The sequence below is a fragment of the Python bivittatus genome, unplaced genomic scaffold (assembly GCF_059951505.1).
Source record: "Python bivittatus isolate LINGU-HERP-01145 unplaced genomic scaffold, Pbiv_v1 ctg000810_np1212, whole genome shotgun sequence".
Classification (NCBI taxonomy): domain Eukaryota; kingdom Metazoa; phylum Chordata; class Lepidosauria; order Squamata; family Pythonidae; genus Python; species Python bivittatus.
In genome coordinates, this window is record NW_028277111.1 from 5,211,057 (window position 1) to 5,281,133 (window position 70,077).

The window sequence follows — 70,077 nt, forward strand, 5'->3', positions numbered from 1 at the left end:
GGTGTGTGAGGGGTTAGTGCGTTGGGAATGGGGAAGATAAAGGTGGACGTTTGTTTATGGTCAGTTCTGTCTGAGGGGCTGATCTCAAGGTGAGAAGGCAGTTGATCTATATGCACAGTTGCAAAAAGCAGCTATAAGCTATCTGAACAGCCCACCGGAAACGCTACCAAGAATTGGGCCATGAAAAAGTGAAGGAGTGCATGTTCCTCTGTTTCCCATTTTTTTCTTCCTGTCTGTCAGGCCTAGCCCTAGGAACTCCAGGAGACCACGCAGATTCAGTTCAGCAATGTTTATTAGCTACAACCTCTAGCAAGAATCTTCCCAGACTGAAAGTCAGTTCCCATAGTCAGCCAGTCTAAACAGAGTGAATTCCTCAGGGAGGTGCCAACCTCATCCTCTTATCTCTTCCTCGCCCCTCAGGAGACGAAAGAGGATGCTTCTCTTCTTGAGTCTGGCCTTCATAATTCCATTGCATCACATTGACGCAAGAAAACATCTGGGCAGAGGTGAGGGTAGGGCTAAAAGTCTGAAAGCTCTGTAAGGTTCGCTAGCCTGGATTCTATGATTCCCAATGAGACTCCAGACAGAGGTTTTTCCAAAGCAAATACAGCTTTTATTTCTGGCCAGAAGAAAAGCAGGGTGGACTGGTCTCTCTCCGGCTGGCAGAAAGTAGACAGGGAACAGCCACACCCAGAACAGTTTACAGCTTTTATACCTTTTTGTCATCCGGAAGCATCTAGGGGGAGGGCCACACACATGAGTGTGCCCGCCTTCTAAGGTTGGCATAACATTAGCTTAAGCAGCATAAACCAATAGTCAAGTCTCTAGCCCTCACTTGTTCCAGAGGTTCCTCATATAAGGCATTGCTATCTAGCTTGCCCAAATAGTGCGGAGGATGTGGCTGCATAGTGTGGTTAGAAGCAAGAGCAGGTGCAAAAGTTCCTGCATGCTCAGAAAATGTGTCTAGGAGCTCTGATATGAACAAGCAAGACATTTGGCCTTTAGCTGAACCACATCTTTCCATTTCCTTTTGCAACTCTGCAAACTGTTAAAATGTCCCTTTACAATCAGTATAACTTTTATATGCTTAGCACCTTATAACTTTTATAAAATCCCTACTTGCAAAAACATTCCCAATTTCTTTAACTGACCTTCAGCCAAACAGTTCCTATGTCAGCAGAAGCTTGAGGTACAGAAGCAAAATAGGCAGTTAGTCTAACCATACCTTACAGCTCAAATACTATTCCAATGGCAAACATCTTTGGAACATGCTCCATTATTTTGTAGTTTATACATGCCATTACAAAATAACTCCAGCTCCATGGGATACAGTATGTTTTATTTGAGGAACATCAGGGGGGAAACCCCAGCCCAGTGTTTTTCAGGAGAACATTATGAAAAGTCTCCTACCCTTCCTATGGCTTTGGAGCATTAGTTCCCTGAAGACAGAAGCCCCGAAGCAATCTTTTCTTTCCAGTCTATCAGGCTTGAAGTTGGGGGTGGGTGGGAGGGAGCTTGCTTCCCCCTCTAATGTAAAAAAGGTAATTGCAGTAAATGGGCAATTTAAGTGTTTCTTTTTTAGAATAAAGATCTGCCTTTCAAATGTTTTCTTTTGCAAATGTATTTTCTTCCAACTGGTACCCTTAGGAAAAAGTGGTCACTTCTCTCAAGAAGACCTAGAAAACCTCAGAGGAGCAATAGCTCAAAGAAGGGGGAGGGAGGTACATTTTTGCCCTATTGCTTAATTGCTGGGCTGCCCCCAAGAGTGCTTTGCATTTCCACCTTTATCAGCAATCTTCACATCTGAAGATGCTTCACATATCCAAATAGAAGAAGACTGCCCTACAAGAGTGCCTAAGGATTGTCCTTTTGTTCAGTAGACTTCAATGGGAACTCAGGAGGAGGATTCTGGTCACCCCAGGAGGAGTCTTCTAAGCTCTTGGGTTGGGGCATGAATCTGTTTCAAGCAAAGGTCCCTGCGCTTGCTGAAAACGCTTGCCTCTTCCTCCCGCTGACCGCTGCATACACGGACAGTTCAACTGCCAGACTGCCATTGCTGAACAGCAGTAGAAATATTGGGTCTCCACGTCTGTGCCTCATGACTGGCAAGGAAGGTTCCCTGCCTACACAAAGCCACTGATGACTCTAAAATTTGTGACTATTTTGACTTTGTGAGAGCGGATGCGAACTCAGCACTCTCTAATAATCAACCGAAACTCTAAATATGCTTTTATTGTTGATTATGCCATGTGTATACAGTACATACGATGGGCAGGTAAAGCCCCTCAAGTGAAACTCAGGGCATCCTGCGGAGGGCTGGGCACGCTGATTGCGAGAGCTCGCAGGGGTGGACTGACCAATAGAAGAGAATATGTGTGGCTCACGGTTGAACTGTGGAGTCCTTGGGGTCCTCTGAACTTGGTTGTCTTCTTGCAAAAGTTTCGTTACCTGGCTAGGCAACCTCTTCAGTGCTAGCAAGAAACGTTTGCAAGAAAACAACCAACCTCAGAGAGCCCCAAGGACTCCACAGGGGTGGACTGCACAGTATTCAACCGCCTGAGCCATTTTCCTTCTCCCTCCTGGAGACATTTGCTCTTTTAATTTGGTTGATAATTCCAAATTGATAGAAGGAAGCATAGAGGATTTCAAAACTTTGGTTCACAACATTGGCTACAGTCAGGGCTTCTCTGATTTCTCACGGCTTACCTCCTGGTTACCATACTTTGCCTGGGTGAAGACAACATTTCTGGGGACGATGGGCTTGGTGGTAATAGGAATATTTGTTTGCTGTTTTGCTCAGGGTTTACCCTCCTGCTTGGGGTGTTGTAGGGGATGCTCTCCTGCTCTCAAAGCAAGATCAACACCCTTTCCCCAAGGCAGGGATCCCTAATCTTGATGCAGAATGGCCAAAAATACGAATCTGAGTCACAGGATGATGTATAGCCAAAAGATTCCCTGATTCTACATAAAATATTCTGGTTTTGCACAAAAAGAAAAAGGAGGGATTGTGGGAAGGAAATCCAATTCTCCCCCACCCCCATGATGTCAGCAGGAAGTCAAAGCTTTCCATTTGTCTCACCCTTCCTTTCTTTATCTGAACAGCAATCAAGGCATATCATCAAATTATAGTAAGAATGGGCTCACCTAAAAAGATTAAAAACATAGCAGGAAGAATTGGGAGTCCTCCACCCCAGCCCAAAAGTAAATAACAAAGACCTGGCAGGAAGGCCCAACATTCCTTGAAGCCTTAATGAAATCATATGAAGATTTCTTCTCTGAAGGGATCTAGATGCCAATTAGACCATACCAGGTAAGGGAACCACAGGAAACCCCAGAGCAGGAGGGTGCCTGGCCTCACAAAGCTCCCTTCTAAAGATCCAACCAATTTCACTGGAGAGCCTCTCCCTGGGACTCCCAGCTAATCACTTTTTCCAAGAATTCCTCGAGGACCGGCATTCCTTCGCACCTTTCCAGGAACAATAGGATCTGCCCTATAAAAGGAACTCCTGGGGAAACGGAGCATGGCTGCCCCACAGCTGATCCTGTGGGGATCTGGCTCTCAGAAAATCAACGCTTCTCTCTCTGCCTGCATGTTTATTCCTGGATAGGAGATGAACCTTGTAAGGTATCCTTCTGGCACTGGGATAAACATAAACTTAATAAAAAATAAATTTCTCTTACTGGTGTGCGATAGCACTGGCCACCTAAAATAACAGTACGTTTAAAAATCCAGTCCAAAATTAAAACGGCCCTTTTATTTTTATTGGTACATTAATTTCCCTTGGGCTGCAGGTTGTGAGGGTCAGACTCAAAGAAATCTTCCTTTCCCAGTTCAATGTACACAAATACAAAATGCATAGATTTAAACAACTAAGTCTAGAATTTGCATGGATTCTCATCCAAACAGATCAGCGTATGGGAAATTAGATCATTCCTCCTCCTGAAGCTTTTTCCACGCTCCACACATTTATATGGTTTCTCCCGTGTGGATCCTTTTATGGGAAGTAAGATGACTGTTTTGAGTAAAATTCTTTCCACACTCCATGCACTTATATGGTTTCTCCCCTGTGTGGATCCTGTTATGGGAATTCAGATTTTCCTTCTGAGCAAAGCTCTTTCCGCACTCCATGCATTTATATGGCTTCTCCCCTGTGTGGATCCTGTTATGTGTCATAAGGGATGTATTATTACAGAAGCTCTTTCCACACTCCAAGCATTTATATGGCTTCTCCCCTGTGTGGATCCTTTTATGGGAAGTAAGTTGACTGCTTCTTCTGAAGCTCTTTCCACACTCCATGCACTTATATGGCTTCTCCCCTGTGTGGATCCTTTTATGGGAAGTAGGATCAGTGTTTTGAGTAAAAGTCTTTCCACACTCCATGCACATATATGGCTTCTCCCCTGTGTGGATCCTGTTATGGGAAGTAAGGGAAGTACTGTGACTAAAGGTCTTTCCACACTCCATGCATTTATATGGCTTCTCCCTTGTGTGGATCCTATTATGGGAAATAAGATGGCTGCTTCTTCTGAAGCTCTTTCTACACTTCATGCATTTATATGGCTTCTCCCCTGTGTGGATCCTTTTACGTCTCACAAGGGATGTATTTTGAGAGAAGCTCTTTCCACACTCCATGCACTTATATGGCTTCTCCCCTGTGTGGATCCTGTTATGGGAAGTAAGGGAAGTACTATAACTAAAGCTCTTTCCACACTCCATGCATTTATATGGCTTCTCCCTTGTGTGGATCCTATTATGGGAAATAAGATGGCTGCTTCTTCTGAAGCTCTTTCTACACTCCTTGCACTTATATGGTTTTTCCATTGTGTGGATCCTGTTATGGGAATTCAGATTTTCCTTTTGAGCAAAGCTCTTTCCACACTCCATGCATTTATACGGCTTCTCCCCTGTGTGGATCCTTTTATGGGAGGCAAGTTGACTGCTTCTTCTGAAGCTCTTTCCACACTCCATGCACTTATATGGCTTCTCCCCTGTGTGGATCCTTTTATGGGAAGTAAGATCAGTGTTTTGAGTAAAAGTCTTTCCACACTCCATGCACTTATATGGCTTTCCCCCTGTGTGAATCCTTTTATGGGAAGTAAGATTACCATTTTGGTTAAAAGTCTTTCCACACTCCATGCAGTTATATGGCTTTTCCCCTGTGTGGATCCTGTTATGGGAAGTAAGTTCACTCCTAGCACGAAAGCTCTTTCCACACTCGATGCAGTTATATGGCTTCTCCCCTGTGTGGATTCTTTTATGGAAAGTAAGGGAATTACTATGACTGAAGCTCTTTCCACACTCCATGGATTTATATGGCTTCTCCTCTGTGTGGATCCTGTTATGGGAAGTAAGGGAAGTACCATGACTGAAGCTCTTTCCACACTCCATGCATTTATATGGCTTCTCCCCTCTGTGGATCCTTTTATGGAAAGTAAGGGAAGTACTATGACTGAAGCTCTTTCCACACTCCATGCATTTATATGGCTTCTCCCTTGTGTGGATCCTGTTATGGGAAATAAGATGGCTGCTTCTTCTGAAGCTCTTTCTACACTCCATGCATTTATATGGCTTCTCCCCTCTTGGATCCTTTTATGTCTCACAAGGGGTGTATTTTGACAGAAGCTCTTTCCACACTCCATGCATTTATATGGCTTCTCCCTTGTGTGAATTCTTTTATGGGCAATAAGTTGACTGCTCGTCCTGAAGTTCTTGCCATACTCCATGCATTCATGTGGTTCCGCCGCCATCTGTATACTTTCATGTGAGGTAACCTGATGGCTTGTTCTGAAAATATTTCTAGATTCCAAACATTTATATGGCTTTCCCCTTATGTGGATCATTTTACGAGATGTAAGGGACCCATTTTCACAAGAAAGAGTGAAAGTCCAATTGTGATTTTTTCCATTGTCTCTGCATATATAATCTTCTCCTTTGGTTTGGGTTGGAGAGTGTTCATTTACCACTAATTTGTCTTTTAATAGTCTTACACTTTTTCCCATATACTTTTCCTTTATGTTTCCTTGTTCGTCAAGAAAGCCTTGCGTCTCAGCATCCATGGAAGATGAGCTTTCCTGATTCCAACTATTTGACTGGCTTCTCTCATGACTTTCCAGTTGCATCTCTAGTTCCTTGTCCTTTCCGCCTCCATCCCTGATCATTTGGAATTTTTCAGTGGAATCTGTATTCTCATAGCCACGATCACCTTCAAAGGAAAAGTGAAATGAAAATGATAGCAAGGTTAGGGAAAAAGATCAAACTGTAGGAGGTCATACAATTTTCCATCTAAATTTTGGCCAAATTCCAAAATATTGCACATTTTTATACTTGTAATCACATGGTATAGAAAAGATCATTTCTGTAATTATGAGCCATGAAACTTTGAAAATATCTTCAGCATCTAGTTTCTTTAGAATTATCCTTCTATAGTCAAACCTTACCCAGAGTCAGTGTTGAGTTCAGGAAGAATCCGGGGAAACATCCAGGGAGGCATTAGGAGAAAACCTAACATTTATTGGAGGGGGGTCAATAAGAGGAAAGACCAGTGACAACTAAACCAATTTTGAAATTTGTCCTTTTTTACTACCCAACCTGCCTTCCATTTTCTATTCATTTTTCTCTTGCCAAAATCACATGGTTGCAGAGAAAAAGTTCTAGAGCTCTTATCTTAACCCTAGACAGTGTGTTTGCAATAGAAAAACAGCACCCTTTTGCCCTTAACCCCAAGGCTCAGGATAGAAATAAAAGGAAGAGAAGTAATTAACCCAACAGCCTGAATAAATGAGAATCCTTCATAGGACAGGGAAGCATCTGGGCTGAAAAAGCTGAAATCAGTGTGATGGAGTTGAGCATCTCCTCAAGCCAAGGAACAAGTTTCCCATTGATATGTTTAAATAGAAATGGAAAAATTCACCAGATTAGAAATGGCACTGGATGCATCTAAGCAGAAAGCCATTGACCTCCTTCCTTCCTTGGAGCAGGAGAAGGCCAGATCTTTTCCTTCTCCCTCCCAAGAGTTGATATCTGGTTGGCGATTTTTAAAATAAGATATAGCTGATGGCATCTAACTACAAAATGTCTTCCCAAACACTCTGATGGAGAGAAGCACACCTTTACCCAGAGAGGCCACGTTCCTATAATTTTCCAGCATGACTTCCCAATGCAGCGCTTTTTGGTGAGGATCCAGCTGAGACCACTCCTCCTCGGAGAAATACAAGGCCACCTCCTCGAAGGACACAAGACCGTCCTGAACAAGGAAAAAAAGAACAGAACAGGCAGGAGGATTTGCAAGATCTGTCGTATTCTTCACAAATTCCCAAAGCAAAGATATGCACTAAGTTAAATGGTTGTGCTTGGTGGGATTCCAAAGTTTAGTTGAAAAAATGGAAAGAGCCCAGAGCTTTTGACTGAAGAAATATTTAGCAGTTGCTATGGCTGAAATAATATTATTCCTATCTCTTCAGGAACTTTTTAAAAAATTAGTTATTGTAAACCAATAGTAGGAAGAATAACTAGCAGAAGGAGAGTTAAGTACTGGTTTTTAAAGAAAAGATTTCCTAATAAGAATCTCAGGGAGAAATTACAAACCAATTTGTATCCCAACCAAAGATTTCAGGGGAGACTAAGCTGACTGAGAGCAACTAGAATCTGCTATTCCCCATTCCATGTTGCTGAAGGACAAGAAAACACCCAAGGCCAAAAAAGGGGGGAAAATGGAAGGAGAGAGTGCTATCTACACCAGCTTGATTGCCTGAAGCAACAGGAGAATACAAATCTAATAGATAAATTTCCTCCTCTTACTTCAGCTGGAGGTTCAGCCCCTGTTTCAGCTGCACCAGAAAGAGCAGACAACTTTGTTCGAGTCTTCCCTGTGAGGGAGAGAGAATTTTAAAGTCCAGAATTAATAAAATAGGAGGAGGCATTCTAGAGAAAAGAAGACATAGAGAAGATGAGACCGCTGGGATCTTGCTGGGGAATGGGAGGGCCTTCATTTACCTCCTGAAGTGACCTGACTTGGATCTTCCTGAGAGATCCTCCTGTAAAACAGCTCCTGACAGGGACTGGATGGATTCCTCCTTCCCTCAGGATCTCTGATGCCCACAGAGAAGGACTTGAAATAGTAGGGAGGAGAAAAGAAGAATGAACAGACAGCATACAACATGAGGTGGATTCTTGTTTTCTGGACACATATTTAAAGCCTCCAGTGTCCATCAGTGAGGCTGCAAAGTAAGAAAGGAACGGCTGGCCCAAATCTTTCTTCTAGAGTGGATAACGGAACAATGTCCTACAAGAATTAATGTAATATCTCCACATATTATGAATGTCAGAGAACTCTGGTGAGGAGGGGTTAGCAATTCAAGCAGATTGTGGGGATGGCCGCTAAGTCCTCGGGGACCCTCAGCCTCCTGGTATTGGACACTCCTGAAGTTCTGGGGCTGAAGGTCTGAACGGATAGTTTCCTCCCCCAAGATCTTCTGCCCAGTTCTTGCCCAGATCTCCCCAGCTCCCAGGCTGAACAGCAGGAGGGCCTTCTCCACTTACCTCACTTGCTAAGGGTTGTGCCTCCATTCCTTCCCTGTCCTGTAACACAACTCCAAAGGGGTCCGAGGAATCCAAATGCCTTTTCACTCATAGGACTGTCCCTGTAGCCGAGGAATGACCACAGCAGGCTATTCAGCCGTCTTTGCCCAAGAGAGAATTTTGTCTGTCCGCAAGGACATACAAAGGGTTTCCAGTTTGTGTGTCTGAGATGGAAAAGCATTCCAATAATTAGAAAGTGATGGATTTCACCACTGAACAACACTCATCCCCATGGAAGGCACTATTTTTCTGAGCTGGTATAGGATGGCAATAGCATTGAACAGATACGTCCTGTGTTTATTTGTGTGTTTCTGTGTGTGTGTTGTAAAATATGGGATTGACTTCCATCAAGCACTTGGAATGCCCAATAAATGCTTATTGGAGCATTTTCTGTTTCTTTTGCTCAGAAGGAAGGGCTGGCTTTTTCAAAACCCATATCTACGTTTCCCTACAAGCAGGATTCATACAACATGCCAGACCCCAAACATGTTAACAAACCACCAAAGTTCAGTTCAGATAAATGAAATGCCAGTGAAATGAGCCTGTCTTGGGATGTTCTAGTTCCCTTTCTCCAGGGTTTGCTTTTAAGAGCCAAGTCAGACTATGACACGCAGGCGGGTTCAGACAACATGCCCTAAGCCCAAAGAGATCCCCCAACCGCAGGGGCCAAGTTCACAGAAAGCACAGGGCTTGAAGGAACGAAGCTGAAGAGGATGTCCTGGTTCACTCACCCTCCTAAGACGTGTTGAACTGCAGAGGATCCAACTCTAATTCAGCCTCATCAGCGCGTGGTGAGAATGCAGGCAGAATCTCGGGCACCTCCTTCCTCGCAAGGCTTTTCTTCTTTCCTGCTGGAGATTTGCAATACAAACTCTCCCCCCTCCAAGGTTTTTCCCAGGAAATGGGGTGTGAAGGGCTCCCACAGATCCCTCCCTCTTTCCTGGGGACCCTGGATTTGTTCCTTGGGGCAGCACGGCTGATCTAGAGCTCTGCTTCCCCCCTGCCTGTTACGTGCATCGAAAGGGGTTGTTGGGGAATATGGGATTCAGGCTTGCCCACCCCCAGGACCCAGAAAATTGAACTCGCATGCATCTCTCCCTTCTCCAGCCCAGGAACCCAGCAGATCCCTTTGCACAGGAAGAGGGCCCTGCTCACCCAGGGCCTCGTCTGAATCTCTTCCCTGCAAGACTTTCTTGCAGCCTTTTTACCTCCTGCGAAGCTCAGAGGGTTAGAGAGAGCGCAGCTTCCTAGAGAGGTGAGATGTAGTGATGTCACTCCTTTTCCCACCCTCCTCTGGAAAGCCACCTGTGGCGTCGCCCTCCAGTGGCCCAACGCTGAAGCACGTGGTGTTCCCTCTCTTTGTAGAGGGAGCCCCCCGGTGGATGCTGTGTGCAATGCAGGACCTCATGCAAAGAGGAGAGAAAGGGTGTTATTTCCATGGGGTCAGGAGGAAGGGGGCTGTGGTGTCCCCCCCCCCAATCAGGAAGCCTTCTCCATCCAGCTGCTTTTGACAACTTTAGAACATCTCCAAGCTTCCATTTTTAAGAAAGGATCTGGAGAAAGTTGTGTCCCCGGGTAGCGGGAGCAAGAGGAGCAAAGGAACAGACAGGAAATGGAATTCAGTATTTTTCTTACTTAAGAGAGTAAAAATAATCTTGTTTGATTCTGTATCCCATAAAAGAGGTCAGTGGGCAACTCTGACAGGCTTTCAAGATGCTGTTCTTGTGCCCCACAACAACATTGCAAAGCTCCAGTAGGCTTTGTGGTGTCCAATTCCTGACCTGGCTTGCCTGAATGGGCTGATGCTCAGTTTCCGGCCAGGATACAGGATGGAAATTGCATTGGTTGCACTTATGGATGACTTATGGATAGACTAGGATTGGGGGAGTGCATAGCTGCCTCCCTGCCTGAGCTGCTGGAGGCCATCTCGGGGTTGGCAGTGGAGTTCCCCAGACTTATGGTCTTGGGGGACTTTAATCTGCCATCCCTGGGGCTGGCCTCGGAGGCGGCTCGGGAGTTCATGGCTACCATGGCAGCCATGGGCCTATCCCAGGTCATCGACGGCCCGACCCGGGACAGTGGTCGCACTCCAGACATGGTTTTCTTCTCGGAGCAGTGGCAGTGTGATCTGGTGGGGGATTTTACATTATCCCCCCTGTCATGGTCAGATCACTCCCTGGTGGCGGCAGGATTCTCCTATGCTGCCCCCCTCCGCAGGGAGGTGGGATCTATTCAAACGGTCTGCCCCCGGCGACTGATGGATCTCTGATGTCCACAGTGAAGGACTTGAAATAGGAGGCAGGAGAACAGAAGAAAAATTAACATACATCACACAAGATGAACTAGATTCTTGTTCTCTGAACAGAACTTGAAAGTCCCCAGCATCCATAAGCAAGGCTGGATAGTGAGAATGGAATGGCTATCCCAAACAGCCTGTCTGTCTTCTAGAACAGATAACACAACAATGTCCTACAAGAATTAATGAAATATCTCCACATATTATGAATGTCAGAGAATTCTGGTGAGGAGGGGTTAGCAATTCAAGCAGATTGTGGGGATGGCTGCTAAGTCCTCAGGGTCCTTCAGCCTCCTGGTATTTGATGCTCCTGAAGTTCTGGGGTTGAACTTCTGAATGGATGGTTTCCTCCTCCAGGATCTTCTGCCCAGTTCTTGCCCAGATCTCCCCACAGCTCCCAGGCTGAACAGCAGAAGGGCCTTCTCCAGTTCCCTCACTTGCTAAGGGTTGTGTCTCCATTCTTTCTCTGTCCTGTACCGCAACTCCAAAGGCGTCTGAGGAATCCTGTGGCTCTCCAAATGCCTTTTCATTCATAGGACTGTTCCTGTAGCTGAGGAATGACCACAGCAGACCACAGAACCCTCTTTGTCCAAGAGAGAATTTTGTCTGTACGCAAGGACCTACAAAAGGCTTCCGGTTTGTGTGTCTGAGATGGAAAAGAAAAGAAATTCCAAGAATTAGAATGTGATGGATTTCACCATAGAACAACACTCATCCCCATGGAAGGCACAATTTTTTTTGAGCTGGTATAGGATGGCAGTGGCATTGAGCAGATGAGTCTGTGCTTATTTGTGTATGTCTTGCAAAATATGGGGTTGACTTCCATCAAGGACTTGGAATACCCAATAAATGCATTTTGGAGCATTTTCTGTTTCCTTTTCTCAGAAGGAAGGGCTGGTCTTTTAAAAACCCATATCTACATTTCCCTAAAAGCGGGATTCACACAACATGCCAAACCCCAAACAGGTTAACAAACCACCAAAGTGCAGTTCAGATAAATGACATGCCAGTGAAATGAGCCTGGCTTGGGATGTTCCATTTCCCTTTCTTCAGGGTTTGCTTTTAAGAGCCAAGTCACACCAGGACACCCAGGCGGGTTCAGACAACATGCCCTAAGCCCAAACACGTCCCCCAACAGCAGGGGCCGAGTTCACACAAAGCACAGGGCTTGAAGGAAGGAAGCTTAAGAGGATGTCCTGGTTCACTCACCCTCCTAAGACGTGTTGAACTGCAGAGAATCTGGCCCTATTTCAGCCTGATCAGCACGTGGTGAGAATGCAGGCACAATTTCGGGCAACTCCTTCCATGCAAGGCTTTTCTTCTTTCTCTGTAATGCAAACTCTTCCTCTACCAGGGCCTGATCTGGATCTCTTCCCTGCAAGACTTCCCTGCATCCTTTTTACTTCTGCCAAGCTCAGTGGGTTAAAGACAGAGATTACAGCTTCCTAGAGCGGTAAGATGTAGTGGTATCACTCTTTTTCCCACCCTCCTCTGGAAAGGCACCTGTGGTGGTTGCCCTCCAGTGGCCCGACGCTAAAGCACGTGGTGTTAGCTACTCTTTGCAGTTGGAGCCCCCTGGTGGATGATGGGTACAATGCAGGACCTCATGCAAAGGGGACAAAGGCTGTTATTTCCATGGGGTAAGGAGTAAGGGGCTGTGGTGCCCCCCCACACCCCCCCCCCCGATCAGGAAGCCTTCTCCATCCAGCTGCTTTCGACAACTTTAGAACATCTCCAAGCCTCCATTTTTAAGAAAGGTTCTGGAGAAAGTTGCGTCCCTGGGTAGAGGGAGCAGATGGAGCAAAGGAGCAGACAGGAAATGGAATCCAGCATTTTTCTTGTTGAAGAGAGTAAAAATAATCCTGTATCCTGTCTTGATTCTGCATCCCATAAAAGAGGTCAGTGGGAAACTCTGACAGGCTTTCAAGCTGCTGTCCTTGTGCCCCACAATAACATCGCAGAGCTCCAACAGGCTCTGTGGTGTCCAGTTCCTGAGCTGGCTTGCCTGAAAGGGCTGATGCTCTGCAACTGCAGAGAGCCTTAGAGGAAGGCGACGATTTGGCTCCTTGGCAATCGGTTTCCGGCCGGGATACAGGATGGGAATTGCCTTGGTTGCACTTATGGATGACTTATGGAGAGACCAGGATTGGGGGACTGCAGTCCTCCTAGGTCTCTCAGTGGCTTCAGTACCGCTGACTGTGGCCTTCTTCTGCAATGTGTCTGAGGGAATGCCCTGCTTTGCACTGGTTCGCCTCCTTCCAGAGGGCCTGATGGTGGAAATCTTCGCTCTCCTTCAAGCAACCGCCTGCGTGTTTATTCCCGGCTCAGAGGCGAACCTCCTAAGCTTTCTTTCTAACAATTTGGTGAGCCAGCAAGGAGCCCGAGACTAACCGGGTCCATGGACTGAGCCTGGGCAACTTCACCTGGCTGGCACCAGACCATTTGTCTGGAGGGTGCTATCCCGGACTCTGCCCGCTTCGACACTGGTAGTAAAAGGAGTTTTGGTTTTGAGCTAAAGAGTTGTTTGAACCTGAGACTTCAGAGTTAGTAATTGCCCTTGTGTGTTTCCCTCTTTATGTTTCAATCCATGCTGGTGACCAGGGCTGTGGGTGTAACAATTCAGTTCCAGCCACCCCCAGACTTCTTGGACAAGGACTGGGAGGTTCTAGAAAGCAAGGGGGGCTGACAAGACTCCAGATGCCTCAAGAGGTCACGCAAGGTCATGTGCTTGACTCTATCTGGGCAAATACCGGCCTGCTTGCCTTGTCCCTCTCTCAGTCCAGAAGCAGGGAGTGAGGAGGAGGGTCAGGAGTTCACTGGGGAGTCTCCGGGTGTAAAGGATACGCCTAACACCTTGGGGGACACGCGTGTCATTGGTTGGGGAAGATGGGGAATGAGCAGCCCAAGGTCTCCCGACCTCCCCCCTGGAAAGGATGCCCTTTGCCTGGGACGGGCGTTATTACCCGTACAAGGGGGGACGAGGAAGAGTTGTGCACCAGGTTTGTGCCTGGAATGGGCTCGGATGACTGACACAGCTGATAGACCCATTTGGCCTGCAATGGGGACCTTTGACTGCACCATATTAAAATCTTTGAGATCGAAACAAACCTTCCCATCTGCCCTGTTGGTACTTGCCTGGCCAGGAAAGAGCCCCGTATATATACACAATAACTGTAGTCATTGGGACAAATATTTACAGCCCAGCCTTGTGAGAAATGAGTTACCAATAGTTTTGTGTTTTAATCAAGTGCATCTGTGTATGCATGAGCGTTTTCTCTGTTTGTCTTTCTGAACCATGAACTTCTTGAGGCTAATTAGAAAAGTTCTTCTGTGTGTCTCCTGCTCATTTCTACTCCCAATTTTGTGTGTGTGTGTGTGTGTGTGTGTGTGTGTTCCCCTTTCCCTCAGCTCTCTGTGAGTAGGGAAATGGGATTTCTTTTCAAGGGATGTCCTTAGACCTTGGGACCTTCCACCCCTAACCCTGGATTTCCCTAAGTCTCAGCCTGTATAGCTGTCAGAATTATTTCTTCCCAGTTCGTTTCTGAGCCGGGATCAAAGAGACAACTGGCAGTTGCACGAAATTCATCTCTTTATTCTTCACCCAAAAGCCAGAGCGGTGACGGCAGGCTGATAGGTGGGTGGCCGCACCTGACCCCCCCCTTAGCACAATGGAGGCTTTTCCTTTGGCCCCTGCTTCAGAATACTGCCCCTTCCTCAGCCCCCCATGTCCCACCTCAGCACCATTCCGGACTAGGACCTTCCTTCCTTCCTTCCTTCCTTCCTTCCTTCCTTCCTTCCTTCCTTCCTTCCTTCCTTCCTTCCTTCCTTCCTTCCTTCCTTCCTTCCTTCCTTCCTTCCTTCCTCCCTCCCTCCCTCCCTCCCTCCCTCCCTCCCTCCCTTTTCCAACCCCTCGACCCTTAACCAAGCACCTTTTCCCCAGAAAAACTATCCTTGGAATGTAGACCTTACCTGGTGTCTATGGGGACATATTCAGATCTCTCAAGGTTAGTGAAAATGGCCTCCAAACTTAAAAAATTGAAGAAGGAAACAGGATTCAGAAATCCTTAATGAAAGGCTAAATGCCTCAATACTAAATACTGTATATATACAGTATGTGTGTGTAAATACTAAATATGAAATATACGTGTATGTAATATATAAAATCTTCTGGCACAGCTAATACTCTAGCTGAAAACGTAAGGCTGCTCTTCTCCATAGCTCTGCCCTTCCGATTTATGTCTTCCTCTCTGCCCCTGGTTGCTCCACAAACTCCTATTAAACGAAGGGGGGGGGGGGGAGGAAAACGCACCACCAAGTATAGCAATGGGCAGTAAAATCTGAATGACTGGAATTCTATACTTGGTGGTGCGCATTCCTGAGATGCCACATATTTAATATTTTTTAAATTACTTTTGTAGAGGCCTCCTCTTGTATTTGATTTCTGTGTATTTCTCTTTTGGAACAGACCTTTCTCCTTTTCATTCCTCTTCTTGAGGCATGTGTGCTGGTGTTTGGTTTGGAAAGCCAATTCACAACATTACCGGGTGAAGCAAAGCCATACATACTTGAGCCACTGGGGTTGTGTGGGGGTAGGAGACCTAACCGTGTCTCCACCCTGCAACAGATCTGAGATTCTGGGGCCTTTTCATACAGCTCTGGGTCAGAGGGGAGGAAATCTCCTCTCCGTGGAAAGACCCAGGAGAGCTCCAGTGGTCAGGAAGTGGCAACCTTGAGTAGAGGAAGACTGAAGTCTGTGGGGACTGCTGTGAACTGCTGGGAGTGGGTCTTAGTGACGGCGGAAGGGCTGGGCGAGGCTGCAGAAGATGGAGCGCGAAGGGGCGAGGTGGTCTTTTGAAGGGCATCAGAAGACGCACCACGGACGGAAGCAAAGGAAAGCACATTGTATGTTGTAAGAGGGTTTGTGACGGGTTGGTGTGTTGGGAATGGGGAAGATGAAGGTGGACGTCTGTTTACTGCCAACTCTGTCTGAGGGGCTGACCTCAAGGTGGGAAGGCAGTTGATCTAAATGCAGAGTTGCAAAAAGCAGCTATAAGCTCTTTGAACGGCCCATCGGAAACGCTACCACGAATTGGCCCAGGAAGAAGTGAAGGAGTGCATGTTCCTCTGTTTCCCGTTTTTTTCTTCCTGGTGCAGGAGAACATCTGCCCAGAAGTGAGGGAAGGGCTAAAGGTCTGAAAGGTCAAATACTATTCTAATGGCAAAGATCTTTGCAACATCGTCCAGTATTTTGTAGTTTATACATGCTATTACAAAATAACTCCAGCTACATGATATATGTTTTATTTTAGAAACATCAGGAGGGAAACCCCAGCCCAATATTTTTTGGGAAAATGTAATGGAAAGTTTCCTACTCTTTTTATGGCTTTGGAGAATTAGTTCCCTGAAAATAGAAGCCCCAAAGCAATCTTTTCCTTCCAGTCTATCATGCTTGAAGGTGGGGGTGGGTGGGTCGGTGGGTGGGAACTTGCTTCCCCCTTTAATATAAAAAAGGTAATTGCAGTAAATGGGCAATTTGTTTATTTTTTAGAATAAAGTTCTGCATTTCAAATGTTTTCTTTTTCAAATTTATTTTCTTCCAACTGCTACTGTTAGGAAAAAGTGGTCACTTCTCTCAAGAAGACCTGAATTGCTGGGCTGACCCCAAGAGTGCTTTGCATCTCCACCTTTATGAGCAGTCTCATTCTCTGCTTTGAAACAAGAATCCAGCCTTGGCCCTCAAGGGGGTCTTCCTGTCTTTTACTTTTAAACTAAAAGGGTTATGAGGAGAGGTTTACTAGGTTTCATGTTTCTCCCTCAATATGTATATGATGAACAAAAGGGAAACAATGTTTAGGACAATATTTGATAGAGCCTCCATGGACTGGTATGGTCTAGCTGAAAACAAAACAACATCTTTTTAACAACTTTTGGCTCTGGAAGCAATCAAGGAACTCTATACATTCCTATGTCAATGTAGATTCCTTCTCTCCAGCTTTTCAAGTTCTTATTCTAGAAAATTATTATGAACGAGAAGATATTAGTTAGCAGTTGACCTATATAATGATGTTTTCATCTAAATAGAAATCTGATGAGCACTCAAAGTTTTGCCTCAGGGCTGCTTGCATTCACCCACACCCTTTCACAGCAGGAGGGCCTGCATTCTGGGAATGCATTTCTAGAGTTATGCTGACCTCCCAAGATTTGTCTTCCCCGTGGCAGTAAGAATCGGCCTAGCAGCTTCATCTTCCACTGCATGATCAGGTAACTAATCCTAACAAGGCTCCAGGATCCCTACGAAGGTGACCAACTGGATCTGGGACTCGGCCACTCTCTGCCCTGTGAGGCAAAGCCAGTCTCTTGGAGATTTCTTGGGATACTGGCACTGGGCTTTCACAGGGAAGGCCTCCCAAAGCAGCCAGTCCACCTCCTCTCTGGCCACAAATGGTTGAAGGGGAAGAGACCACTATTGGGCCAAGCCATCCTGAAGCTCCATCAATGCTTTGTTGACCCCCACCTAGTCTTGCCCAATATCGAAACCTCCCCCAGGAGAGAAGCTTCGCACGCTCCATGTGAGGAAGTCAGACCCTTATGCTTTCCTGCTGGTGGTTGCCATGAGGAAGCTGCAGGAGGAGACCCAAGAGTGCCCAGCAACATCAATGTCAATAAAAAACAACAGACATGGCGCTACTGGGCATAGATGTACAGGGAGAGGATGCAATAGACCCTGGGCACCAAGGAATGCTTCTCCAGTTAGGTGCAGAGAGACCTGAAGGGAGCCGCATAGCAGGAGAGAGAGTGGTGCAACTGATCCTGCACAACATCCCCTCCCCTCCTGTGACAAGGGGTACCCCCTACCCAGAGGAAAGGAAAGGGGGAAAGACAGTTTGAGACCACAGGAGCAAAAGTGTGGGTGAAGGGAGGCACCGGGCGTTTGAAAGCAGGCAAAGTATTCTGCCCTGCAGGAAAAAAAACCCTGCTTCACATCTCCAAATAGAAGGAGATTCCCCTACAAGAGTGGCGAAGGATTGTCCTTTTCTTCAGTGGACTTCAGTAGCAACTCACGAGGAGGATTGTGGTCACCTCAGGAGGAGTCTTCCAAGCTCCTGACTTGGGGCGTGACTCTGCTTAAAGCAAAGGTGCCTGTGCTGGCTGAAAACGCCTGCCTCTTACCCTACCCGCTGCATTCACTGACATTTCGACTGCCAGACTGCCATCGCTGAACAGCAGTATAAATATTGGGTCTCCATGTCTGTGCCTCATGACTGGCAAGGGACATTCCCTGTTGACACAAAGCTACTGAATGACTCTAACATTGGTGACTATTTTGAGTTTGTGAGAGAGCAGATACGAATTCAGCACTCTCTAACAATCAACCAAAACTCTAAATAGGCTTTTATTGTTGATAAGCCATGTGTCTACGGTACATACGATGTGCAGGTAAAGCCCCTCAACTGAAACTCAAGGCATCCTGCGGAAGGGTGGGCACGCTGATTGCAAGAGAGAACTCGCAGGGGTGGACTGACCAATAGAAGATCCATGTGCGGCTCAGGGTTGAACTGTGGAGGTCTTGGGGTCCTCTGAGCTTGGTTGTCTTCTTGCAAACGTTTCCATACCTGGCTAGGTAACCTCTTCAGTGCTAGCAAGAAATGTTTGCAAGAAAACAACCAAGCTCAGAGAGCCCCAAGGACTCCACAGGGGTGGACTGCCCTGTATTCAACCCCCTGAGCCATTTTCCTTCTCCCTCCTGGAGACATTTGCTCTTTTAATTCAGTTGATAATTCCAAATTGATAGAGGGAAGCATAGAGGATTTCAAAACTTTGGTTGACAACATTGGCTACAGTCAGGGCTTCTCTGATTTCTCATGGCTTACCTCCTGGTTACCATACTTTGCCTGGCTGAAGACAACATTTCTGGGGATGATGGGCTTGATGGTAATAGGAATAATTGTTTGATGTGTTGCTCAGTGTTTACCCTCCTGGTTGGGGCGTTGTAGGGAATACTCTTCTGTTCTCAAAGCAAGATCAACATTTATTTATTTAATTTCTCCCCACCCATCTCCCCCCAGTGGGGGACTCCATCCCTTTCCCCAAGGTAGGTATCCCTAATCTTGATGCAGAAGGACCAAACATATGAATTTGTATCACAGGATGATGTATAGCTACAAGATTGCCTAACTGATTGTGGATAAAATATTCTGTTTTTGTACAAAAAAAAAGGAGGGATTGTGAGAAGGAAATCAAATTCCCCTCCCCCCATGTCAGCAGGAAGTCAAAGCTTCCCATTTGTCTCACCCTTCCTTTCTTTATCTGAACAGCAATCAAGCCATAGGATCAAATTATAGTAAGAATGGGCTTACCTAAAAGGATTAAAAATGTAGCAGGAAGAATCAGGAATCCTCCACCCCAGCCCCAAATTAGAGAACTAAAGACCTGGCTGGAAGGACTAACATGCCTTGAAGCCTTAATCAGATCATAAGAAGATTTCTTCTCTGAAGGGATCTAGATGCCAATTAGACCATACCAGGTAAGGGAACCACAGGAAACCCCAGAGCAGGAGGGTGCCTGGCCTCACAAAGCTCCCTTCTAAAGATCCAACCAATTTCACTGGAGAGCCTCTCCCTGGGACTCCCGGCTAATCACCTTCTCCAAGAATTCCTCGAGGGCTGGCATTCCTTCACACCTCTCAAGGAACAATAGGATCTCCCCTATAAAGGATCTCCTGGAGAAACAGGAGCATGGCTGCCCCACAGCTGATCCTCTTGTGTATCTGGCTCTCGGAAAATAAACTCTTCTGTATCCTTCAAGCAACGGCTTGTGTGCTTATTCCTGGCTGGGAGATGAACCTTGTAAGGTTTCTAACACTGGGATAAATGTAAACTTAAGAAAAAATAAATTTCTCTTATGGGTGTGCAATAACATTGGCCACCTAAAATAGCAGTACATTCAAAAATCCAGTTCATACTTAAAACGGCCCTTTTATTTTCATTGGTAAATTAATTTCCCTTGGGCTGCCAGCTGTGAGTGTCAGACTCAAAGAAATCTTATTTTCCCAGTTCATTGTACATAAATAGAAAATGTATAGATTTAAACAACTAAATCTAGAATTTACATGGATTCTCGCCCAAACAGATCTGTGTATGGGCAATTAGGTCATTCCTCCTCCTGAAGCTCTTTCCATGCTCCACACATTTATATGGTTTCTCCCCCGTGTGGATCCTTTTATGGGAAGTAAGATGACTGCTAGTAGTAAAGCTCTTTCCACACTCCATGCATTTATATGGTTTCTCGCCTGTGTGGATCCTTTTATGGGAAGTAAGATGACCGCTAGCAGTAAAGCTCTTTCCACACTCCATGCATTTATATGGTTTCTCCCCTGTGTGGATCCTTTTATGGCAAGTAAGATCACTGCTAGTAGAAAAGCTCCTTCCACACTCTGTGCATTTATATGGTTTCTCCCTTGTGTGGATTCTTTTATGATGGGAACTAAGATTACTGTTTCGACGAAAAGTCTTTCCACACTCCATGCACTTATATGGTTTCTCCCCTGTGTGAATCCTTCTATGGGAAGTAAGTTCACCCCTAGTACGAAAGCTCTTTCCACACTCCATGCATTTATATGGTTTCTCGCCTGTGTGGATCCTTTTATGGAAAGTAAATTTGCTCCTAGTACGAAAGCTCTTTCCACACTCCATGCATTTATATGGCTTCTCCCCTGTGTGAATCCTTTTATGGACAATAAGTTGACTGCTTATTCTGAAGCTGTTTCCACACTCCATGCATTCATGTGGTTTCTCCCCTGTGTGGATCATTTTATGTCTCATAAGGGATGTATTTTCACAGAAGCTCTTTTCACACTCGGTGCACTTATATGGCTTCTCCCCTGTGTGGATCCTTTTATGGGAAGTAAGATGACTGCTAGTAGTAAAGCTCTTTCCACACTCCATGCACTTATATGGTTTCTCCCCTGTGTGGATCCTTTTATGAGAGATAAGTTGACTGCTACTAATAAAGCTCTTTCCACACTCCGTGCATTTATATGGCTTCTCCCCTGTGTGGATCCTTTTATGGGAAGTAAGTTTCTTCCTATTACAAAAGCTCTTTCCACACTCCATGCATTTATATGGCTTCTCTCCTGTCTGGATCCTTTTATGAGATGTAAGGGATCTATTTTCACAGGAAAGAGTGAAAGTCCAATTGTGATTTTTTCCATTGTCTCTGCAGATATAACCTTCTCCTTTGGTTTGGGTTGGAGAGCGTTCATTTACAACTAATTTGTCTTTTAATACTCTTATACTTTTTCCCATATATATTTCCTTTATTTTTCCTTGTTGGGCAAGAAAACCTTGCGTCTCAGCATCCATGGAAGATGGGTTTTCCTGATTCCAAATCTTTGACTGGCTTCTCTCATGCCTTTCTAGTTGCATCTCCAGTTCCTTGTCCATTCCGTCTCCATGCCTGATCAGTCTGGATTTTTCATTGGGATCTTTAGTCTCATAGCCATGATCACCTTCAAAGGAAAAGAGAAATGAAAATGATAGCAAGGTTGGAGGAAAGATCAAACTGTAGGAATTGCATGTTTGCATCCTTACAATGGCATGGTATAGAAATGATAATTTCTATATTCATGAGCCATAATAGCTTTGAAAGCATCTACAGCCTCCGGTTACTTTAGAATTATCTTTCTATAGTCAAACCTTTCCCAGAGTCAGTGTTGAGTTCAGCAAGAATCACGGGAAACATCCAAGGAGGCATTAGGAGAAACCCAAAATTTATGGGAGGAGTGGGGGGGGGGGGTCAATGACAGGAAAGACCAGTGAGAACTAAATCAATTTTGAAATTTGTTGTTTTCGTCCTACCCAAACTATGTTCTATTTGCTATTCATTTTTCTCTTGCCAAAATGAGATGGTTGCAGAGAAAAAAATTCTAGAGCTCTTATATTAAAACCGAAACAGCTCAATTGCAATGGAAAAAGAGCACCATTTCGCCCTTAATTCCAAGGTTCAGGATAGAAATAAAAAGGAAGAGAAGTGATTAACCCAACAGCCTGAATAAATGAGAATCCTTCATAGGACAGATAGGGAAGCATCTGGGCCCAAAAAGCTGAAATCAGTGTGATGGAGTTGAGCATCTCCTGAAGCCAAGGAGTGAGTTTCTCACTGATACCTTTAAATAGAAATTGAAAAATTCACCAAATGAGAAATGCATGTAAGAAGAGAGCCAGTGACGTCCTTCCTTCCTCGAACCAGGAGAAGACCAGATCTTTTCCTTTTCCCTCCCAAGAGTTGACATCTGGTTGGCAATTTTTTTTCATAAGATGTAGCTGATGGTATTTAACTACAAAGTGTCTTCCCAAACTCTCTGATGGGAGAAAAGGAAACCCTTACCCAGAGAGGCCATGTTCCTATAATTTTCCAGCATGACTTCCCAATGCAGCACTTTTTGGTGAGGATCCAGCTGAGACCACTCCTCCTCGGAGAAATACACAGCCACCTCCTCGAAGGACACAAGACTGTCCTGAACAAGGAAAAAAAGAACAGAACAGGCCAGGAGGATTTGCAAGATCTGTCCTATTCTTCACAAATTCCCAAAGCAAAGATATGCACTAAGTAAATGGTGATGCTTGGTTGGATTCCAAGGTTTAGGTGAGAAAATGGAAAGAGCCCAGAGCTTTTGACTGAACAAATATTTAGCAGTTGGTATGGCTGAAATAATATTACTCCTATCCCTTCAGGAACTTTTTAAAAAATTAGTTATTGTAAACAAATAGTAGGAAGAGTAACTAGCAGGAGGAGAGTTAAGTACTGATCTTTAAAAAAAAGATTTCCTAATAAGAATCTCAGGGGTGAAATTACAAACCATTTAATCCCAACCACAGACTTCAGAGGAGGCTAAGCTGACTGAGAGCAACTGGAATCTGCTATTCCCCATTCCATGTTGCTCAAGGACAAGAAAACACTGAAGCCCCAAAAAGGCGGAAACATGGAAGGAGAGACTGCCTGAAGGAAAGGGAGAATAGAAGTCTAATAGATAAATTTCCTCCTCTTACTTGAGCTGGAGGTTCAGCCACTGTTGCAGCTCCACCAGAAAGACCAGACAACTTTGTTCGAGTCTTCCCTGTGAGGGAGAGAGAATTTTAAAGTGCAGAATTAATAAAATAGGAGGCGGCATTCTAGAGAAGAGAAGACATAGAGAAGATGAGAGAGCTGGGATCTGTTGGGGAATGGGAGGGCCTTCAATTACCTCCTGAGGTGTCCTGACTTGGATCTGCCTTAGACATCCTCCTGAAAAACAGCTCCTGATGGGGGCTAGATGGATTGCTGCTTCCCTCAGGATCTCTGACGTCCACAGCGAAGGACTTGAAATAGTAGGCAGGAGAAAAGAAGAAAAATTAACAGACATCACACAAAATGAGGTGGATTCTTGTTCTCTGAACACAGCTTCAAAGCCCACAGTATCCATAAGCGAGGCTGGAAATTAAGAAAAGAACGGCTTTCCCAAATCTATCTTCTAGAATAGATAACGGAAGAATGTCCTACAAGAATTAATGAAACATCTCCACATATTAGGAATGGCAGAGAACTCTCGTGAGGAGGGCTTAAGAATTCAAATGCATGGTTTTTTCCATTCAGACCCCTTCTGGGCTCCGAAAATGAAGGTCTCCCACCTGCAACTTGACCTGCTCCTTCTGCTCCTCCGCCTGACTCAGGAGGAAGCCTTCCGCCAGGGCCACTGCCTGGGAGCTGGTCTCTGCTCCACACTCCTGCACCCAGGTCGCCATCTGCAGGGGCAGAAGGGCCAGGAAGTGCTCCAGAACTACCAGGTCCAGCATCTGCGCTTTTGTGTGCTTTTCTGGTCTCAACCATCGACAACAAAAGTAGTGGAGACGGCTGCAAAGCCCTCGGGGACCCTCAGCCTCCTGGTATTTGATGCTCCTGAAGTTCTGGGGTTGAACTTCTGAATGGATGGTTTCCTCCTCCAGGATCTTCTGCCCAGTTCTTGCCCAGATCTCCCCACAGCTCCTAGGCTGAACAGCGGAAGGGCCTTCTCCAGTTCCCTCACTTGCTAAGGGTTGTGTCTCCATTCTTTCTCTGTGCTGTAACGCAACTCCAAAGAGGTCCGAGGAATCTTGTGGCTCTCCAAATGCCTTTTCATTCATAGGACTGTTCCTGTAGCTGAGGAATGACCACAGCAGGCCACAGAGCCCTCTTTGTCCAAGAGAGAATTTTGTCTGTACACAAGGACCTACAAAAGGCTTCCGCTTTCTGTGTCTGAGATGGAAAAGAAAAGAAATTCCAAGAATTAGAAAGTGATGGATTTCACCATAGAACAACACTCATCTGCATGGAAGGCACCATTTTTTTGAGCTGGTATAGGATGGCAGTGGCATTGAACAGAGACGTCCTGTGTTTATTTCTGTGTGTGTGTTGCAAAATATGGGATTGACATCACCGAAGGTTTTGGAATGCCCAATAAATGCTTATTGGAGCATTTTCTGTTTCTTTTTCTCAGAAGGAAGGGCTGGCTTTTTAAAAACCCATATCTACGTTTCCCTAAAAGCAGGATTCACACCACATGACAAACCCCAAACAGGTTAACAAACCCCCAAAGTCCAGTGCAGATAAAATGAAATGCCAGTGAAATGAGCCTGCCTTGGGATGTCCTCGTTCCCTTTCTCCAGGGTTTGCTTTTAAGAGCCAAGTCACACCACAACATGCAGGCGGGTTCAGACAACATGCCTTAAGCCGAAACACATCCCCCAACTGCAGGGGCTGAGTTCACACAAAGCACAGGGCTTGGAGGAACTAAGCTTAAGGGGATGTTGTGGTTCACTCACCCTCCTGAGACGTGTTGAACTGCAGGGGATCCAGCCCTATTTCAGCCTCATCAGCGCGTGGTGAGAATGCAGGCACAATCTCGGGCACCTCCTTCCTTGCAGGTTCCCTGCACCTTCTTTCCTGCTGCAGATTTGCAGTGCAAACTCTCCCTCTCCCAAGGCCTGATCTGGATCTCTTCCCTGCAAGACTTTCCTGCAGCCTTTTTACCTCCTGCGAAGCTCAATGGGTTAAAGACAGAGATTACAAGTTCCTAGAGAGGCAAGATGTAATGATGTCACTCCTTTTCCCACCCTCCTCTGGAAAGCCACCTGTGGCACTCGCCCTCTAGTGGCCTGGCGCTGAGGTGCATGGTTTTCCCCTCTGTAGAGGCCGCCCCCTGCTGGATGCTGTGTGCAGTGGAAGACCTCATGCAAAGAGTGGAGAAAGCGGGTTATTTCCATGTGGTCAGGAGGAAGGGGCGATAAGGAACCCCCCCAGGTCCCCCCGATCAGGAACCTGTCTCCATCCAGCTGCTTTCGAAAACTGTAGAACATCTCCATTTTAAGAGACGTTCTGGAGAAAGTTGCATCCCTGGGTAGAGGGAGTAGATGTAGGAAAGGAGCAGACAGGAAATCGAATTCAGCATTTTTCCTACTTAAGAGAGTAAAAAGAATCCCGTCTTGATTCTGCATCCCATAAAAGAGGTCAGTGGGACACTTTGACAGGCTTTCAAGCTGCTGTCCTTGTGCCCCACAATAACATCGCAGAGCTTCAACAGGCTCTGTGGTGTCCAGTTCCTGAGCTGGCTTGCCTGAAAGGGCTGATGCTCTGCAACTGCAGAGAGCCTTAGAGGAAGCCGACGATTTGGCTCCTTGGGAATTGCTTTCCGGCCGGGATACAGGATGGGAGTTGCATTGGTTGCACTTATGGATGACTTATGGAGAGACCAGGATTGGGAGAGAGCGGTCCTCAAAGATCTTTCAGTGGCTTTTGGTACCCCTGACCGTGGCCTTCTTCTGCAACGTGTCTGAGGGAATGCCCTGCTTTGCAGTGGTTCTCCTCCTTCCTGAGGTCGTGATGGTGGACGTCCTCCCTCTCCTTCAAGCAACCGGCTGCGTGTTTATTCCCAGGTTGGAGACGAACCTCATAAGTTTTCTTTCTAACAATATGGTGAGCCAGCCAGGAGCCCAAGACTAACCGGGTCAACGGACCAAGCCTGGGGAACCTCACCCGGCCGGCACCGGACCATTTGTTGGGAGGGTGCTGCCCCAGACTCTGCCCGCTTCGACACTGGTAGTAAAAGGAGTTTTGGTCTTCAGCCGAACAGTTGCTTGAACGTGAGACTTCATAGTTGGTAAGTGCCCTTTTTTTTTTTCTTGTTCCCAGTGGATGTGTGAGTGTGAGATTCCTTATTTATCCTTCAATCCATGCTGTTGACCAGGGCTGTGGGTCTAAAAATTCAGTTCCAGCTGCCCCCAGACTTCCGCGAGTCCTTCTTGGCAATGACGGGGAGGTCCTAGAAAGCAAGGGGGGCTGACAAGACCCATGTGCCTCAACGGGTAGCGCAAGGTTGTGCGCTTGGCTCTATTTGGGCAAATACTGGCCTGCTTGTCTTGTCCCTCTCTCAGTCCAGAACCAGGGAATGAGGAGGAGGGCCAGGAGTTCACTGGGAAGTCTCCGGGTATAAAGGATACCCCTAACACCTTGGGGGACACGCGTGTCATCGGTTGGGGAAGATGGGGAATGAGCAGCCCAAGGTCTCCCCGAGCTCCCCACTGGAAAGGATGCTCCTCATCTGGGACGGGGGTTATTACCCGTACAGACGGGGACGAGGAAGAGTTGTGCACCAGGTTTGTGTCTGGAATGGGCTCGGATGACCCACACAGCTGGTAGACCAATTTGGCCTGCAATGGGGACCTTCAACTGTGCCTTATTAAAATCTTTGAGATCGAAACGAAAACCTTTCCATCTGCTCTGTTGGTTCTGCTGGGCAGGACTTTCTAATCCCGAGTGTAACTTTCAATTCCTCCACTAATTAGGTAAGTTCTTGTGTGAGCCTCTTGCTCATTTCTACTCCCAACTTTCTATGTATGTGTGTGTGCGCGCGAATGTGTGTGTGTTCTCCTTTCCCTCAGCTCTCTATAAGTAAGGAAACGGGATTCCTTTTCAAGGGATGTCCTTAGACCTTGGGACCTTCTACCCCTAACCCTGGATTTCCCTAAGTCTCAGCCTGTATAGCTGTTAGAATTATCTCTCACCACTTCGTTTCTGAGCTGGGATCAAAGAGACAACTGGCAGTTGCACAAAATTCAGCTCTTTATTCTTCACCCAAAAGCCAAAGTGGTGAGGGTAGGCTGATAGGTGGGCGGCCGTGCCTGACCCCCTCCTCTTGGCACAATGGATGCTTTTTGTTCGGCCCTGCTTTAGAATACCACCCCTTCCTCGGCCCCCCCGTGTCCCACCTCAGCACCATTCTGTACTAGGAACTTCCTTCCTTCTTTCCAGGCCCCTCGACCCTTAACTAAGCACCTTTTCCCCAGGAAAAATATCCTTGGAATGTAGACCTTACCTGGTGTCTGATGGGGAAGATGAAGGTTGATATCAGCAAAAGTGGAGTTAATTAATAAAATGGGAGTCAGACTGGGGTCATAAACTTTCGGGCTCACACTCCTCACCTAAACATGTCAACAATAAACCATTAGACTCGCATTCCTTCACAGAACATGTCAATGAGCTCTATGATTAAGGATGCAGACTGCTTAAAACAGGAAAAGGCAGAGATAAACTCAGACAAGACTTAACATAACAAATGTTCCAAGGCCACCAGGTGTCCCAGATGCAGAAAACCCCAAGTTGTCATGGACACTGTCACATGTATGGGTTGAAAATGTATAATATTATTATGGGATATTAGATTTAACCAAGCCATTTCAGTTATTTGTAGATGAAAGGCAAGGAATAGCAGCTGGAATGCTAACCCAAAGGTGGGGCTCCTGGGAACGATCTGTGGCTTATTTTAACAAACAAATAGACCCTGTAGTGCTAGGATGGCCAGTGTGCTTGCTGGTGGTGGCAGCAATTTTTATGTTGGTGAAAGAGGCAGAGAAATTAACTTTGGGGCAACCTTTGACTGTAAATGTCCCACATGCAGTGCTTACTGTTTTGGAAAGGAAGGGCTCGTGTTGGCTAACAAGTGGCAGGATGGCACAATATCAGGTCACCTTGTTAGAGAACCCGAATGTCCAACTTGTGGTCAGCAATAAATTAAATCCAGCAAGCTTTTGCCCCAGTGTGAGGAGGCTCTAGACCAGACCTTCTCAAGTAGAGAGGATTTGAAAGATGTACCTCTGCAGAATCCAGAGTGGGAATTGTATACAGATGGAAGCAGCTTTATGGAAGAAGGGGAAAGGAAAGCAGGTACACTGTGGTTACTCTATGGGATGTTGCAGAAAGTGGAAAATTATGGAAGGAGAGAGGAAAGTTGAAGGCAGGTCAGAAGGAGGTAAAATGCGGAAGAGAGATTTTGAAGCTGTTAGAGGCAGTGGATGGACCAGGGGAGGTGGCAGTCATTCGTGTGAAAGTACATACCAAGGAGAAAGAAATTGTAAAAGGAAATAGGAAAGCTGATCCGGTGGCAAGGCAGACAGTAATGGGAAAAAGAATTGAGATAATGCCCTCGATACCTAATGGAGAGGTGACTATAGATAATTCTTCCCCAATCTACTGTGACAAGGAGAAGCAGAGATGAGAATTGCGCTGAGCAAGAGAACTAAGCTGGCTCCCTTTGAGATTGTTTATGGGAGGCCTTACCCCCTTTAATTAAATACTGGGGCAGGAGTCGAGAAATACATAGGAGAGGGACTAATTCAACGATATGTCAAACAGTTGTCTGCTGTGAGTTCTTCTTTTTCTCAATATCTACAGGTGCGAGGTCACCCAGGGTTGGACCACCGCATACATCCATTTCAACCTGGAGACTGGGTGTTGGTGAAAACCTGGACAGTTGACCTTTTGGTCTGAAGTGGAAGGGACCATATCAAATGCTCCTTGCTCCCATACATCACTGAAGGTAGATGGACTAAAGAATTGGATTCACCATTCTCAAATAAAGAAGTCCCCTCCTGTGACTGAACAACCGATTTCTGAAGAGACCCAGGAGTCTGAGTGGGAAGCTGAACCTCTAGATGGACTGAGGACTCTTTTCCAAAGGCAAAGCCCCAGATGAAGTGTGAATCAAGCACCTCACTTCATGGGAAGAAGTGAAGGATCCAAATTTCAGGCCAGAGTTATAATTCAACCCTTCATCCTTGACTCAATCCATAGACTCTGGTACAGCTGCCATCCCGAAGTAACGGAGAAGAGAGAACAGCTCCTTATCAGAACAGGGTTCCTTAACCCTTGAAGTGATGAGTCAGTTGTTTGCAATAACTCTTTGTGTTATGTGTCTTTATTTAGGGGAGTTTCGGGTTCCCTTTGTAATTTCTGACAAGCCCATTACATTACAGAAGAGGATTTGTAAATGCCCTTGTCAGGGAAAAAACCACGTTAAACACGGGAGGCAGAGACACCATAAAACAAGTCACTTCAAAGTCCTAAAAGCTTTATTAAATGTTAGTTCAACAAGCAAGTAAAATTCAACCAATAGCATACAAGGTACCTACTTAGATTCACATTGCAGTGTCGTGACCAACTTGACCGAGCTGTCAGGTAGACAGCTTGAACAAGTGGGTGCAGACCCCGAAATTGCAATCCTTTTTATCCTTTAAAACCACAAACCGCAGACATGACTCCTAGGTTTAGCAACTGAACCATAACGTCCTTGGTGCTAATTTTATCATACTTTCCTATTATATTCGTCCCTGTCATGTCTTTTCCCATCAGCAAGTTGCTTAGTCTTGCATTTGACTTTTCCTGTCATTGCCCTACAGGTCACACTTCAGCTAACTTGGCTTTATTAAATGCAATCAAAACTAACATTAAAACATACAAAAGGCTACTAAAATTTTCCTCTCACACCCTCCTCAATATTTCAGCCTCCCTCGAAATCCTTACAAAAGCCACCGCTGATGATTTTTGTTGGCAAGCCAAGTAGGTGTGTGCTATTTTTAATACAAGCTGTTGTACATATGTAGATTGCAGGAGTCAAGTGTCCACTGACATCAGATTAATCCTTCAACAGTCCCATCTTTTCTCTACACAACATATGGGAAACTCTCACTTCATGGTTGCCGGACATAGGATGGCTAAAAGGCGTTTTTGTGGCTATTTTGTTCCTTTGTATTATGGTATTAATGGTGTGCTGTTGCATTCAGTGTCTGCCTTACATGAATTTTTGCAGCATTAATCTGTTACATGAATTTTTGCAGCATTAAACTGGAAAGGTCCTGAGAAAAGGGAAATGGAACAAATGAAAGAGCAATGGCTAGACCTGCATGAAATATAAGGCAACAGAACTGCTTCGATCTATAAGAACTTAGAAAGACTGGGTAGAAAGTTTGCAAGAGAGCCCAGCACTGACTTAAGGTGTAGAACCGTGATAATTACTTTGGGATATTAGCTTAGTACAAAGCAAGCAGTTAGCTGTGAAATTAGGTGCAAGTGTGCCTGCCTTCCAAGGTTGGTGTGATATTTAAGCTTAACCAATCCATAGACATAGATTAAGATAGTGGCCATTTGGAAAGAATATTTATTTCTCCCGAAATGACCAAAGTAAAGGGGGGGATATGATATCAGGAAAAGTGCAGTTAATTAATAAAATGGGAGTCAGACTGGGGTCATAAGCTATCAGGCTTGCACTCCCCACCAGAACATGTCAAGGATACACCCTTATACTCACATTCCTTCACGGGACATTTCAAGGAGCTCTGCGATTAAGCATGCAGACTGCTTAAAGCAGGAAAAGGCAGATATAAGCCCAGGCAAGACTTAACATAACAAATGGGCGAGGTTGCAGAAGATGGAGCGCAAGGGACAAGGTGGTCTTTTGAAAGGCATCGGGATGCACACGGACGGAAGTGAAGAAAAGCACATTGTATGTTGTAAGAGGGTTTGTGAGGAGTTAGCGTGTTGGGAATGGGGAAGATGAAGATGGACGTCTGTTTACTGGCAATTCTGTCTGAGGGGCTGACCTCAAGGTGGGAAGGCAGTTGATCTAAATGCAGAGTTGCAAAAAGCAGCTATCAGCTATTTCAACGGCCTACCAGCAAGGCTACCAAGAACTGGCCCAGGAAGAAGTGAAGGAGTGCATGTTCCTCTGTTTTCCTTTTTCCTGGTGCAGGAGAACATCTGGCCAGAAGTGAGGGTAGGGCTAAAGGTCTGAAGGCTCAAATACTGTTGTAATGGCAAACATCTTTGGAAGACGCTGCACTATACATGCTATTACAAAGCGACTTCAGCTCCATGGCATATGTTTTATTTGGGAAACATTAGGGGAAAAGACCTGAAGTTTCTAGGAAAAACCTGATGTTTTTCAGGAGAATGTTGTGAAAAGTCTCCTACCCTTCTTATTGTAGGAGAAACACACTCAAAACTCACAGATCCTGTGTTCCTGGAGGGAAACATGGAAGGAGGCGGTGACTCTGTGAGGTCACTTCCTCTTCCTCCTCCACTATGCTGTGAAGAAAAGGCACATGTTTGAGCTCTGCAGCTCAGAGATAAAGTAAGGCCTAGTCTTATAATTCAGTTAGTAGCTTAAATGTGCTGTTTATTTCTGTTTTGAAAAGAAAGAAATACTTCATGTGAGTAAGCGTTATTTCTGCTTTTCTTTACAAGAAAACTGTAATTATGATTTTGGGGGGAACAAAGGGGTAGCACCAGATACAATCCCATGCCCACATTATGGCTTTGGAGCATTAGTTCCCTGAAGACAGAAGCCCCCAAGCAATCTTTTCCTTCCAGTCTATCAGACCTGAAGCTGTGGGAGGGTGGTGATGGGGGGACTTGCTTCCCCTCTAATGTAAAAAAGGTAATTGCAGTAAATGGGCAATTTGAGTGTTTCTTTTTTAGGATAAAGATCTGCATTTCAAATGTTTTCTTTTGCAAATTCATTTTCTTCCAACTGCTACTGTTAGGAAAAAGTGGTAACTTCTCTCAGAAAGACCTGAATTGCTGTGCTGCCCCCAAGAGTGCTTTGCATTTCCACTTTTATCAGCAATCTCATTCTCTGTTTTGCAACAAGAATCCAGCAGTGGCCCTCAAGGGAGTCTTCTTACTTTTAAACTAAATGGGCTATGAGGAGGTTTCATCTTTGTCCCTCAATATGGATATTATGAACAAAAGGCAAACTATGTGTAGGATGATATTTGATAGAGCCTCCATGGACTGGTATGGTCTATCCGAAAACAAAAATGTTTAAGAACTTTTGGCTCTGGAAGCAGTCTAGGCACTCTATAAATTCCTATGCCAATGTAGATTCCTTCTCTCCAGCTTTTCAAGTTCTAATTCTAGGAAATTATTAGGAATGAGAAGGTATTAGTCCTTAGCACTTGAGGTATATAATAACATTTTCATCAAAGTAGAAATGTGATGAGCAGTCCATGTTCTGCCTCAGGGCTGCTTGCATTCACCCACACCCTTTCACAGCATGAGGACCTGCAATCTGGGTATGCATTTCTACAATTATGCTAACGTCTCATGAGTTGTCTTCCCTGTGGCAGTAAGAATCGGCCTAGCAGCTTCATCTTACACTGCATGATCAGGGAATTCATCCTAACAAGGCTGAAGAATCCCTACGAAGGTGATCCACTCGATCTGGGACTTGGCTACTCTGCCCTGTGAGACAAAGCCAATCTTTGGAGATCTCTTGGGATACTGGCACTGGGTTTTCACAGGGAAGGCCTCCCAAAGCAGCCAGTCCACCTCCTCTCTGGCCACAAATGGTTGAAAGGGAGGAGACCACTATTGGGCCAAGCCATTCTGAAGCTCCATCAACGCTTTGTTGACCCCCACCTAGTCTATGCCCAATATCGAAACCTCCCCCAGGAGAGAAGGTGCGGATGCTCCATGTGAGGAAGTCAGACCCTGATGCTTCCTGCTGGTGGTTGCAATGAGGAAGCTGCAGGAGCACACCGAGAGTGCCCAGCAACATCAATGTCAATAAAAAACAACAGACCTGGTGCTACTGGGCATAGATGTACAGGGGGAGGATGCAGTAGACCCTGGGCACCAAGGAATGCTTCTCCAGCTAGGCCCAGAAAGACCTGAAGGGAGCCTCACAGCAGGAGGGAGAGCAGCACAACTGATCCTGCACAAAATTCCCTCCCCTCCTGTGACAAATGGAACCCCCTGCCCAGAGGAAAGGAAAGGAAGGGGAAAGACAGTTTGAGGCCTCAGGAGCAAAAGTGTGGGTGAAGGGAGGCACCCGGCATTTGAAAGTATTCTGCCCTGCAGGAAAAATGCTTCACATCTCCAAATAGAAGAAAACTCCCCTACAAGAGTGGTGAAGGATTGTCCTTTTGTTCAGTAGACAAATAGTTCCTTCAATAGGAACTCACAAGGAGTATTCCAGTCACCTCAGGAGGAGTCTTCCAAGCAATTGAGTTGGGTGTGGATCTGTTTCAAGCAAAGATCTCTGCGCTGGCTGAAAACGCCTGCCTCTTCCTCCCGCTGACTGCTGCAGACACGGACAGTTCAACTGCCAGACTGCCATTGCTGAACAGCAGTAGAAATATTGGGTCTCCACGTCTGTGCCTCATGACTGGCAAGGGACATTCCCTGTCAACACAAAGCCATTGAATGACTCTAAAATTGGTGACTATTTTGACTTTGTGAGAGAGTGGTTGCGAACTCAGCAGTCTCTAATAATCAACCAAACCTCTAAATGTGCTTTTATTGTTGTCTGCAATACATACAATGGGCAGGTAAAGCCCCTCAAGTGAAACTCAGGGCATCCTGCGGAGGGCTGGGCATGGTGATCGTAAGAGAGAGCTTGCAGGGGTGGATTGACCAATAGAAGTGAATATGTATAGCTCAAGGTTGAACTGTGGAGTCCTTGGGGTCCTCTGAGCTTGGTTGTTTTCTTGCAAATGTTTCATTACCTGGTTAGGTAACCTCTTCAGTGCTAGAAAGAAACGTTTGCAAGAGAACAACCAAGCTCAGAGAGCCCCAAGGACTCCACAGGGGTGGACTGCCCTGCATTTAACCGCCTGAGCCATTTTCCTTCTCCCTCCTGGAGACGTTTGCTCTTTTAATTTGGTTGATAATTCGAAATTGATAGAGGGAAGCATAGAGGATTTCAAAACGTTGGTTGACAACATTGGCTACAGTCAGGGCTTCTCTGATTTCTCATGGCTTGCCTCCTGTTTACCAAACTTTGTCTGGCTGAAGACAACATTTCTGGGAATGATGGGCTTGGTGGTAGGAATATTTGTTTGCTGTTTTGCTCAGTGTTTACCCTCCTGCTTGGGGCATTGTAGGGAATGCTCTTATGTTCTCAAAGCAAGATCAACATTTGTTTGTTTGTTTGTTTGTTTATTTATTTTCTTCCTAACCATCTCCCCCCAGTGGGGGCCTCCATCCCTTTCTGAGTCACAGGATGACATGTAGGTACAAGATTCCCTAACTGATTGTTCATAAAATATTCTGTTTTTGCACAAAAAGAAAAAGGAGGGATTGTGAAAAGGAAATCAAATTCTATCCCCCTCCCCATGTCAGCAGGAAGTCAAAGGTTCCCATTTGTCTCACCCTACCACTGTTTATCTTAACAGCAATGAAGTCATATGACTAAACTATACTAAGAACGGGCTCATGTAGAAAGATTAAGATATAACAGAAAGAATCGGGACTCCTCCACCTCAGCCCAAAATTAAATAACTAAAGACGTGGCAGGAAGGGCCCACAGGCTGTGATATGCTCCCCTTAGCACTTTCCTTCATGCAAGGGCGGAAAAACTCCAAGAGACAAACCCTCTGGACACAAGGTGGTGGTTTAGCTCCTTTATTGCAATAAGTGGGGAGAATCCGCACAATCGGATTTGGTCTCCAAGGGACCAGGCTCTTCACCTTACTTTTTGTTTCTAACTAGCCCGTCCATCATTCTTCCCTCGTTTCCCCATGGGCTGAGGCACTCCAAGGTTACATTCTTCAGGACTGACCGGCTCTTTGAAGTTTCCTGGTTCCTCCTATTAGATGCATGTCCATACATGGCCTGTTCATTATAATTAGCTTATTAATTATGTGGGGTGTGTTAGCTACTATTCATTAGTTCGTTACCCATATGCGTTTCTGTCTTTGAGCTCATGATTTCAGCTAGCTACCGTTACACGGATAAGAACTGCTCTAAGCTGGTTCCGATCTACAGTTGGTTTGGATACATTATTCGGCTCAGTTTGGATACATCATCCTACTCACTTCTCTCAATACCTTGAAATCTTAATCAGATCATAAGAAGATTTCTTCTCTGAAGGTATCTACCTGCCAATTAGACCATACCAGGTAAGGGAATTGCAGGAAACCCCAGTACAGGAGGGCGCCTGACCTGAGAACACTCCTTTCTAAAGATCCAACCAATTTCACCTCTCTGGGACTCCCGGCTAATCACCTCCAAGAATTCCTTGAGGGCCGGCATTCTTCGTGCCTTTCAAGGACCGATAGGATCTGCCCTATAAAGGAACTCCTGGGGAAACCCGAGCATGGCTGCCCCACAGCTGATCCTCTTGTGTATCTGGCCCTGGAAAATCAACTCTTCTCTACTTCAAGCAACCGCCTGCGTGTTTATTCCCAGCTGGGAGAGAAACCTTGTCAGGTTCCTCTCTAACACTGGGAGAAACGTGAACTTAATAAAATGTTATTAAAATTTTAGGCTTTTTGTATGTGTCTGCCATGTACGTGCTTGTTGCGTGGAGGATGCCCTGGACTGGCACTCACCCATATAGAAGCTGCACAGCTCGGGTCTGTTTGGACTTCTTCGGCTGGAGGAGCACGAGCGACGGCAGCGCTTGGTGTTTGCAGTGCCGGCCGGCCGTGCTGGCCACCCCAGCTACATTCATTGCGTTCGCCAACTTGGCGGCTCCTTGGAATTCGGGGGCAGCGTTTGTCAGGACTGGCTCAGCTGCAGCTGCTGCGGCTTTCTGGAACTTTCTGGGCCGGCTTGGCTGGCCTGGCTGGAGGAGTCGGCTGCTGCTGGACGGAGTTCTTCGCACCACTTTGGAGAACTGCCCAAGCTGTTTCTTTGGACAGTGGTAGACCCCCCTCCACTGCGGAGGCCCTTCTGCTTCCCTCTGGTAGCCAGAGAAGAAGAAGGAAACACCACTGCTCCCATTTAATGGTGAAGGGCCTGGGAGTTGGACTGTGGGCTTCCCACTGGAAGTTGAACGCTATTCCCCCTTTGCCTTTCTCTGGGAGAGAGCCAGAGGTGGGCCTGGTGGGAGGGTGAATGGCTGGAGCCTCTGCCAGCTGGTGGGAGCAGCAGGGTAGGTAGGAGGTCCTGGATGCTGAGTGGGGTGTGTATGAGTGCGCGTGGGTTTGAACGTGTTGACCCTCTCTCTGGGTGAGAGTCGGAGGAGGAGGAAGACATTGATGACGGCTGAATTGGGAGGGTGCCCACTGCCTGCTGGTGGGAGCAGCAAGGGAGGGATCCCCATGTATGTGTGTGTGTGAGGTGTGGCAATGAAGTCGGGGAGGCGGTTGCTGGGCTCTGATGGCTCTGAGAGCTGGTAGGCTAAAGAGCCTTGGGGGGGGGCAGCTCCCCTCCCAGTCATGCCTGGTAAGGAGAGTGGATGCTCCCTGGTTTTGGGAATTGAGGGGCTTCGATATAGGGATGCGGCTGCTGTTGGAGTGATAGGGGTGGGCCAAAATATTATGGTAGTGACGGGCACAGGGAGATGTGGGAGACGGGGAGCAGGCCATTTCCAGGGACTGTGGGACCCTTGCTTGCTGCGGGTTTTGTGTTCCAGGTCCTCAGTCTCAGCCTTGGATGAAGCGGATCATTTGGGTCCCTTTCAGTTGGGATTCAGGCCTGGGCATGGGACAGAAGCAGCATTGGTCATGCATTTGGATGATCTCTGGCGAGGGAGGGATGGGGGTTGTGCATCCATTCTTGCCCCAGTTGACCTCTCAGTGGCTGTCGATACCATCGACCATGGTAACTTTCTGGATGGGCTCAGAGGATTGGGGGTGGGCAGCACTGTGTTGTGCCAGTTCACCTCCTCCCTCCAGTGCAGATTCCAGTAGGTGGTGGTTGGGGAAGAGAGATCCCACCCTCGACCCGTTATGTGGGGTGCCACAGACTTCAGTGCTCTTCCCCCTCGTATTTAACATCTACATGAGGCCCCTGACTGAGCTCATCCATTGCCATGGGGTGAGGTGTCATCAGTATGCTGATGATACCCAATTATAGATCTCTGCCCCTGCTGAATTAAGCGATGCCCCGAATGACTTATCCCGGTGCCTGGAGGCTGTGAGTGTCTGGATGGGGAACAACAGGCTTCACCTGAACCCTGGCAAGACTGAGTGTTTGTGGGTTCTGGGGCCTTCTAGTCCTGGAGCTATGCCATCTTTGGTACTGAATGGGGTTGCGCTCCCCCAGGCAGACTCTATGCGCAATCTGGGGGTCCTCCTGGACTCAGGACTCCTGCTAGAAGAGCAGATAGCAGTCGTGGCCAGGAGGGCCTTTGCACAGCTTCATGTTGTGTACCAGTTGTGCCCATTCCTAGATCAGAGGGATCTAATCGCTGTCACTCATGCCCTGGTCACTTCCCGTTTGGATTTCTGTAGTGTGCTCTACATGGGGCTGCCCTTGAGGAGTATCCAGAAGCTTCAGCTGGTGCAAAGTACAGTCGCATGAGCAGTTATGTGTCCCCCCAGGGCTGTACACGTTACACCACTGCTTCGCGAGCTGCACTGGTTGCCAGTTTGCTTCTGGGTGCAATTCAAGCTGCTGGTTTTGACCATTAAAGCCCTTCACGGCATGGGGGTGGGTTACCTGAAGCACTGCCTCTCCCCAATTACACCTGCACATCCCATCAGATCTGGCACAGAAGGCATGCTGCGGATCCTGTCTGCTAGAGAATTACATGTGACGGTTCCCAGGAGGGCCTTCTCTGCCGTGGCGCCCGCCTTGTGGAATCTTTTCCCCCCGGAAGTGAGATTAGCTCCATCCCTCTTAATGTTCTCCAAGTCCCTCAAGACCTGGTTATGGGATCAGGCCTGGGGCTGCCAGGGGACCGGGGAGATTTTATGATGGCTCCCTTATTAATTTTATCCCCTCCATTTTGTTTGTTTTTACAGTTTTTTTAATGTGTCATTGTTTTAATGTCTGTATTTTTTAAATTGTTGTACGCTGCCCAGAGTCACCTTGTGTGAGATGGGCGGCTATATACAGTATATATGATAAATAAAAAAAATAAAAACATAAAAAAATTCTCTTATTGATGTGCAGTAGCATTCGCCACCTAAAATAACAGTATGTTCAAAAATCCAGTTCATAATTAAAACCGACCTTTAATTTTCATTGGTAAATTAATTTTTCTTGGGCTGCCAGTTGTGAGGGTCAGACTCAAGGAAATCTTCTTTTCCCAGTTCAGTGTACACAAATAGAAAATGCATTGATTTAAAGAACTAAATCTAGAATTTACATGGATTTTCACCCAAAGAGAAATGTGTACAGGAAATTAGGTCATTCCTCCTCCTGAAGCTCTTTCCACACTCCATGCACTTATATTGCTTCTCCCCTGTGTGGATCCTTTTATGGGAAGTAAGATAATTGTTTCGAGTAAAAGTCTTTCCACACTCCATGCACTTATATGGCTTCTCCCCTGTGTGGATCCTTTTATGGGAAGTAAGATGAGTGTTTTGAGTAAAAGTCTTTCCACACTCTGTGCACTTATATGGCTTCTCCCCTGTGTGGATCCTTTTATGGGAAGTAAGATGACTGTTTCGAGTAAAAGTCTTTCCACACTCCGTGCACTTATATGGCTTCTCCCCTGTGTGGATCCTTTTATGGGAAGTAAGATGACTGTTTTCAATAAAAGTCTTTCCACACTCCGTGCACTTATATGGCTTCTCCCCTGTGTGGATCCATTTATGGGAAGTAAGATGACTGTTTTCAGTAAAGGTCTTTCCACACTCCATGCACTTATATGGCTTCTCCCCTGTGTGGATCCTTTTATGTCTCATAAGGGATGAATTTTTACAGAAGCTCTTTCCACACTCCATGCATTTATATGGCTTCTCCCCTGTGTGGATACTTTTATGTCTCATAAGGGATCTATATTCACAGAGGTTCTTTCCACACTCCATGCACTTATATGGCTTCTCCCCTGTGTGGATCCTTTTATGGGAAGTAAGATGAGTGTTTTGAGTAAAAGTCTTTCCACACTCCATGCACTTATATGGCTTCTCCCCTGTGTGGACCCTTTTATGTCTCATAAGGGATGTATTTTTACAGAAGCTCTTTCCACACTCCATGCACTTATATGGCTTCTCCCCTGTGTGGATCCTTTTATGTGTCATAAGGGATCTATATTCACAGACGTTCTTTCCACACTCCATGCACTTATATGGCTTCTCCCCTGTGTGGATCCTTTTATGGGCAGTAAGATGAGTGTTTTGAGTAAAAGTCTTTTCACACTCCATGCACTTATATGGCTTCTCCCCTCTGTGGATCCTTTTATGTCTCACAAGGGATGTATTGTCACAGAAGCTCTTTCCACACTCCATGCACTTATATCGCTTCTCCCCTGTATGGATCCTTTTATGGGAAGTAAGATGAGTGTTTTGAGTAAAAGTCTTTCCACACTCCATGCACTTATATGGCTTCTCCCCTGCATGGATCCTTTTGTGGGAAGTAAGATGAGTGTTTTGAGTAAAAGTCTTTCCACACTTCATGCACTTATATGGCTTCTCCCCTGTGTGGATCCTTTTATGTCTCAGAAGGGATGTATTTTCACAGAAGCTCTTTCCACACTCCATGCATTTATATGGCTTCTCCCCTGTGTGGATACTTTTATGTCTCATAAGGGATATATTTTCACAGAAGTTCTTTCCACACTCCATGCACTTATATGGCTTCTCCCCTGTATGGATCCTTTTATGGGAAGTAAGATGACTGTTTTGAGTAAAAGTCTTCCCACACTCCATGCACTTATATGGTTTCTCCCCTGTGTGGATCCTTTTATGTGTAATAAGGGATGTATTTTTACAGAAGCTCTTTCCACACTCCATGCACTTATATGGTTTCTCCCCTGTCTGGATCGTTTTATGAGACGTAAGGGACCCATTTTCACAGGAAAGTGTGAAAGTCCGATTGGTTTTTTTTCCATTGTCTCTGCACATATAATCTTCTCCTTTGGTTTGGGTTGGAGAGTGTTCATTTACCACTAATTTGTCTTTTAATAGTCTTATACTTTTTCCCATATACCTTTCCTTTATTTTTCCTTGTTGGGCAAGAAAACCTTGCGTCTCAGCATCCATGGAGCTTTCCTGTTTCCAACTATTTGACTGGCTTCCCTCATGACTTTCTAGTGGCATCTCTAGTTCCTTGTCCATTCCGTCTCCATGCCTGATCACTTTGAATTTTTCACTGGAATCATTATTCTCATAGCCATGACCACCTTCAAAGGAAAAGAAAATGAAAATGATAGCAAGGTTGGGGAAACGATTAACCTATAGGATTTGCATGTTTGCATGTTTACACTGACATGGAATAGAAATGATAATTTCCATGTTCATGAGCCATATAAGCTTTGAAAGCATCTACAGCATCTGGTTTGTTTATACTTATCCTTCTATAGTCAAACCTTACCCAGAGTCAATGTTGAGTTTAGGAAGAATCTGGGGAAACATCGAAGGCAGCATTAGGAGAAAACCTAACATTTATTGGAGGGGGTCAATAACAGGAACAAACAGTGAGAACTAAGTCAATTTTGAAATTTGTCCTTTTTTCCTACCCAAACTGCCTTCCATTTGCTATTCATTTTTCTCTAGCCAAAAGCAAATGGTTGCAGAGAAAAAGTTCTAGAGCTCTTCTATTAACCTTAAATAGCATGTTTGCAATGGAAAAACGGCATCATTTTGCCCTTAACCCCAAGGCTCAGGATAGAAATCAAAAGGAAGACAAGTCATTAACCGAACAGCCTGAATAAATGAGAATCCTTCAGAGGACAGACGGGAAGCATCTGGGCCCAAAAAGCTGAAATCAGTGTGATGGAATTGAGCATCTCCTCAAGCCAAGGAATGAGTTTCTCATTGATATATTTAAAGAGAAATGGAAAAATTCAGAAGATAAGAAATGCATCTAAGCAGAGAGTCATTGACCTCCGTCTTTCCTCGGAGCAGGAGAAGGCCAGATCTTTTCCTTCTCCCTCCCAAGAGATGACATCTGGTTGGAGATATTTTTTTTTAATAAGATATAGCTGATAGCATTTAACTAGAAAATGCCTTCCCAAACACTATGATGGGAGAGAAGCAAACCCTTACCGAGAGAGACCACGTTGCGATAATTTTCCAGCATGACTTCCCAATGCAACGCTTTTTGGTGCGGATCCAGCTGAGACCACTCCTCCTCAGAGAAGTACACAGCCACCTCCTTGAAGGACACAAGACCCTCCTGAACAAGGAAAAAAAACCCAAAGGAACAGGCCAGGAGGATTTGCAAGATCTGTCCTATTCTTCACAAATTTCCAAAGCAAAATATGCACTAAGTTAAATGGCAACGCTTGGTGGGCTTCCAAGGTTTAGGTGAGTTAATGGAAAGTGCTGAAACTTTTGACTGAAGAAATATTTGAGCCAGGGTTGTTAAACTTGATTGCTTCTACAGGCCTTTCAGTGCCATTCAGTGATAGGAACCCCAGTTTCCTTCTGGATCGATCCATCAATCAATCAATCCATGCAGCCACCTTCAAAAACCTCTCAACATCATGAGAGATGGGCTTCAGCAACCCAGCCAATCAGTGTCTCTAATCTTTCCTGTGTTTGCAGAATGAAATGGGGGGGGGGATGATTCTTTGAAGCATTTCAGCAAATGGCTTATGGTGTCTCCACAGAAGGAGCAATCGTGCCCATGCTCAACAACTTCATGAAAGTGCTGGGAGAACACAGCCTGGGATTTGGGTGGGGGCCAACAATATCCAGAGGGACAGAAGCCAGGTTCTTCTCCTCAGATTGCAAGAAAGGTGCTAGTAGTCTGAGCCATTGGCTGAATGGGAGACAAGAAAGCGGAGACAATTTTCTGGGAAGGACGTTTCGCAGGCTTTGGAGACCTAGATTCCTTGGCTTCCAAATCGAGGCACAAATCAGAGGATTAGAAATCACTTTGCAAGTCAAAAGGGCCTTGATTATATACTCTTTCAGAACAATTTCTACTTAGAGACTTTTCTCTCTGGCCACTTTCACTGGATATTAATAGCCTGTCTTATGTCTTAATCGGATGTGCTGATATTTCTTATCACTGGTTAGAAAAGGCTTTTTAAAAATTGCAATGTGCCACTCTGAATATTTAGTTATTTTTGAGCAGCCTTGCACAATTCCAAGTCAAAAATTAAAAAAAGAATGGGTCTCTGTTTAGTGGTTGCTAGTAATGTTATTCCTATCTCTTATGCTACTATTTAAAAAATAGTTATTGTAAAAAAATAGTAGCAAGAGTAAGTAGTGGAAGGAAAGTTAAGTACTGGTCTTTAAAAAAAGACTTCCTAAAAAGAATTTCAGGGGAGAAATTACAAACCAATTTGTATCCCAACCACAGACTTCATAGGAGGCTGAGCTGACTGAGAGCAACTTGAATCTTCCATTCCCCATTCCATGTTGCTCAAGGACAAGAAAATACCCAAGCCCAAAAAAGGGGGGAAAATGGAAGGAGAGAGCACTGTGTTCACCAGCCTGACTGCCTGAAAGAAAGGGAGAATACAAATTCAATAGATAAATTTCCTCTTCTTACTTCAGCTGTAGGTTCAGCCCCTGTTTCAGCTCCACCATGAAGGGCAGAGAACTTCATTCGAGTCTTCCCTGTGAGGGAGACAGAATTTTAAAGTACGTAATTAATAAAATAGGAGGAGGCATTCTAGAGACAAGAAGACATAGAGAACATGAGACAGCTGGGATCTCTCTGGGAATGGGAGGGCCTTCAATTACCTCCTAAGGTGTCCTGACTTGGATCTTCCTGAGAGATTCTCCTGAAAAATAGCTCCTGACGGGGACTGGATGGATTGCTCCTTCCCTCAGGATCTCTGATGTCCACAGCGAAGGACTTGAAATAGTAGGCAGGAGAAAAGAAGAAGAATTAACTGACATCAGATAAGATGAGGTGGATTCTTGTTCTCTGAAGACAACTTCAAAGCCCCCAGTGTCCATCAGGGAGGCTGGAAAGTGAGAAAGGAACACCTGTCCCAAATCTATCTTCTAGAATGGATAACAGAACAATGTCCTACAAGAATTAATGAAACATCTCCACATATTAGGAATGCCAAAGAACTCTGGTGGGGAGGGGTTAAGAGTTCAAATGCATGGTTTATTCCATTCAGACCCCTTCTGGGCTCCCAAAATGAAGGTCTCCCACCTGCAACTCGACCGGCTCCTTCTGCTCCTCTGCCCGGCTCAGGAGGAAGCCTTCCAGCAGGGCCACTGCCTGGGAGCTGGTCTCTGCTCCACACTCCTGCACCCAGTTCTGCATCTGCAAAGGCAGAAGGGCCAGGAACTGCTCCAGAACAACCAGATCCAGCATCTGTGCTTTTGTGTGCTTTTCTGGTCTCAACCATCGACGACAAAAGTAGTGGAGACGGCTGCAAAGTCCTCGGGGACCCTCAGCCTCCTGGTATTGGACACTCCTGAAGTTCTGGGGCTGAAGGTCTGAACGGATGGTTTCCTCCTCCAGGATCTTCTGCCCAGTTCTTGCCCAGATCTCCCCACAGCTCCCAGGCTGAACAGCAGAAGGGCCTTCTCCAGTCCCCTCACTTGCTGAGGGTTGTGTCTCCATTCTTTCCCTGTCCTGTAAGGCAACTCCAAAGGGGTCCAAGGAATCTTGTGGCTGTCCAAATGCCTTTTCATTCATACAACTTTTCCTGTAGCTGAGGAATGACTACAGCAGGCCAGAGCCCTCTTTGCACAAGAGAGAATTTTGTCTGTATGAGGACCTACAAAAGCTTCCAGTTTGTATGTCTGAGTTGTAAAAGAAAAGAAATTCCAAGAATTAGAAAGTGATGGATTTCACCATTGAACAACACTCATCCCCATGGAAGGCACCATTTTTCTGAGCTGGTATAGGATTGCAGTGGGATTCAGCAGATAAATCCTGTGTTTATTTATGTGTGTGTTGCAAAATATGGGGTTGACTTCTATCAAGGACTTGGAATACTCAATGAATGCATTTTGGAGCATTTTCTATTTCTTTTTCTCAGAAGGAAGGGCTGGCTTTTTAAAAACCCATATCTACGTTTCCCTACAAGCAGGATTCACACAACATGCCAAATCCCAAACAGGTTAACAAACCACCAAAGTTCAGTTCAGCTAAAATGCAATGGCAGTGAAATGAGCCTGGCTTGGGATGTTGTACTTCCCTTTCTTCAGGGTTTGATTTTAAGAGCCAAGTCACACCAGGACAGGCAGGCGGGTTCAGATAACATGCTCTAAGCCCAAACACCCCCCCCCCCACAACTGCAGGGGCCGAGTTGACACAAGGCACAGGCCTTGAAGGAAGAAAGCTTAAGAGGATGATCTGGTTCACTCACCTCCAAGACAAGTTGAACTGCAGAGGATCCAGCCCTATTTCAGCCTGATCAGCACGTGGTGAGAATGCAGGCTCAATCTCTGGGACCTCCTTCCTTGCAAGGCTTTTCTTCTTTCTTGCTTGAAATTTGCAATGCAAACTCTCCGTCTCCCCTCCCACGCCCCTTGGAGGCCATGGTGTTCCCCTCTGTTTGCAGAGGGAACCCCCTCGTGGATGATGTGTGCAATGCAAGACCTAATGCAAAGGGTGTTATTTCCATGCGGTGAGGAGGAAGGGGGCTGTGGTGTCCCCACATCAGGAAGCCTTCTCCACCCAGCTGTTTCGACAAGTTTAGAATGTCTCCAATCTTCCATTTTTAAGAGAGGTTCTGGAGAAAGTTGCGTCCTCATTTAGAAGGAGTAGATGGAGCAGATAGGAAATGGAATTCAGCATTTTTCTTGCATAAGAGGATAAAAATAATCCTGTCTTGATTCTGTATCCCATAAAAGAGGTCAGTGGGAAACTCTGACAGGCTTTCAAGCTGCTGTCCTTTTGCCCCACAACAACATTGCAGAGCTCCAAAAGACTTTGTGGTGTCCAATTCCTGACCTGGCTTCCTGAAAGGGCTGATGGTCAGTTTCTGGCCAGGATACAGGATGGTGTGAGAGGAAAATTTTAGTAGCCTTCTATATGTTTTAATGTTAGTTTTGATTGCATTTGATAAAGCCAAGTTAGCTTCTTGTGACCTGTAGGGCAATGACAGGAAAAATCAAATGCAAGACTAAGCAACTTGCTGATGGGAATAGAACAGGAAGGTATGGTAAAATTAGCACCAAGGATGTTACGAATCAGTTGCTAAACCTAGGAGTCATGTCTGTGGTTTGTGGTTTTTGAGGATAAAAAGGATTGCATCTGAGGGGGTCGGTACCATTTTGGTCAAGCTGTTTACCTGACGGCTCGATTAAAATGGTCACGACATTGCAATGTGAATCTGACTACCATGTATGCTATTGGTTGAACTTTACTTGCTTGTTGAACTAACATTTAATAAAGCTTTTGGAACTTTGAAGTAACTTGTTTTATGGTGTGTCTGCCTCCTGTGTTTAACATGGTTTTTCCCCTGACAATGGGAATTGCATTGGTTGCACTTATGGAGGATTTATGAAGAGACTAGGATTGGGGGAGTACAACCTTGCTTGATCTTTCAGAGGCTTTCCATACCCCTAACCGTGGCCTTCTTCTGCAACATGTCTGAGGGAATGCCCTGCCTTGCAGTGGGTCTCCTCCATCCTGAGGTCCCGATGGTGGAAGTCTTCCCTCTCCTTCAAGCAACCGCCTGCGTGTTTATTCCCGGCTCAGAGGCGAACCTCATCGGCTTTCTTTCTAACAATTTGGCGAGGCAGCCAGGAGCCCAAGACTATCCGGGTCAGCGGACCGAGCCCGGGCAACTTCACCCGGCTGGCACCGGATCATTTGTCCGGAGTGTGCTGTCCCTGAGTCTGCCCACTTCGACCCTTGTAGTAAAAGGAGTTTTGGTTTTGAGCCCAACAGTTGCTGGAACCTGAGACTTCATAGTTGGTAATTGCCCTTTTCTGCGTCTTGGGCCCAGTGAATGTGTGAGTGTGAGATTCCTTCTTTATCCTTCAATCCACGCTGGTGACCAGGGCTGTGGGTCTACAAATTCAGCTCCAGCCACCCCCAGACTTCCACGAGTCCTTCTTGGCAAAGACTGGGAGGTCCTAGAAAGCAAGGGGGGCTGACAAGACCCATGTGCCTCAACAGGTAGCGCAAGGTCGTGCGCTTGACTCTATCTGGGCAAATACCGGCCTGCTTGTCTTGTCCCTCTCTCAGTCCAGAACCAGGGAGTGAGGAGGAGGGCCAGGAGTTCACTGGGAAGTCTCCGGGTGTAAAGGATACGCCTAACACCTTGGGGGACACGCGTGTTATCAGAGAAGATGGGGAATGAGCAGCCCAAGGTCTCCCGCCCTCCCCCGGAACGGATGCTCCTCGCCTGGGACAGGGGTTATTACCCGTACAGGCAGGGACGAGGAAGAGTTGTGCTCGAGGTTTGTGTCTGGAATGGGCTCGGATGACCCACACAGCTGGTAGACCAATTTGGCCTGCAATGGGGACCTTCGACTGCGCCATATTAAAATCTTTGAGATCGAAACTAAGAGCTTCCCATCTGCCCTGTTGGTTCTGCTGGGCAGGACTTTCTAATCCCGAGTGTAGCTTTTAATTCCTCCATGTCCAGCCCCCCCCAGCCCGTCCTGAGTTGCATGCCTTGGACGGAAGACTGCAAGGAAATTGAATGGCGCCTTTATGAAAGAATCCCGTACCTGGCCGAAGAGAAGGTAATCAGGTTTTGTTTTTACCCACCTGCCTTTCGACCCATCTGATCTGGGAATGTGGGCGAAAGACGCTCCTCCTTTTCCAAAGGACCTGCAGAGGGTCATTAGGAGCCTGAAGGGATTACTGAAAGTCATACCCATCTTGGGCAGACCTGATGCGGCTCTTGGAGGTCTTCCTTACCAGAGATGAGATTTTTTTCTTAAAAAAAAAAAAACTTTTGAAAAAACTGCTGCGTGTAGTCCAAGCCTGTTTTGCCTGGCCAAGAAAGCGCCCCACTTAGGAGCACAATAACTGTAATCACTGGGACAAATGTTTACAGCCCAGCCTTGTGAGAACCGAGTTATCAATAGTTTTGTTCTGTGTTTTAATCAAGCATGTCTGTGCATGCACGAGCGTTTTGTCTGTTTGTCTTTCTGAACCGTGAATTTCTTGAGGCCAATTAGGAAAGTTCTTCTGTGTGCCTCCTGCTCATCTCTACTCCCAACTTTATACCTGTGCATGTGTGTGTTTGTGTGTGTGTGTTCCCCTTTCCCTCAGCTCTCTGTAAGTAGGGAAATGAGATTGCTTTCCAATGGATATCCTTAGACCTTGGGACCTTCCACCCAAAACCCTGGATTTCCCTAAGTCTCAGCCCATATAGCTGTTAAAATTATTTCCTAGCAGTTTGTTTCTGAGCCGGAATCAAAGCGACAACAGGCAGTTGCACGAAATTCAGCTCTTTATTCTTCACCCCAAAGCCAAAGTGGTGAGGGCAGGCTGATAGGTGGGTGGCCGCACCTGACCCCCCTTGGCACAATGGAGGCTTTTCCTTTGGCCCCTGCTTCAGAATACCGCCCCTTCCTCTGCCCCCCATGTCCCACCTCAGCACCATTCCGGACTAGGAACTTCCTTCCTTCCTTCCTTCCTTCCTTCCTTCCTTCCTTCCTTCCTTCCTTCCTTCCTTCCTTCCTTCCTTCCTTCCTTCCTTCCTTCCTTCCTTCCTTCCTTCCTTCCTTCCTTCCTTCCTTCCTTCCTTCCTCCCTCCCTCCCTCCCTCCCTCCCTCTCTCCCTCCCTCCCTCCCTCCCTCCCTTTTCCAACCCCTCGACCCTTAACTAAGTACCTTTTCCCCAAGAAAACTATCCTTGGAATGTAGACCTTATCTGGTCTCTGTGGGGACATATTCGGATCTCTCAAAGTTAGTGAAAAAGGCCTCCAAGCTTAAAAAATTGAAGAAGGAAACAGGATTCAGAAATCCTTAATGAAAGCCTAAATGCCTCAATACTAAATATAAGTGTATGTGTGTGTGTGTGTGTAAATATGAAATATATGTGTATGTAATACTGTATATACTGTATATTCCTCTTCTTGAGGCATGTGTGCTGGCGTATGGTTTGTAAAGCCAAGTCACAACATTACCGGGTGAAGCAAAGCCATACATACTTGAGCCATTGGGGTTGTGTAGGGGTAGGAGACCTAACCGTGTCTCCACCCTGCAACAGATCTGGGATTCTGGAGCCTTTTCATAGAGCTCTGGGTCGAGGAGAGGAAATCTCCTCTCTGTGGAAAGGCCCAGGAGAGTGGTCCTGTGGTCGGGAAGTGGCAACCTTGAGTAGAGGAAGACTGAAGTCTGTTTGGACTGCTTTGAACTGCTGGGAGTGGGTCTCATTGAAGGCGGAAGGGTTGGGCGAGGTTGCAGAAGATGGAGCGTGAGGGGACGAGGTGGCCTTTTGAAAGGCACCAGGCGATGCACATGGATCAAAGCAAAGAAAAGCACACTGTATGTCGTAAGAGGGTGTGTGAGGGGTTAGTGCGTTGGGAATGGGGAAGATAAAGGTGGACGTTTGTTTATGGTCAGTTCTGTCTGAGGGGCTGATCTCAAGGTGAGAAGGCAGTTGATCTATATGCACAGTTGCAAAAAGCAGCTATAAGCTATCTGAACAGCCCACCGGAAACGCTACCAAGAATTGGGCCATGAAAAAGTGAAGGAGTGCATGTTCCTCTGTTTCCCATTTTTTTCTTCCTGTCTGTCAGGCCTAGCCCTAGGAACTCCAGGAGACCACGCAGATTCAGTTCAGCAATGTTTATTAGCTACAACCTCTAGCAAGAATCTTCCCAGACTGAAAGTCAGTTCCCATAGTCAGCCAGTCTAAACAGAGTGAATTCCTCAGGGAGGTGCCAACCTCATCCTCTTATCTCTTCCTCGCCCCTCAGGAGACGAAAGAGGATGCTTCTCTTCTTGAGTCTGGCCTTCATAATTCCATTGCATCACATCGACGCAAGAAAACATCTGGGCAGAGGTGAGGGTAGGGCTAAAAGTCTGAAAGCTCTGTAAGGTTCGCTAGCCTGGATTCTATGATTCCCAATGAGACTCCAGACAGAGGTTTTTCCAAAGCAAATACAGCTTTTATTTCTGGCCAGAAGAAAAGCAGGGTGGACTGGTCTCTCTCCGGCTGGCAGAAAGTAGACAGGGAACAGCCACACCCAGAACAGTTTACAGCTTTTATACCTTTTTGTCATCCGGAAGCATCTAGGGGGAGGGCCACACACACGAGTGTGCCCGCCTTCTAAGGTTGGCATAACATTAGCTTAAGCAGCATAAACCAATAGTCAAGTCTCTAGCCCTCACTTGTTCCAGAGGTTCCTCATATAAGGCATTGCTATCTAGCTTGCCCAAATAGTGCGGAGGATGTGGCTGCATAGTGTGGTTAGAAGCAAGAGCAGGTGCAAAAGTTCCTGCATGCTCAGAAAATGTGTCTAGGAGCTCTGATATGAACAAGCAAGACATTTGGCCTTTAGCTGAACCACATCTTTCCATTTCCTTTTGCAACTCTGCAAACTGTTAAAATGTCCCTTTACAATCAGTATAACTTTTATATGCTTAGCACCTTATAACTTTTATAAGATTCCTACTTGCAAAAACATTCCCAATTTCTTTAACCGACCTTCAGCCAAACAGTTCCTATGTCAGCAGAAGCTTGAGGTACAGAAGCAAAATAGGCAGTTAGTCTAACCATACCTTACAGCTCAAATACTATTCCAATGGCAAACATCTTTGGAACATGCTCCATTATTTTGTAGTTTATACATGCCATTACAAAATAACTCCAGCTCCATGGGATACAGTATGTTTTATTTGAGGAACATCAGGGGGGAAACCCCAGCCCAGTGTTTTTCAGGAGAACATTATGAAAAGTCTCCTACCCTTCCTATGGCTTTGGAGCATTAGTTCCCTGAAGACAGAAGCCCCGAAGCAATCTTTTCTTTCCAGTCTATCAGGCTTGAAGTTGGGGGTGGGTGGGAGGGAGCTTGCTTCCCCCTCTAATGTAAAAAAGGTAATTGCAGTAAATGGGCAATTTAAGTGTTTCTTTTTTAGAATAAAGATCTGCCTTTCAAATGTTTTCTTTTGCAAATGTATTTTCTTCCAACTGGTACCCTTAGGAAAAAGTGGTCACTTCTCTCAAGAAGACCTAGAAAACCTCAGAGGAGCAATAGCTCAAAGAAGGGGGAGGGAGGTACATTTTTGCCCTATTGCTTAATTGCTGGGCTGCCCCCAAGAGTGCTTTGCATTTCCACCTTTATCAGCAATCTTCACATCTGAAGATGCTTCACATATCCAAATAGAAGAAGACTGCCCTACAAGAGTGCCTAAGGATTGTCCTTTTGTTCAGTAGACTTCAATGGGAACTCAGGAGGAGGATTCTGGTCACCCCAGGAGGAGTCTTCTAAGCTCTTGGGTTGGGGCATGAATCTGTTTCAAGCAAAGGTCCCTGCGCTTGCTGAAAACGCTTGCCTCTTCCTCCCGCTGACCGCTGCATACACGGACAGTTCAACTGCCAGACTGCCATTGCTGAACAGCAGTAGAAATATTGGGTCTCCACGTCTGTGCCTCATGACTGGCAAGGAAGGTTCCCTGCCTACACAAAGCCACTGATGACTCTAAAATTTGTGACTATTTTGACTTTGTGAGAGCGGATGCGAACTCAGCACTCTCTAATAATCAACCGAAACTCTAAATATGCTTTTATTGTTGATTATGCCATGTGTATACAGTACATACGATGGGCAGGTAAAGCCCCTCAAGTGAAACTCAGGGCATCCTGCGGAGGGCTGGGCACGCTGATTGCGAGAGCTCGCAGGGGTGGACTGACCAATAGAAGAGAATATGTGTGGCTCACGGTTGAACTGTGGAGTCCTTGGGGTCCTCTGAACTTGGTTGTCTTCTTGCAAAAGTTTCGTTACCTGGCTAGGCAACCTCTTCAGTGCTAGCAAGAAACGTTTGCAAGAAAACAACCAACCTCAGAGAGCCCCAAGGACTCCACAGGGGTGGACTGCACAGTATTCAACCGCCTGAGCCATTTTCCTTCTCCCTCCTGGAGACATTTGCTCTTTTAATTTGGTTGATAATTCCAAATTGATAGAAGGAAGCATAGAGGATTTCAAAACTTTGGTTCACAACATTGGCTACAGTCAGGGCTTCTCTGATTTCTCACGGCTTACCTCCTGGTTACCATACTTTGCCTGGGTGAAGACAACATTTCTGGGGACGATGGGCTTGGTGGTAATAGGAATATTTGTTTGCTGTTTTGCTCAGGGTTTACCCTCCTGCTTGGGGTGTTGTAGGGGATGCTCTCCTGCTCTCAAAGCAAGATCAACACCCTTTCCCCAAGGCAGGGATCCCTAATCTTGATGCAGAATGGCCAAAAATACGAATCTGAGTCACAGGATGATGTATAGCCAAAAGATTCCCTGATTCTACATAAAATATTCTGGTTTTGCACAAAAAGAAAAAGGAGGGATTGTGGGAAGGAAATCCAATTCTCCCCCACCCCCATGATGTCAGCAGGAAGTCAAAGCTTCCCATTTGTCTCACCCTTCCTTTCTTTATCTGAACAGCAATCAAGGCATATCATCAAATTATAGTAAGAATGGGCTCACCTAAAAAGATTAAAAACATAGCAGGAAGAATTGGGAGTCCTCCACCCCAGCCCAAAAGTAAATAACAAAGACCTGGCAGGAAGGCCCAACATTCCTTGAAGCCTTAATGAAATCATATGAAGATTTCTTCTCTGAAGGGATCTAGATGCCAATTAGACCATACCAGGTAAGGGAACCACAGGAAACCCCAGAGCAGGAGGGTGCCTGGCCTCACAAAGCTCCCTTCTAAAGATCCAACCAATTTCACTGGAGAGCCTCTCCCTGGGACTCCCAGCTAATCACTTTTTCCAAGAATTCCTCGAGGACCGGCATTCCTTCGCACCTTTCCAGGAACAATAGGATCTGCCCTATAAAAGGAACTCCTGGGGAAACGGAGCATGGCTGCCCCACAGCTGATCCTGTGGGGATCTGGCTCTCAGAAAATCAACGCTTCTCTCTCTGCCTGCATGTTTATTCCTGGATAGGAGATGAACCTTGTAAGGTATCCTTCTGGCACTGGGATAAACATAAACTTAATAAAAAATAAATTTCTCTTACTGGTGTGCGATAGCACTGGCCACCTAAAATAACAGTACGTTTAAAAATCCAGTCCAAAATTAAAACGGCCCTTTTATTTTTATTGGTACATTAATTTCCCTTGGGCTGCAGGTTGTGAGGGTCAGACTCAAAGAAATCTTCCTTTCCCAGTTCAATGTACACAAATACAAAATGCATAGATTTAAACAACTAAGTCTAGAATTTGCATGGATTCTCATCCAAACAGATCAGCGTATGGGAAATTAGATCATTCCTCCTCCTGAAGCTTTTTCCACGCTCCACACATTTATATGGTTTCTCCTGTGTGGATCCTTTTATGGGAAGTAAGATGACTGTTTTGAGTAAAATTCTTTCCACACTCCATGCACTTATATGGTTTCTCCCCTGTGTGGATCCTGTTATGGGAATTCAGATTTTCCTTCTGAGCAAAGCTCTTTCCGCACTCCATGCATTTATATGGCTTCTCCCCTGTGTGGATCCTGTTATGTGTCATAAGGGATGTATTATTACAGAAGCTCTTTCCACACTCCAAGCATTTATATGGCTTCTCCCCTGTGTGGATCCTTTTATGGGAAGTAAGTTGACTGCTTCTTCTGAAGCTCTTTCCACACTCCATGCACTTATATGGCTTCTCCCCTGTGTGGATCCTTTTATGGGAAGTAGGATCAGTGTTTTGAGTAAAAGTCTTTCCACACTCCATGCACATATATGGCTTCTCCCCTGTGTGGATCCTGTTATGGGAAGTAAGGGAAGTACTGTGACTAAAGGTCTTTCCACACTCCATGCATTTATATGGCTTCTCCCTTGTGTGGATCCTATTATGGGAAGTAAGGGAAGTACTATAACTAAAGCTCTTTCCACACTCCATTCATTTATATGGCTTCTCCCTTGTGTGGATCCTATTATGGGAAATAAGATGGCTGCTTCTTCTGAAGCTCTTTCTACACTTCATGCATTTATATGGCTTCTCCCCTGTGTGGATCCTTTTACGTCTCACAAGGGATGTATTTTGAGAGAAGCTCTTTCCACACTCCATGCACTTATATGGCTTCTCCCCTGTGTGGATCCTGTTATGGGAAGTAAGGGAAGTACTATAACTAAAGCTCTTTCCACACTCCATGCATTTATATGGCTTCTCCCTTGTGTGGATCCTATTATGGGAAATAAGATGGCTGCTTCTTCTGAAGCTCTTTCTACACTCCTTGCACTTATATGGTTTTTCCATTGTGTGGATCCTGTTATGGGAATTCAGATTTTCCTTTTGAGCAAAGCTCTTTCCACACTCCATGCATTTATACGGCTTCTCCCCTGTGTGGATCCTTTTATGGGAGGCAAGTTGACTGCTTCTTCTGAAGCTCTTTCCACACTCCATGCACTTATATGGCTTCTCCCCTGTGTGGATCCTTTTATGGGAAGTAAGATCAGTGTTTTGAGTAAAAGTCTTTCCACACTCCATGCACTTATATGGCTTTCCCCCTGTGTGAATCCTTTTATGGGAAGTAAGATTACCATTTTGGTTAAAAGTCTTTCCACACTCCATGCAGTTATATGGCTTTTCCCCTGTGTGGATCCTGTTATGGGAAGTAAGTTCACTCCTAGCACGAAAGCTCTTTCCACACTCGATGCAGTTATATGGCTTCTCCCCTGTGTGGATTCTTTTATGGAAAGTAAGGGAATTACTATGACTGAAGCTCTTTCCACACTCCATGGATTTATATGGCTTCTCCTCTGTGTGGATCCTGTTATGGGAAGTAAGGGAAGTACCATGACTGAAGCTCTTTCCACACTCCATGCATTTATATGGCTTCTCCCCTCTGTGGATCCTTTTATGGAAAGTAAGGGAAGTACTATGACTGAAGCTCTTTCCACACTCCATGCATTTATATGGCTTCTCCCTTGTGTGGATCCTGTTATGGGAAATAAGATGGCTGCTTCTTCTGAAGCTCTTTCTACACTCCATGCATTTATATGGCTTCTCCCCTCTTGGATCCTTTTATGTCTCACAAGGGGTGTATTTTGACAGAAGCTCTTTCCACACTCCATGCATTTATATGGCTTCTCCCTTGTGTGAATTCTTTTATGGGCAATAAGTTGACTGCTCGTCCTGAAGTTCTTGCCATACTCCATGCATTCATGTGGTTCCGCCGCCATCTGTATACTTTCATGTGAGGTAACTTGATGGCTTGTTCTGAAAATATTTCTAGATTCCAAACATTTATATGGCTTTCCCCTTATGTGGATCATTTTACGAGATGTAAGGGACCCATTTTCACAAGAAAGAGTGAAAGTCCAATTGTGATTTTTTCCATTGTCTCTGCATATATAATCTTCTCCTTTGGTTTGGGTTGGAGAGTGTTCATTTACCACTAATTTGTCTTTTAATAGTCTTACACTTTTTCCCATATACTTTTCCTTTATGTTTCCTTGTTCGTCAAGAAAGCCTTGCGTCTCAGCATCCATGGAAGATGAGCTTTCCTGATTCCAACTATTTGACTGGCTTCTCTCATGACTTTCCAGTTGCATCTCTAGTTCCTTGTCCTTTCCGCCTCCATCCCTGATCATTTGGAATTTTTCAGTGGAATCTGTATTCTCATAGCCACGATCACCTTCAAAGGAAAAGTGAAATGAAAATGATAGCAAGGTTAGGGAAAAAGATCAAACTGTAGGAGGTCATACAATTTTCCATCTAAATTTTGGCCAAATTCCAAAATATTGCACATTTTTATACTTATAATCACATGGTATAGAAAAGATCATTTCTGTAATTATGAGCCATAAAACTTTGAAACTATCTTCAGCATCTAGTTTCTTTAGAATTATCCTTCTATAGTCAAACCTTACCCAGAGTCAGTGTTGAGTTCAGGAAGAATCCGGGGAAACATCCAGGGAGGCATTAGGAGAAAACCTAACATTTATTGGAGGGGGGTCAATAAGAGGAAAACCAGTGACAACTAAACCAATTTTGAAATTTGTCCTTTTTTACTACCCAACCTGCCTTCCATTTTCTATTCATTTTTCTCTTGCCAAAATCACATGGTTGCAGAGAAAAAGTTCTAGAGCTCTTATCTTAACCCTAGACAGTGTGTTTGCAATAGAAAAACAGCACCCTTTTGCCCTTAACCCCAAGGCTCAGGATAGAAATAAAAGGAAGAGAAGTAATTAACCCAACAGCCTGAATAAATGAGAATCCTTCATAGGACAGGGAAGCATCTGGGCTGAAAAAGCTGAAATCAGTGTGATGGAGTTGAGCATCTCCTCAAGCCAAGGAACAGGTTTCCCATTGATATGTTTAAATAGAAATGGCACAGGATGCATCTAAGCCGAAAGCCATTGACCTCCTTCCTTCCTTGGAGCAGGAGAAGGCCAGATCTTTTCCTTCTCCCTCCCAAGAGTTGATATCTGGTTGGCGATTTTTAAAATAAGATATAGCTGATGGCATCTAACTACAAAATGTCTTCCCAAACACTCTGATGGGAGAGAAGCACACCTTTACCCAGAGAGGCCACGTTCCTATAATTTTCCAGCATGACTTCCCAATGCAGTGCTTTTTGGTGAGGATCCAGCTGAGACCACTCCTCCTCAGAGAAATACAAGGCCACCTCCTCGAAGGACACAAGACCATCCTGAACAAGGAAAAAAAGAACAGAACAGGCAGGAGGATTTGCAAGATCTGTCGTATTCTTCACAAATTCCCAAAGCAAAGATATGCACTAAGTTAAATGGTTGTGCTTGGTGGGATTCCAAAGTTTAGTTGAAAAAATGGAAAGAGCCCAAAGCTTTTGACTGAAGAAATATTTAGCAGTTGCTATGGCTGAAATAATATTATTCCTATCTCTTCAGGAACTTTTTAAAAAATTAGTTATTGTAAACCAATAGTAGGAAGAATAACTAGCAGAAGGAGAGTTAAGTACTGGTTTTTAAAGAAAAGATTTCCTAATAAGAATCTCAGGGAGAAATTACGAACCAATTTGTATCCCAACCAAAGATTTCAGGGGAGGCTAAGCTGACTGAGAGCAACTAGAATCTGCTATTCCCCATTCCATGTTGCTGAAGGACAAGAAAACACCCAAGGCCAAAAAAGGGGGGAAAATGGAAGGAGAGAGTGCTATCTACACCAGCTTGACTGCCTGAAGCAATGGGAGAGTACAAATCTAATAGATAAATTTCCTCCTCTTACTTGAGCTGGAGGTTCAGCCCCTGTTTCAGCTGCACCAGAAAGAGCAGACAACTTCCTTCGAGTCTCCCCTGTGAGGGAGAGAGAATTTTAAAGTGCAGAATTAATAAAATAGGAGGAGGCATTCTAGAGAAGAGAAGACATAGAGAAGATGAGACAGCTGGGATCTTGCTGGGGAATGGGAGGGCCTTCACTTACCTCCTGAAGTGACCTGACTTGGATCTTTCTGAGAGATCCTCCTGTAAAACAGCTCCTGAAGGGGACTGGATGGATTCCTCCTTCCCTCAGGATCTCTGATGCCCACAGAGAAGGACTTGAAATAGTAGGGAGGAGAAAAGAAGAATGAACAGACAGCACACAACATGAGGTGGATTCTTGTTTTCTGAGATGGAAAAGACATTCCAATAATTAGAAAGTGATGGATTCCACCACTGAACAACACTCATCCCCATGGAAGGCACTATTTTTCTGAGCTGGTATAGGATGGCAATGGCATTGAACAGATACGTCCTGTGTTTATTTGTGTGTTTCTGTGTGTGTGTTGTAAAATATGGGATTGACTTCCATCAAGCACTTGGAATGCCCAATAAATGCTTATTGGAGCATTTTCTGTTTCTTTTGCTTAGAAGGAAGGGCTGGCTTTTTAAAAACCCATATCTACGTTTCCCTACAAGCAGGATTCATACAACATGCCAGACCCCAAACATGTTAACAAACCACCAAAGTTCAGTTCAGATAAATGAAATGCCAGTGAAATGAGCCTGTCTTGGGATGTTCTAGTTCCCTTTCTCCAGGGTTTGCTTTTAAGAGCCAAGTCAGACCATGACACGCAGGCGGGTTCAGACAACATGCCCTAAGCCCAAAGAGATCCCCCAACTGCAGGGGCCAAGTTCACAGAAAGCACAGGGCTTGAAGGAACGAAGCTGAAGAGGATGTCCTGGTTCACTCACCCTCCTAAGACGTGTTGAACTGCAGAGGATCCAACTCTAATTCAGCCTCATCAGCACGTGGTGAGAATGCAGGCAGAATCTCGGGCACCTCCTTCCTCGCAAGGCTTTTCTTCTTTCCTGCTGGAGATTTGCAATGCAAACTCTCCCCCCTCCAAGGTTTTTCCCAGGAAATGGGGCGTGAAGGGCTCCCACAGATCCCTCCCTCTTTCCTGGGGATCCTGGATTTGTTCCTGGGGGCAGCTTGGCTGATCTAGAGCTCTGCTTCCCCCCTGCCTGTTACGTGCATCGAAAGGGGTTGTTGGGGAACATGGGATTTAGGCTCACCCACCCCCAGGACCCAGGAGATTGAACTCGAATGCATCTCTCCCTTCTCCAGCCCAGGAACCCAGCAGATCCCTTTGCACGGGAAGAGGGCCCTGCTCACCCAGGGCCTCGTCTGAATCTCTTCCCTGCAAGACTTTTTTGCAGCCTTTTTACCTCCTGCGAAGCTCAGAGGGTTAGAGAGAGAGAGCGCAGCTTCCTAGAGAGGTGAGATGTAGTGATGTCACTCCTTTTCCCACCCTCCTCTGGAAAGCCACCTGTGGCGTCACCCTCCAGTGGCCCAACGCTGAAGCACGTGGTGTTCCCTCTCTTTGTAGAGGGAGCCCCCCGGTGGATGCTGTGTGCATTGCAGGACCTCATGCAAAGAGGAGAGAAAGGGTGTTATTTCCATGGGGTCAGGAGGAAGGGGGCTGTGGTGTCCCCCCCCCCCCCCCCCCGATCAGGAAGCCTTCTCCATCCAGCTGCTTTTGACAACTTTAGAACATCTCCAAGCTTCCATTTTTAAGAAAGGTTCTGGAGAAAGTTGTGTCCCCGGGTAGCAGGAGCAGATGGAGCAAAGGAACAGACAGGAAATGGAATTCAGTATTTTTCTTACTTAAGAGAGTAAAAATAATCTTGTTTGATTCTGTATCCCATAAAAGAGGACAGTGGGCAATTCTGACAGGCTTTCAAGATTCTGTTCTTGTGCCCCACAACATTGTAAAGCTCCAGTAGGCTTTGTGGTGTCCCATTCCTGACCTGACTTGCCTGAATGGGCTGATGCTCAGTTTCCGGCCAGGATACAGGATGGAAATTGCATTGGTTGCACTTATGGATGACTTATGGAGAGACTAGGATTGGGGGAGTGCAACCCTCCTTGATCTTTCAGAGGCTTTCAGTACCCCTGACCATGACCTTCTTCTGCAACCTGTCTGAGGGAATACAGTGTGTTGTAGTGGTTCTCCTCCTTCCTGAGGTTGTGATGATGGAAGAGAGATCTGTGCAGAGATATCTATTCTGTGCATGCTCCAGGGATCTCTCCGCTTACTACTGCTCTTCAAGATCTACGTGGAACTGCTGGGGGAGGTCATCTGATGGCCTAGAGTCTGGCATCCTTAATACGCTGGTGATACCCAGTCATTTTTCACATCCCCAGGCGAAACAGGTGATGTGGTGGAAGTGCTGACCTAGCAGCTGTTGGAGCCTAAATGGGAGGGGAACAGACTGAGTGAATCTCTGCAAGATGGAGTCATTTTGGGTTTGTCGACCCTGAGATTCCATTTTTGGCTTTGAACAGAGATGTACCAATGACTGATCCACAATTTGAGGTTTCTCCTAGACTCACTGAGAGGCCCTCCACACAGTCACTGAGAGGCCCTCCTCACAGTCACCTAATCACAACGCAGTTCTTGAAATAAGACCGTTTGTAGGAAGAAGGAGGAGGAAATTCATCTGAAGCGTCTCCTCTGTCTTTGGAGACATAGGCTAAAGAAAACTGGGAGACATATTGGTTGGAACTGGAATAAGCTTCTCAACATGAGTGCAACCTTCAAGCTATTACTTTTGTTTGGTTATTGTTTAATTAAGTTATAGCTGTCCCAGTGACCATCCTGTAATCTCCTTGATTCTCTCCATCCACTTTCACTCCTGCCTTCTCCTTCATCCCCTCCTTCATCCATGCTAGGCACAATTCTTTTTTTTTCTGGTTGATCCTTTATTCCCCTCACTTTTCTCAGACTGACCATCGCTTCAGAACTGGAGACCTTTCTTGGGCTTTCGAGGTTTAAGCCAACTTAGGGTCTTTGTCCCCAGGGGGCACAACCATCATGGAAGGCAACCACAGAATGCATTTCAGCAGCGATTGCATAGGTTGAGGGAGTCCAAGTTCCAAGGCAGTGGCCCCTTTAGTGCACGTCTCAGTTCCAGCATAAGTTACCTTTGTTTTCTGCTCTGGCTCCTTCTGGGCCCTTAGGGTTGTTAATGATAATCATTGGCTGATTATTAATAAGGAGCCTCTGCATTGTTTCCTAAGGCCACTGAGTCTGTGTGTGCACCCATGGATTTTCTGAAACAAACAGCGAGGATCTGTGTCTTGTGGCATCTACTACAAAGGCATCTTGTTGCCCTCCTGTTTTAGGGAGGCTGTTTGCTGTCTGCTGTTCACTTTTCATTGTTTGAAGTGTGTGTGAGTGTTGTTTTCATGCCATATCGAACAACTTCTCCTCTCTGCCACCCTAAGAAAGCTGTGTGAGGATAAGTGAGAAGCTCTCACCTCTGCTGGCCAGGGTTGTTTGTCTGATTTCCCAGCTGCAGGGCAGGAATTGAAGACTTTCCATGTCTCAGCGGGCTGCGCTTGTTGGGACATGAGTGTTAGAGTATGTGTTCTCCTTAACCTGGAATTCTATCTTCTCCTTCTACTTGTCCTTCTCCTTCTCCTCCCCTTTGTTATTGAATACATGAGGAAAACAAGATAAACCATGTTGGTGTTGAATTGAAAGAAACTAATGAATGTCGTGGAAAATGTTCATGTGGTGCTTGGGAAAAGTTGTTTGGGAAAATGTGTGAACGCATTGGTTGCAATGATGAAAAGTGTGGGAAGTCCTATTACTCCATTAAGGTGTGTGGCTTGTGAGTAAGTGGTTAGGTGTGTGCTGTCTCTCCTAATGTCAGAGTCTGCACACTCAATCCCAAAGTTCAGTAAATCCTCTGGAGTCCAAAGAGTTCCATTACAGATTTCTTTATTAAGGAAAAGCGCACAGCATCATAGTTTGTTGAGTCTGCCCCAACATAGCAAAGCCTTGTCTTTTTAAGCCCAACTTCCCCCCCTTCTAGGTTTCTATTCCCACTTGCAGCTCTTCGCGCCTTCCTCCAGTTCTCACACGTCCTGGCCTTGGATGTCTGGCGGCACCTGGCCTCCTCCTTCCCCCCCTTATGGCAGGTCAAGCAAACGGTTAGAATAACATTCCCAGCATTACACTATTGATCTATGTTTAGCAATTAAAGCAAAAGTATAATTAGTAATTAAAGCATATTAAAACAACTGAAGAATCTGGTTTGCGTAGATCCTGACATGCCGCCCTCCAACAGAACGAATGTTCCTACATTCGGAAGAAAATCTGAAAAAGAAAATAGAAATACAACAATGAACAACAAAATGGTTACTTAGGCTTGTCAGGGTACTTTAAGTGAAAACGATGAAGTAGTTTTGGTGCTTTAACATTAATACTGTCCACCCATTCGTGATGGGTTTTGGGAAAATGTTTCCATTGAATCAGGTACTGGAGTTTGCCTTTATGTTTTCTAGAGTCCAGAACGTCTTTTACTTCAAAGTGACTTTGTCCGTCAATCATGATAGGTGTTGGTGGAGATGGATCAGGATGCCACGTTTCAGAGGGTTTGAATGCTTTCAACAAATTTGCATGGAAAACAGGATGAATATTTCTATAATGTTTTGGCAAAGATAACTTAAATGCCACAGGATTAATAACTTTTTCAATTGGGAAGGGTCCCACATATTTTGGAGCAAGTTTTTTGGATGGTTGGGAAGATTTTAAGTTTTTTGTAGAAAGCCAGACTAGGTCGCCTACCTTCCAAGGTGGGTTTGCAGTACGTTTTTTATCGGCGAATTTTTTATGCTGGCTTTTTGCTTTTTCCAGAGATTTCACAATTAGTGGCCATAGAGCTATAATGTTGTTTATCCATTGGTCTGCTGAGAGTTCAGGTAGGTTTTTAAGAGGCAATTCTGGGAAAGGTGGAAAGTCCTGGCCAGATGCTATTTTGTATGGTGTAAATCCAGTGCTTTGATGTACTGTGTTGTTATAAGCTACTTCAGCAAAAGGAAGGAGCTCAGACCAATCATCCTGCTGATGATTTGTGAAACATCTTAAATATTGTTCCAATAAAGAGTTAATTTTCTCCGTAGATCCGTCAGTCTCCGGATGAAAACTGGAACTCAAAGCTTGATTAGATCCAAGTAATGTAAGAAATTCCCTCCAAAATTTGGAGGTGAACTGTGGGCAGCGATCTGAAATCACCCTCTTGGGGGCGCCATGGAGGCGGTAAACGTGTGCGATGAACAGTTTAGCTAATTTTTTAGCAGTCGGAATTGATGAACATGGAATAAAATGTGCTTGTTTAGAAAATAGATCCACTATAACCCAAATCACTGTGTTGTGATTACTGAGAGGTAGGTCCACAATAAAGTCCATGGAAATTTCTTCCCAAGGTTTTCTTGGAGATGCTACAGATTGAAGAAGGCCGAGAGGTTTTCCCCCTCTTTTCTTTGACATTGCACATACAGGGCATGTAGAAACATAGTCAGAAATGTCTTTTCTCATTGTTGGCCACCAAAATTGCCTGCGCAGAAGGTGTAAGGTTTTTATAAATCCAAAATGGCCTGAAGTCTTGTCATCATGTCCCCTTTCTAGAATTTGTTTACGAAATGAAAGTGGAACATAAAGCTTGTCTCCCATCCACCAAGCTTGGTCTTCATGGGTTAGAGTATTTTTATTATTCTGGAACCATTCATCAGAATCTAAAGCAGCATTTATCTTTTGGAGTAGGTCATTGGTAGGTTTTTGTTTTTGAAGTTTTGCTTGAGATCTGGTTAGGGCCACTGAGCCAGGTTCTGTTTGAGGTGGTGCTTTAAGGATTACCGGGGCCACCACCTGTTCTCTTTGGCTGTTATGCTGAGGCAATCTTGACAATGCATCAGCTAAAAAGTTTTTTCCTCCTGGTATGAATTTTAAAGTGAAGTTAAAGCGACTGAAGAATTGGGCCCAGCGTACTTGTTTAGGAGACAACTTTCTTGGAGCTGTAAGAGACTCCAAATTCTTGTGGTCTGTCCATACTTCAAATGGCTGGGCTCCTCCCTCTAGGAGATGCCTCCAGGTCATAAGGGCCCAGCGTACTGCAAAAGCCTCCTTTTCCCAAACAAGCCACCTTCTTTCTGTCTCAGTAAATTTGCGAGAAATATAAGCACAGGGTTTGAGTGCACCCTCTTCATCTTTTTGAAGTAAAACAGCCCCAATTGCTACGTCTGAGGCATCGGCCTGTATTACAAAAGGCTTGTCAGGGTCTGGGTGTTTCAAAATTGGCTCTGCTGTAAATAAAGCTTTCAGAGCTTCAAAAGCTCTTTGGCACTCTTCTGTCCATGTTAACGGGGCCCCGGGTTTTTGAGCTTTAGCCACCACTTTGCCTTTTGTTTTTAGTAAATCTGTTAATGGCAAAGCCACTTGTGCAAAGTTTGGAATGAATTGGCGATAAAAATTGGCAAAGCCCAAGAAACTTTGCAATTGCCTTCTAGTTTTAGGTGGTTCCCAACCCAAAACATCTTTTACTTTAGCAGGGTCCATTTCAATTCCTGCCTTAGAAATGCGATACCCCAGGTAGTCTACTTGTGTTTTATGAAACTCGCATTTTGACAGTTTGGCATACAATTGAGCTTTCAACAATTTTTTCAGAACAGTCCTCACCAATTTTACATGGTCCTTTAGGTTGTCAGAGTAGATCAAGATGTCATCTAAGTAAACCAGTACTCCTTGATATAAATGCTCATGTAGCACTTCATTAATTAGTTGCATAAACACCCCGGGCGCTCCCGAAAGCCCGAACGGGAGGACCTTGTATTCATAGCAGCCAAAGGGAGTTGAAAAAGCAGTGAAATGCTCGTCTCCTTTGCGAATTCTTACTCTGAAATATGCCTCCCTTAAGTCCAATTTAGTAAATATTTTCCCTTTTGAAAGTTGAGCAAGCAGATCCTTCATTAACGGGAGGGGATATTTATTTTCTTTGCAGATTGCATTGAGGCCCCTGTAATCCGTGCAGAGCCTCAAGCTTCCATCTTTCTTTTCCCGAAATAACACGGGAGCTGCCATGTGTGATTTAGCTGGCTGTATAAATCCCCTTGCCAGGTTTGTGTCTATAAATTCCCTCAGAGCAGCAAGCTCTTTCTGGGTCATTGAATAAGTTTTCTTTTTTGGGAATTTAGCTCCTGGCTGAATCTCTATGGCACAGTCAGTGTCTCTGTGGGGAGGCAGTGTATCTGCTTCTTTCTTGCTGAACACAGCCTGTAAATCCCTGTAGGGTCCAGGAATGTCTTTAAGGGACTCTGGGTCCAAATCTAGTGATTTGTTCATGCTGCTAGCTGTTGCCGCAGTTTCTGTTCTTCCTGACTGCTCAGGTCCCAAATAAATTCCATCTGCAAATTGCAGTTGCCCCGTCTTCCAAAAAACACGAGGATCCCACTTTTTCACCCAGTTTGCTCCGAGGATTAGGGCGTAATTCCCTAAAGGAGCCACTAAGCATTTAAGAGTCTCTTTGTGGGTCCCTACTTGCAGCTCAAAAGGCTCTGTGCGATACAGCACCACCCCTCCCCCTGCTTTGGAACCATCCAGCTGGGTGAACACTATCGGGGTCTTTATTTTTTTCACCCTTAGCTCCAACGCGTTAACCAGTATAGGACTGATCAAACAGCGTGAGCAGCCGGTATCCATTAGCGCGGTTAGCGTGGCTTTGTACTCTGTTCTGAGCGCTGAAATAGTCACTTTAAGGGTGGTAACACTCACCGACTCATCGTCATTGGAGTCGTCTTCCTCCTCCTCCGGCTCCGCCTTGGGTTTGTGAGCAGGCTTGTCGGTCTCGACGCTTGCCTCTTGCTCTTTTCCAATGGATCCATTTTTGTAGATGACAAGGTCTGGGAACGGCGATTCTGTGCCTGCCGCAGCGGTTCCTTTTTTCCCTTTCGCGCCAGGCTTTTGCGCTGCTCCAGCGGGCTTTTTCGCCTCCCCCCCCCGTGCGGGTGGCGGTTTAGGACAGGAAGGCGCCAGATGACCCGGCTCGCCGCAGCGGAAGCAAACGTGATCTGCCGCTCTAGGAATTCTCTTGTCTCCTCCCCTCGATGGTTGTCTTCGGGACGTCGGCGCCGAGGCGCTGGGTCTCCTGCCGAAGTCCGGGTCCACTCTTTTCCACTGGGCTTCGATGGTCCCCGCGTGCTGGATCCATCCGTCTAGGGAATTTGGGTCTCCCCGGGCGAACGCCAACTTCCAGAGATCGCGACACATTCCTTGCTGGAAGCAGTCAATTTTGAACTGCTCCGGCCAATCAGGTAGCAGCCCCGCAACGCCGCGAAACTCCAGGGCGTACTCGCCAAGGCTACGGGTTCCCTGACGCAGCGTGCTCAGTTGCACCCTGGCTCGGGTGACGACCCCGGGGTCCTCAAATCTCCTGCGAAGGGCGGTTAGGAACCCCCCCAGGTGGTTTAGTTCAGGCGCTTGTGCCGCTCGGAGCTGGATCAGCCACTCTCCTGCCTTGCCGGTGAACGCTCTGCATATGTAGAGTACGCGTTCCCGGTCGGAGGCGAAAAGATGCCCCGTCTGCTCCATGCATATGGTGATCTGCGCCATGAAGTTAGGTACTTCCTTCGGGTCCCCACTAAATTTTTCGGTCAAACCCCAGAGCTTTAAAAGGGCATCTTGCTGGGCTTGGATTGGGGCCACCCTCCGAGGTATCATCGGCGCGGGCGCAGGTGGCGGGGCTGGGCCTGCCGGAGGACCCGGTGTTGCCGGAGCTGGGGGGGTGGCAGGTGTGGTTGGTGGGGCTATCAGCGAATCCTCTAGCCCTCCTTCTTCGGCCCCCCCCCTGCGCCCGGGCTTTGGTACAGACCTGAACGACGGATGAGCTCGCTCATCCTCATCAGCTCCCTCTTCATCATGGTGTTTTCCGATTGCAGGATCTGCACGCAATCTTCTAGGGTCCCCCTCCGGGTGGATTCAGTTCTTCCTGTCGTCAGGGCCCAGCGCTTATCAGGATCCATGTCTAGAAATGACATTTCCCCCGTCATCTCTTCCATGCTCCACAACTTAGTTTTGCGCCGGTCGGGCTTCCGTGGCGCCGGGAGAGACGGGTAGGTGCCGGTCAGGGATTCCTCCCCCACGGATCCACCTACAGCCCCGGCCTCGGGGCATTCCTTCTCCATTTCCGCAGCCGCGGTCGGCTTTTCGAGGGATTTCTCCACGGTGGTGGTTTCCCCGGTAAATCCCTCGTAAAGTGGGGTCAGACTCAACAAAATGTCAGAGTCTGCACACTCAATCCCAAAGTTCAGTAAATCCTCTGGAGTCCAAAGAGTTCCATTACAGATTTCTTTATTAAGGAAAAGCGCACAGCATCATAGTTTGTTGAGTCTGCCCCAACATAGCAAAGCCTTGTCTTTTTAAGCCCAACTTCCCCCCCTTCTAGGTTTCTATTCCCACTTGCAGCTCTTCGCACCTTCCTCCAGTTCTCACACGTCCTGGCCTTGGATGTCTGGCTCAAGATAGAGATAACGGCACCTGGCCTCCTCCTTCCCCCCCTTATGGCAGGTCAAGCAAACGGTTAGAATAACATTCCCAGCATTACACTATTGATCTATGTTTAGCAATTAAAGCAAAAGTATAATTAGTAATTAAAGCATATTAAAACAACTGAAGAATCTGGTTTGCGTAGATCCTGACACCTAAACAGCTTCAGCACTCAGAAGGAGAAGAGATTTGTTGGTGGCACTTGGCTTTGTTCTCTGTGTTTTCCTGCCTTAACTCCAAGCCGAGACGCTTTGCTCCATCCGACGTCCCCACTTCAGCCTTTCCTGTCGTGTCTCCCGTTTGCCTCAGCTTCTGCAGGACATGCTCTCATCTTGCCTGCTAGTTACATGGCTGGAGGTCAGGACCAATGGGGGGAAGACGAATGACGGAGGGAGGATGCATGGCCTTCGTATTCAACCTCTGTGAGCTGACCTCCCGTCCCCCCTTCAGGACATTTGCGCTACATTTACAAACGGTGCTTTATAGCTTCCTGAGATGTGCTCCTTGCTTTCCAGGCCTCATAATCATCACAATCCAATCTTTGAGTTTTCCCCAAGAATTCACTGAGTGTCTGTACCTGTGCAGAGTGCAAACCTTGTAAGGTTGAGATGGACTTGATAGCAGAGCTGCTGCTTCTTCGCTGGCTGTGCACCCAGGGGAAACTGACTGGGAATGACAAGGATTAAAAAGATAATTGGGCGAGGGGGGAAGGATTGGATGTTGAGGAAACCTGTACGTTGACAAGAATGACTGAAGTGTGCCTTCCCTTTACCTCACAACTTTGAAAAATATTCCAACAGGGGTAGAAGGAAAAGGCCCCTCTAAAGTACTGTCTGTCTAAGAAAGGGGGGGGTGGCATCTCCGGCACATCGCAGTTTCTAGATCTTCCTATGATTAATGTCTGGGAACCGTCTGTGATCTTGTGAAGATTGAGACACTCTCTGTGGAGGATCAAAACTCGCTTTCCTCAGCAACAGCCGCTCTGAGGGATCGCTAGAGATTTGAGGAGGCCTCAAAAATGAGTAAAATCCTGTCAGAAATGGCAGGGTGGTACGAAAAGAACAAGGATCGTCTCTTTGAAACACGGCTTGTGCCTTCCGGTTGTTTCCAGACTCAGGCCTGAAGCGTTGGAAGATGGAGGCCGGAAGGGACACAGGAAGGGAAGCGGCAGGTTAGGAAAATTAAGATTTGTACTGATTTTCATTTAGTATTTATGCAGCATTTATTGTATTGTTATTTATTTATACAGTATTTATTTATACTGTATTTATACAATTTATAGAACGGGCCTTCTCAAATTCATGTCTCTGGGTGGCTAATAAACGTTTGAAACACCAAGTATCACCCCGTCACAACGAGACTAATCCTGAAGAAATGATTGTGAAGAAAAAGAAATATCAAAAGAAATCAAGTTCCAAATTGAAGAAAAAGCTCAAACTTATAGACTATCAAGAAATTTTACCTCAAAACAAAGTGCCGAGGTGGAGAAATTAGGGGTGGGAGAATGTTGTCTGACATGTGAGTTGATAAAAGATGGAATTACAAAATGAAGGCAAATAATGAAAAGTGAATATAATACTGAAATACCATGAGACGAAGAAGAGAAAAAGAGGAGGAGGAGGAGGAGGAGGAGGAGGAGGAGGAGGAATAATTTTGTTTTATTTAGGGGTTGAGTAGGGAATATGCCTCAGGAAATATGAGTAGGAAGCTTAAGACGTTTGGAGAATTTCAGGCAACCGGAATATTTTTAGATCATGAATAAACATGATTAAAAAATAAATAAAAATTGTTCTAGCCAAAGGAGCTGAAAACTCCACTGGTTTGAAGAGGTTCCTCTGTATTTGGAGGTGACAGTGCAAGAAAAAAGAGATTTAGCTTCAGTGAGAGAAACAAAGAATTTAAATGGGGGGGAAGCAGCAGTTAAAAAGCAGTTTAAAGAGAAGGCCATTCACTGCTCACTCGTGCAGAAAGCCTGTTCTTTTCAGCCTATTTCTTTCCCTATCAAGGTTCCTTCAATTGCTACCTTTCTAATTTTGTCAGTCTTCTGTAATGAAAAAAATGGACGATAATGGACACAAAACCAAAATCTGTGCCCTTTCTCCAGTTTGACCCAGAACCACTGATCTGAACAAACAGCTTCAAAGCAGCCTGAGCCTCGGAAACCCTGAAGTGTGGCCCTCCCCAAATCCTTGCAATTTTTTTCATGTGTTAGTCACTTTTATTACAACCAAGGAGAAAGAGAATGTAATGCATGTCTGATAAGTAAGCACACAATTTATGTTTAATTAATTTTATTTACCCCTTCATGGATCACTGCCTTGTTGTGGCGAAGGGGCTTGCGTAACTCAGTGAAGCCATGAGCTATACCGTGCAGGGCCACCCAAGACGGACAGGTCATGACAGAGAGTTCTGACAAAATGTGGTCCACTGGAGAAGGAAGTGGCAACCCACTCCAGTATCCTTGCCAACAAAACCACATGGACAATATCAAAAGGCTAAAAGATATGACACTGGAAGATGAGCCCCTCAGGTCGGAAGGTGTCCAATATGCTACTGGGGAAGAGTGGAGGGCAATTCCAAGTAGCTCCAGAAAGAGTGAAGCGGCTGGGCCAAAGCCGAAAGGACGTTCAGCTGTGGATGTATCTGGAAGCAAAAAGAAGGTCCAATGCTGTAAGGAACAAGATTGTATAGGTACCTGGAATGTAAGATCTATGAATCAAGGCAAGCTGGATGTGGTCAAACATGAGATGACAAGATTGAACATCGACATCTTGGGAATCAGTGAATTGAAATGGACAGGAATGGGTGAATTTAATTCAGGTGATCATTATATCTACTACTGTGGACAAGAAACCCTTAGAAGAAATGGAGTTGTACTCATAGTCAATAAGAGAGTGGGAAAGGCAGTAATGGGGTACGACCTCAAAAACGACAGAATGATCTCAGTGCAAATCCAAGGCAAATCATTCAACATCACAGTAATCCACGTCTATGCCCCAACCACTGATGCCAAAGAAGCTGAAGTTGACCGGTTCTATGAAGACCTACAACTCCTTCTAGAACTACCACCAAAAAAAGATGTCCCTTTCATCACAGGGGATTGGAATGCTAAAGAAGGAAGTCAAGGAGTAATCGGAATAACAGGCAAGTTTGGCCTTGGAGTACAAAATGAAGCAGGGCAAAGACTAATAGAGTTCTGTCAAGAGAACAAGCTAGTCATAGCAAACACTCTTTTCCAACAACACAAGAGACGACTCTACACATGGACATCACCAGATGGTCAATACTGAAACCAGATTGATTATATACTTTGCAGCCAAAGATGGAGAAGCTCTATACAGACAGCAAAAACAAGCTCCGATCATGAGCTTCTTACTGCAAAATTTAGGCTTAAATTGAAGAATGTAGGGAAAACCACTAGACCACTCAGGTATGACTTAGATCATATTCCTTGTGAGTACACAGTGAAGGTGATGAATAGATTTAGAGGATTAGATTTGGTAGACAGAGTGCCTGAAGAACTATGGACGGAGGTCCGTAACATTGTACAGGAGGCAGCAACTAAAACCATCCCAAAGAAAAAGAAATGCAAGAAAGCAAAATGGCTGTCCGATGAGGCTTTACAAATAGCTGTGGAAAGAAGGAATCCAAAAAGCAAGGGTGAAAGGGAAAGATATAAACAACTGAATGCAGATTTGAAGAGAATAGCAAGGAGAGATAAGAAGGCCTTCTTAAATGAACAATGCAAAGAAATTAAGGAAAACAATAGAATGGGAAAGACTAGAGATCTCTTCAAGAAAATTGGAGATATCAAAGGAACATTTAATGCAAAGATGGGCATGATAAAGGACAAAAAAGGCAGGGACCTAACAGAAGCAGAAGAGATTAAGAAGAGGTGGCAAGAATATATAGAAGAACTATACAAGAAAGATCTTAATGTCCCTGATGTCCATGCTGGTGTGGTCACTGACCTTGAGCCAGACATCCTAGAGAGTGAAGTCAAGTGGGCCTTAGGAAGCATTGCTAACAACAAAGCTAGTGGAGATGACAGTATTCCAGCTGAGTTATTTAAAATACTAAAAGACGATGGTGTTAAAGTGCTGCACTCAATATGCCAGCAAGTTTGGAAAATGCAACAGTGGCCACGGGATTGGAAAAGGTCAGTTTATGTTCCAATTCCAAAGAAGGGCAA

At 45.6% G+C, this 70,077-nt stretch overlaps 4 protein-coding genes across 4 annotated transcripts; all 4 read right to left on the reverse strand.

The window, feature by feature from the left end:
- Positions 1-1,119: 1,119 nt before the first annotated feature.
- On the reverse strand, positions 1,120-12,286 carry LOC148213966 (uncharacterized). The gene is given in 8 exon segments (XM_088129414.1): positions 1,120-5,580; positions 5,583-6,203; positions 7,109-7,244; positions 7,799-7,866; positions 7,994-8,108; positions 8,540-8,742; positions 9,310-11,520; positions 12,084-12,286. Coding segments are annotated over 6 exon segments (2,580 nt in total). The 5' UTR covers positions 8,567-8,742; positions 9,310-11,520; positions 12,084-12,286; the 3' UTR covers positions 1,120-3,967.
- Positions 12,287-19,808: 7,522 nt separating this feature from the next.
- LOC112542660 (uncharacterized) lies at positions 19,809-24,922 on the reverse strand. Its single transcript, XM_088129480.1, has 6 exons — positions 24,710-24,922; positions 23,540-24,143; positions 23,116-23,230; positions 22,922-22,989; positions 22,260-22,389; positions 19,809-21,381 (listed from the first exon to the last, which is right to left on the reverse strand). Exons 2-6 carry the CDS (start codon positions 24,029-24,031, stop codon positions 19,973-19,975), a joined length of 2,214 nt encoding a protein of 737 aa, XP_087985606.1. The 5' UTR covers positions 24,032-24,143; positions 24,710-24,922; the 3' UTR covers positions 19,809-19,972.
- A 13,141-nt stretch (positions 24,923-38,063) lies between these two features.
- LOC112542658 (uncharacterized) lies at positions 38,064-45,355 on the reverse strand. Its single transcript, XM_088129384.1, has 6 exons — positions 44,344-45,355; positions 43,176-43,774; positions 42,752-42,866; positions 42,558-42,625; positions 41,102-41,231; positions 38,064-40,236 (listed from the first exon to the last, which is right to left on the reverse strand). Exons 2-6 carry the CDS (start codon positions 43,665-43,667, stop codon positions 38,249-38,251), a joined length of 2,793 nt encoding a protein of 930 aa, XP_087985510.1. The 5' UTR covers positions 43,668-43,774; positions 44,344-45,355; the 3' UTR covers positions 38,064-38,248.
- Positions 45,356-52,993: 7,638 nt separating this feature from the next.
- On the reverse strand, positions 52,994-55,685 carry LOC148213967 (uncharacterized). The gene is made up of 2 exons (XM_088129694.1): positions 55,613-55,685; positions 52,994-54,731 (listed from the first exon to the last, which is right to left on the reverse strand). Exon 2 carries the CDS (start codon positions 54,083-54,085, stop codon positions 52,994-52,996), a length of 1,092 nt encoding a protein of 363 aa, XP_087985820.1. The 5' UTR covers positions 54,086-54,731; positions 55,613-55,685.
- Between the last annotated feature and the right edge of the window lie 14,392 nt (positions 55,686-70,077).

Bases quoted from the DNA above. Each gene is read 5' to 3' on its own strand.
- LOC112542658 (XM_088129384.1), bottom strand. From the start codon at position 43,667: ATGAATGAAAAGGCATTTGGACAGCCACAAGATTCCTTGGACCCCTTT. The intron at 42,626-42,751 runs GTAATTGAAGGC...TCTCCCTCACAG, and splicing joins AAGTCAGGACACCTTAGGAG to GGAAGACTCGAATGAAGTTC. The intron at 41,232-42,557 runs GTAAGAAGAGGA...TTCCTTGTTCAG, and splicing joins GGGCTGAACCTACAGCTGAA to GAGGGTCTTGTGTCCTTCAA.
- LOC148213967 (XM_088129694.1), bottom strand. From the start codon at position 54,085: ATGGAGTGTAGAAAGAGCTTCAGAAGAAGCAGCCATCTTATTTCCCAT.
- LOC112542660 (XM_088129480.1), bottom strand. From the start codon at position 24,031: ATGAATGAAAAGGCATTTGGAGAGCCACAAGATTCCTCGGACCTCTTT. The intron at 23,231-23,539 runs GTGGGAGACCTT...TACTATTTCAAG, and splicing joins AGGAGCAGGTCAAGTTGCAG to TCCTTCGCTGTGGACGTCAG. The intron at 22,390-22,921 runs GTAAGAGGAGGA...TTCCTTGTTCAG, and splicing joins TGGCTGAACCTCCAGCTCAA to GACAGTCTTGTGTCCTTCGA.